The 72,089-nt window shown below is 32.3% G+C and overlaps 5 protein-coding genes and 1 long non-coding RNA gene across 7 annotated transcripts; 4 read left to right on the top strand and 2 right to left on the bottom strand.

Annotated features, from left to right (window-relative positions):
* Positions 1-14,239: 14,239 nt before the first annotated feature.
* On the bottom strand, positions 14,240-15,075 carry LOC139840257 (uncharacterized). The gene is made up of 3 exons (XR_011757286.1): positions 15,001-15,075; positions 14,529-14,666; positions 14,240-14,375 (listed from the first exon to the last, which is right to left on the bottom strand). It is a non-coding gene; the product is annotated as an uncharacterized lncRNA (long non-coding RNA).
* A 3,908-nt stretch (positions 15,076-18,983) lies between these two features.
* LOC139840991 (uncharacterized) lies at positions 18,984-20,598 on the top strand. The gene is made up of 3 exons (XM_071831229.1): positions 18,984-19,059; positions 19,209-19,573; positions 20,527-20,598. The coding sequence occupies exons 1-3, from the start codon at positions 18,984-18,986 to the stop codon at positions 20,596-20,598; spliced, it is 513 nt and encodes a 170-aa protein (XP_071687330.1).
* Positions 20,599-45,194: 24,596 nt separating this feature from the next.
* Positions 45,195-48,125, top strand: LOC139840124 (fructokinase-like 1, chloroplastic). Its single transcript, XM_071830351.1, has 2 exons — positions 45,195-45,970; positions 47,165-48,125. The coding sequence occupies exons 1-2, from the start codon at positions 45,275-45,277 to the stop codon at positions 47,858-47,860; spliced, it is 1,392 nt and encodes a 463-aa protein (XP_071686452.1). The 5' UTR covers positions 45,195-45,274; the 3' UTR covers positions 47,861-48,125.
* A 1,032-nt stretch (positions 48,126-49,157) lies between these two features.
* On the top strand, positions 49,158-50,060 carry LOC139841622 (heme-binding-like protein At3g10130, chloroplastic). The gene has a single exon (XM_071831833.1). It carries the CDS (start codon positions 49,225-49,227, stop codon positions 49,819-49,821), a length of 597 nt encoding a protein of 198 aa, XP_071687934.1. The 5' UTR covers positions 49,158-49,224; the 3' UTR covers positions 49,822-50,060.
* A 3,091-nt stretch (positions 50,061-53,151) lies between these two features.
* Positions 53,152-60,637, bottom strand: LOC139840122 (histone-lysine N-methyltransferase, H3 lysine-9 specific SUVH1-like). 2 transcript variants are annotated; one of them, XR_011757239.1, is made up of 3 exons: positions 60,556-60,637; positions 57,794-60,247; positions 53,152-53,361 (listed from the first exon to the last, which is right to left on the bottom strand). XR_011757239.1 is itself a non-coding variant. In XM_071830349.1 (2 exons), exon 2 carries the CDS (start codon positions 60,124-60,126, stop codon positions 57,850-57,852), a length of 2,277 nt encoding a protein of 758 aa, XP_071686450.1. In that variant the 5' UTR covers positions 60,127-60,247; positions 60,556-60,637; the 3' UTR covers positions 57,543-57,849. The 2 variants fall into 2 exon arrangements, 1 of the variants encoding a protein (XP_071686450.1); XM_071830349.1 differs by lacking the exon at positions 53,152-53,361 and having other exon boundaries at positions 57,543-60,247.
* Positions 53,439-57,229, top strand: LOC139840990 (uncharacterized). Its single transcript, XM_071831228.1, has 8 exons — positions 53,439-54,693; positions 54,775-55,274; positions 55,366-55,456; positions 55,751-55,908; positions 56,013-56,064; positions 56,149-56,228; positions 56,323-56,416; positions 56,670-57,229. The coding sequence occupies exons 1-8, from the start codon at positions 53,439-53,441 to the stop codon at positions 57,227-57,229; spliced, it is 2,790 nt and encodes a 929-aa protein (XP_071687329.1).
* Positions 60,638-72,089: the final 11,452 nt, after the last annotated feature.

The following is a 72,089-nucleotide window of genomic DNA, read 5'->3' as shown; positions in this document are numbered from 1 at the left end:
CATAGCATTTGACGCATCAAAAGTTCATGTAAAGCTCATCAAACCCTAATCCAAGTTTACAAAATCATTAATCATGTTCTTGGAGTTTCCTTAATCAACCTATACATCAAAACGAAGCTAATGATACTAGTAACACTTTTAAAACATGCACTTTAACAATCTAACAACATTTGATCATCCAAAATCAAGGATTTAGCAAGTAATTTTCATATTGAACTAGTTACACCAAAAACAACGAATCGAGCATACAAATTACATACACGACATCACAATGAGCCATAGACACTAATTAACAACATTTCAAGTCAAAAACACGAATTTAGAGAAATCTAGAGTTTTAGAAATGTTACCCAAACGAGATGAAGTTGGTATCAAATTGTAGAGGATGAAGAGAGGATTCCAAATATGTAATTTGTTTTGTTGTAAGCCTCCTAGATCGGATTTAGATGATGAATGATTGAATTGGGTGTTTGTGTGTGTGTTCTTGCTAGAGAGAAAGAGAGAGAGATGGAGGTGATTGAATGGTGGTGATTGGGGTGGACTAGTTGACCTAGTCAACTAGTTTGCCCCGTGTCAATTTTAGTCCCTCGAGTTTAGAAGCGGGTGCGGGATTTAACCGATCGAATATTTTTAAAACGCAAGTTAACGAGAGGTGTTATAATTAAATGACGGAATTATTATGAACGTTAGTCAACGGAAACTACGAATTTAAATAACGAAAGGTATTATTTAAAAAAAAAAAAAGACGGGCGTTAAAATAATTTAACGGAAAAATGCGGGATGTTACAATGTTGACATCCCATCCCCAATTTTCCTAACGAAAGAATTGTGAAATGGAACACGAATCTCATCTAACGAGAACCCTGCTTTAACAATGTTAGTCCACACCGAATTATAAGGAAAAGAGTTGTTATCATGATTTTGAAAGAGACCCCCCAAAGACCCAAAAATGCTTGGAATAACTTTGACCCACAAGGAGTTGGTTTCGGTTTTGAACCTCCACCACCACTTGCCGATCAAAGCAAGATTTTTGCTTTTTAACGAACCCAAGTTTAACCCTCCTTTCTCGAAAGGAAGAAGGGTTTCCTCCCATTTAACCCAAGAAATTTTAGAATTTGAACCCGACCCACCAAAAAAAAAAGAACGTCTTACACACTCAAGTTTTTTTACCACACATGGCGGGGCACGGAAGAGCGAGAAGTAGTACAATGGGAGACTATTCAACACCAATTTCACGAGGGTCAAGCGTCCACCATAAGATACCGAATATGGTCTCCAATCCGAGAGCCTTTTCGTAAATTTATCTAGAACCGGATTCCAACTTTCTAATTTATTCATTCTACCACCAACCGAAAGTCCGAGATAAGTGAATGGGAATGTACCGGATTTACATCCAAACATATTAGCCATATTTTCAATTTCGGTATTCCAACTCCAATCCCGAAAAGATTACTTTTTTGATAATTAACTTTTAGACCAGACGTGAGCTCAAAACATTTAAGGAGATTGAAAAGGTTTCTTAGATTAGGTGCACTCCAATCACCAAAGAAAATGGTATCATCCGCATATTGGAGATGTGAGATGGGAATTCTATTACGTCCAATTTCAACTCCAAGAAATTTTCTATTACAAACCGCCCTTTTGGTCAAAACATTCAAACCCTCCGCTGTAATTATAAAAAGAAACGGTGAAAGTGGATCACCTTGTCGAACTCCTCTCCCCATTTTGAATTCACTAGTGGGAGAACCATTTACGAGGACCGAGATTGAAGCCGATTGTAGACAAGATCGGATCCAACATCTCCATTTAACCCCGAATCCCATTATCTCCATAATTTCCATTAGGAAGTCCCAATTCTAGCAATCGAACGCCTTCTCAAAATCTACTTTGAAAATAAGACTTTTTGTGTGATTATATTTTAAAAAACTAAAAGTTTCATTTGCAATTAACGCACCATCAAGAATATTCCGTCCCTTTATGAATGCACTTTGCTCATAACCAACTAGATTCGGGGTTACATTTCTTAGCCTATTGGAGAGTAATTTTGCAATGATTTTATAATAGCTTGAAATGATACTAATCGGACGATAATCATTGAGCGTCGAAGGATCTTGTTTTTTCGGGACCAAAGTGATGAAAGAAGCATTACACCCCTTTGAAATTGTATCTTTATGCCAAAACTCGTGGATAGCTAACATTAACTCATCTTTAATTACATACCAAAATTTCTTGAAAAACCGCATGTTAAAACCATCCAGGTCGGGTGCCTTAGAACTACCGCATCCTTTAATTGCTTCCCAAACTTCGCTTTCTGAGAAAATCACTTCCAAGAGAGCAGCCCTTTCATTTGATATGGATTGCAATTCAGGCCCAACAGTCTGTTGAGCAGGCCCAGTATAATCAGAGACAGGATGAGCAGAAAAGTTAATGGCAGCAGGGCCCAAAACCGAGGCAGTGGGCTGAACTGGACTGCTTTGGGTCAGCGAAAATTTGGGCCTGACTTGGTTTGTGAGACTAAATCTTTCTTGGAAATAATTGCAAACGGTTAATTTAATTAGCATAGGATCTTCGCACCACGAACCGTTAATGTTTAATCCTCTAATGTTGTTTTTGTTGTACTTTCTTTTCATTGTTGAGTGAAAAAATTTGGAGTTTTCATCTCCCTTAAGTGTCCAACGAATACACGCCTTTTGTCTCAACATACCTACCTTAAATTTCTCTTTTGCAATCCAATTCTTTCGGGATTCAAGCCAACACTTCCGCTCAATTTCCGTTAAAGATCCATTTTCCGCTTTTGCTTCCCAACTTGATGTATTATTTTTTTAACATTTTTATCTCCTCATCAAGGTTCCCAAATTCTTTTTTGCTCCAATTTCTTAGATCGTTTTTAACATTTTTAAGCTTATCACGAAATCTACAATCTTTTATATGCCCCCGAACCTCTTTATTCCACCCCTCTAGAATAATCTTATCGACCCCATCTTTATTTAGCCATTCATCAAAAACTTTAAAGGGTTTCGGACCAAAATCGGTTATACCATCGCGAAGGATCAAAGGACAATGATCTGATTCCATTCTATCAAGAACATTAATGGAGAGATCATTCCATAGGTTGATGAAACTATCCGATACAAGGAAACGATCAAGCTTGCTAAACTTAGTACCGTCATCACTAATTCGAGTAAATTTCCTCCCGTTGATTGGTATCTCAAAAAGGTTGTTTCTAAGAATAAATTCATTGAACCATCGAGCTCTAGCCTCAAAGAACACACAATTAAGCCTATCCGAATGGTTTCATACTTCATTAAAATCACCACAAAGAACCCACCCCGAATCTACCCCCACCATAAGTTTATCAAGATCTTCCCACATTTTCTTTTTATCAACATCACTATGAGGCCCATATACATTGACGATAATAGAATCATGCCCAAACCCAACCCAATTACCCCTAATTGCTAAGAAGAAATCACCACCAACAACACAATTGACCTTAAAATGATTAGTATCCCAAATAACTAATAACCCACCCGAATTCCCAATAGCATCCTTTTGAACAAAACCTACATCACTATGGCCACACAATTGATGTACCCAATAGTCATTGAGATTTCTTCACTTCATTTCTTGAAAAGCTACAATATCCGGTTTTTCACTAAAATACAAGTTCTTAACCCAACTAAACTTACCCGCAACCCCCAAACCCTCTAACATTTAAGGATAGAATCTTCACGATTGAAACAATTACAAATGACAAGTAATAGAAAAAAACTTACTGAGGTTTTGGCCATTTAAGGCTGATATCCTCACCAAATTCTCTAATCTCAACATCGTTAATCGATCCCCCCACCAAGAACCCCATACCATGACTCCCACTCGATTTCCTTGATTTACTGTTCCCCTGAATATATCTCTTACGACAATTTTTGCACTTAACTCGACCATCACAATTTTTGTTGTTAATACTAGCCATCTTTTTTAACTTCATAATACGCGAGGATGCCTTCCAATTCCCAATCGTATCCCAGTAGCAATCATTATAGATGGATACCTCATGTGACCCCAGACTGTGATTGGATTTGGAGTATACTGATCTACTTTTTTCTTTCGTCATACGAACAGACCCTTTGCCCTTTGATGTGTTTATCCTCCTTAATTTACAATCGTCTGTGTCTTTTAGTCGACTACTATGGGCCATATCATGATTATTGGGCCCAATAGAGTTATTGTTTCGATCTTGGGCTGGAACACCACTTGGCAGATCGATATGTTGGTTTAGAATATCGTTTAACAGATCAATATTCTTAGCAATATTATTGGGCTCATTTAAGTTATCTGCTAGATCTAGCCTCACTTTGTGTTGGTAAGTGGTTTCAACAAGCCCAGTTATAATTGGATCTATCGGCCCAACCTCATCTAATTGATCAATTGTATTTTTATCCAATGTATTGGGACTGCTTAATCTGCCGTATTTACTCTCACGTTTGTCATCATTGCACTTTTTGGAATTAGGTTTTAAATTATCAGCTTCTTGCGTTTCCCCAACAACCTCCTCATTTTCCTCAAAGAGGCTACCAATCTCGTAGCACTTGGACTCCTGATCATCTCCTTCTAACGGCTTCTTAGGACTATTTCCAATGTTTATTTCGGCCAGCTTGAATCCCGGAATTTTAACGGATTCTGGGTATACACTTGCATCCGACTCATCATGTGAGCTGAAGGATTCATCTTCTTCTTCATCATCATCATCAGTAGGACCAATAAATTCCTCCTCATCACTAGGATAGTCATCAGAGTTGATTATATCCGTACTATAATCGTAAGAACTATTATCATCAAGAATGGACTCGTCACAGGACCGTTTATTATTCTTTTTCTCTTCTTCAACAATATTGATAAACTATGAACTCCTTTTGTGCTGTAACCTTAAATAATCCTTCACTTTTTCAGGACTTAATAATTTAACATAAACCCGAGCATAATCCAGACGTTTGGACTTGGCCAGATCACAATTTTTGAGCTCGTAGATTACACCCCACCATTCAGCAATGGACATGAAGGTTTTTCATTCCAACAATGGGGTGGAACACCACGAATTTGAAGCCACACCAACCTACCTTCTGGCCATAGAGATGAGTCCCATCTACTAACCTTATGCACCCAACGTCTGAGAGGGTGATTTGGTCTGTTGATCACATCGTGCGTAGTGTCTTCGTCATTGAAAATGAGCATAACACTTAATCCACCTAGGTTTTTCACAAGTACATCACCAAACCCTTCTTCCATATAAATAGATTCAAGTTTTTTAAGAACTATTGAATTCATCGCATCACCCACAACAGCAAACTTAAGAATTTCATTGTTACCATCATCGTCTTTAACAATAACGAACTTGGTTTTTGTACAATCTTCATCAACTGAGGACCTTGAAGCACCCCAACCTTTCCTTGAGTTTAACTTGGAACGTAGATCATCTATATTACTGTTTAGTTTATTACGCAGGTCATCCCCTTTCAACCCTACATCCTCCATCGTGCAACGGATCGTTGCTCCAATGGGCGCCTAATTATTGATTTCATCAGTATATATTAATAGAACCAAGCATTTTTGTGATGGTCAACTCATTTTAATGGATTATGTTCATCTTTATTACGGAGTAGATGAATTATCTATGTCAATGGTAGTAATGTTTCAACATCCATACATATTCCTTGCTATATTTTGGTATTTTGAGGTTAATGAATAATTTTAGTTGTTTGTAATATGTACATGTACTCTTTTTAAATTATTTTTTACATTGATGTTTGATGAAACTGGATTATAAATGGAGATGCATGTATTTTTGGATGTTAAGAATGAAGGTAAGATCTTGGCAGGGCCGGACCTGACCAAGAGCAGGCAGTGCCGTCGCACTGGGCAGCAAAGATCGAAGGGCATCAGATGGCTTCCAATTTTAAAAATTATTTATATGTAAAAAATTATTTTGAGCGATTAAATTCAGGAAAAATATGAAATTGCAACATGAATAAAACATATTTTCCATATATAAATCTAATTATTGAGGTTAAAAGGAAAAAAAAAACTGAAGCTTTATTTTTGGTATCATGAAATACCTATTTGAGTTGCAGGCATCGTTTGTAGCAGATGACCAGAACCACTTTTTTGAAGTTTTCTTTGATACCCACCTATTATTGAGAAAGTGACTGATCATTGGTACTTACTATTCTTTTAATGCCCTTTTATTATTATTTACTTTACCATTTCAACCCTCGACATTTAATGTCTTTTTCAGTTTAACTTCAAGTTTTAAATTGCATGTATAGTTTATATTATTTATTATTATTATTATTATTATTATTATTATTATTATTATTATTATTATTATTATTATTATTATTATTATATTTATATTAATTATTAATTACTAATATTATTATAGTTATAGAAATAGAAATTGAAAGTCTAAAACAACAATAATCAACTGAAAACCATGCAGACCTTTTGTTGTGAAATATTATCTTAGACTATTCTTACTAATATCGTAAAATTAACATTTTTATTATTTGTAAGTTTAAACTTAAAGCAGGGTTTTAAAGTCATGATTTTTTTTATATTATATTCAAAAGGTATAGAAGTTTAGATTATTTTAATGACAGGCAAAGGATATTCAGTTTTGAATACGAAATATACAATGATGTTATTTAATAAATTCAGAAATATACAATGTTTTGTAGCTTTAATACATTTCCAACACTAAAAATACAATGTGAACGTTGTTTCTTAACAAAATTTAGTAAGGGCATCATTTGAGATTTTCGCACTGAGCATCAAAAAGTTCAGGACCGGCTCTGGATCTTGGAGACAAATCTGGGTTGTTTAAAATATGTTGTTAGTAATCATACATAATTCTCAAATTAATTCTATCTGTGCTTATTCATGATACTACGTATAGAATAATGGGTATTGCTCTTTTTGTGGTTCTAATCTTATGTTTGAGTTTTCTTTATGCACTTATAATTTCATGTTTGATTTTTGTAGGAAAAGGAAATGGGGATTTTGAGCCAATTTCTACATGTGAAATCGATTTTTTATAGGAGGTTTGAAAGGCTAGAAGTAGAGATTATAATTCAAGAGGTTTCAAGTCAAGTTCAATAGAAACGGAAAGGTGTGTGGTGTCTTTCATAGACGTTGTTTAGAAAGGCTAGAAATAGAGGTTATATTTCTTCGAGTTTTACTATTCCTACCATTTAAACGAGTACCTAAATACGTTCTCAGGTTATTTGATTTTACTGTTATCTATTTAGTGAGGTTTTTCGCTTTAGCTCTATTGAAGTGTTTTAAGTATATATGTCACGAGGTTGGTTAAATAGTATTCGTCAAATATAACAAATCATTCAACAATATTTTTTTTACAATCCCGTAATTTTACGGGTCCTTCAACTAGTAGTCATATAAAGCTCTAAAATGATGATGTCATCATTTCACTAATTACTTCTTAATTTTACTTAACCATGATGTCATTATTTGATATTAATCCTAATTAAAAAATACAAAATAAAATAAAAATGTCGATAAAAATTAATAACACACCTAATAAATAGCCAAAGTGGAATATGCAGTCTACTACAATTTCAAATTCTGTATAATGCATTTAAACTACAGAATGCATTTTATGAGGATCAATGGATAAGGTCACAACCAACTGATTCTCCGTATATTAGCATAAAATAATACTACAAAAAATAATGTGGCATTTTAATACTAAAAAACAATAACTTAATTAATTTTTTTAAAAATGAATTAATCATCCATTTTATAACTATTCAACCCACATTCTGTTACTTAATGCAAACATCAACGTATGGTACTGCTAATGTTAATACTAAATCAACCCACAAGTTATTCAACAATCTTTAATGATGTTTTTTACAATAAAAAAATTAAGTTAGAAGATAAAATTACACACAGCTTATATTCAATATAACTAGTTTAATGACCCGTGATTTCACGGGTTTATAAAAAAACAGAGGCATAATCAAACTTTTTCATGAGCAAAATTTCATAGGCTTCATCAAACATCAAACTGTTATAATAATAATAATAATATAGATATGGATAGTCAATTTTGGTGTATACATATAGTCAATTTTGGTACACAAAGTATGTATTTTTATATTGAGATTTTAGGCTATAAATACTCATGAATGCAAGCATTAAACTTGCACCATTTCTCACACTTACAAAGTGTTTCTTTCTTTCTCTCCATTATCATCTTTGTTCTTACACTTCATTATTAGTATTCTAAATCAAGAATCAAACCACTAAAGGTAGTTATAAGCCTACTGAATTATAACATCAAGAATCAAACCACTAAAGGTAGTTATAAGCCTACTGAATTATAACACGTTATCAGCACGATAATCTTAATACTAAATATGGTTGGCTCTGCCACCAAAATGATATATGGTCGGTTATACCACCAAAATGATATATGGTCGGTTATACCACCAAAATGATATATGGTCGGTTATACCACCAGAATGATATAGGTCGGTTATACCACCTGAAAAAATACATGGTCGACACTGTCACCTACTTATCATTTATGTTATATTAAATTTATGTTTAATGTTTATATACTTATGAATATAAATTGACTCTAATTTATCATGATGTTTGTTTTAATTTTTGATAATAGAAAATGTCGAATCTGGAAAAGCTTAAATTTACTCCTTTAGAATCAACTGGAAACAACTACATGCCATGGGTTATAAAAGTAAAAATGCATCTTAAATCAATGGGCATTCTTGAAACCATAAATGAAAACAACACTTGTTCTGAAAAAGAACAAGCTACGGCATGTTGCTTTATTCATCAACATATTGATGAATGCTTACAAAATAATTATGTGACTGTAGAAGATCCCCATGTTTTATGGGAAGGTCTCAAAAGCAGATTCAATAATCAAAGAGAAATTTTACTTCCAGCTGCAATGGAACAATGGAGAACATTAAGGTTCCAAGACTTTAAGAAAGTAAATGAATACAGCTCAGCTCTGTATAATACATGTTCACAACTTAAATTCTGTGGACATGAAATTAGTGATGCAGACATGATGGAGAAAACTTTCTCCACAATGAATGCTGCAAACATCACAGTGCAAAGAAATTTGAGAATGCTAAAGTTCAAAACATATCCTGAACTTAATTCATATCTCTTAGTTGCAGAGCAAAATGATGAGCTATTAATGAAAAATCAGCAATCCCGTCCTACTGGTACACTTGCAATCCCTGAAGCAAATACTGCAAATAATTATAAACAGGGACAAGGACGCGGGAAAGGTCGTGGTTATAATAACCATCACCATCATCATGCCAAAAGCCATAACTATGGTAGAAACCATCCTTATGGTAATGGTAATGGGCGTGGACGTGGTCGTGGTCGTGGCCGTGGTGGTCAAAGAAATAGTAATCCACGAAAATATAAATATCAACCACAAAACAAGCCCATTAAACAAGATGTTGAAGAAAATTCTTCTAAAAATTCTGAAGAATCTTGCTACAGATGTGGTAGAATGGGCCACTGGGCTAATACTTGCCGAACATCTAAACATCTTGTTAAGATGTATCAGGATTCGCTGAAAGGTAAAGAAAAGGAAGTAAATTTTGTGGATAATATTGATCCAACAGTCACTGAGAAACCATCTGATTTATATGAAGATTTCTTGAATGTTTAAGTTGTGTGTTTTTTGAAAAATAAACGATTTAATATCGTCTGTCTTTGTCATTATGTTTGCTAAATGTTTCAGTACTATCTATTTGCGTTTAAAATATTGTGTAATATTAATGTACTCACTATTTATTTCTTATATATGAAGTTCAATATGAATTTTGCTGGAATACAACATCAATCAAGTGGTGGAGATCTCTGTATAGCAGACAGTGGAACTACACACACTATACTTAAATCCGAGAAATATTTTATTGATCTAAAACCAACGGAAGGAACTATACATACAATATCAGGACCTGCTAACTTGATAAAAGGGATAGGAAAGGCAAATTTCATACTACCAAATGGTACAAATTTTTAATAAATGATGCCTTATTTTCTCCCAAGTCAAGCAGAAATTTATTGAGTTTCTCCGACATATACCTTAACGGGTATGATTATCAGTCAGTGACAACAGAAAATGAGAAATATTTAAGTATCACTGACAAGAGTCATGTGGTTGAAAAACTGCCAAGACTTAGTTCTGGATTACATTATACACATATAAATGTACCAGAAATACATATGGTAGTTAACGAAAAATATATTGATCCTGGTGTACTCAGTTTATGGCATAACAGATTAGGCCATCCAGGATCAACAATGATGAAAAGGATTATTGAATGTACTCATGGACATCCACTAAAGGATAGAAAAATCCATCATGATACAATGGTTCCATGTACATCTTGCTCTCTTGGAAAATTGATAACTAGACCCTCACCACTTAAGGTTGAGAAAGAATCACCAATGTTTCTTGAAAGAATTCAAGGTGATATATGTGGACCAATTCATCCACCATGTGGACCATTTAGATATTTCATGGTTCTAATAGACGCATCTAGCAGATGGTCTCATGTTTGTCTGTTATCAAGCCGTAATGTGGCATTTGCAAAATTTCTTGCCCAAATTATTAAATTGAGAGCTCATTTTCCTGATTACACCATTAAAAGGGTGAGACTTGATAATGCTGGTGAATTTACATCTCAAGCATTTAATGACTATTGCATGTCTATAGGAATTGTTGTTGAACATTCTGTTGCTCATGTGCATACACAAAATGGTTTAGCCGAGTCATTGATTAAACGTTTACAGTTAATCGCTAGACCATTGATAATGAGAACAAAACTCCCTGTATCTATATGGGGTCATGCAATTTTACATGCTGCTGCATTGATTCGCATCAGACCAAGTGCAAGTCATAAATATTCCCCCCTACAACTTGCTTTTGGTCAAGAGCCAAATATTTCCCATCTTAGAACATTTGGTTGTGCAGTGTATGTTCCAATTGCGACACCACAACGTACAAAAATGGGTCCTCAAAGGAGGTTGGGAATATATGTTGGATATGAAACATCTTCAATATTAAGGTATATTGAACCTATGACAGGTGACGTTTTTACAGCACGTTTTGCTGATTGTCATTTTAATGAAACATTGTTCCCTAGATTAGGGGGAGAAATGAAAAATAAAGAAAATGATGTTTCATGGTGTGAACCTCAATTAAAGTATCTTGATCCTCGCACAAAAGAATGCGAGACAGAAGTTCAAAAGATAATGCATATACAAGAACTTGCAAATCAATTGCCTGATGCATTTACAGATACAAAAACGGTGACAAAATCATATATACCAGTAGTAAATACTCCAGCTCGAATTGAAATTCCAAAAGCTGGCAATAACGTCACTCATGAATCTTTGCCACGTCAGAAACGTGGAAGACCAATCGGTTCAAAGGATAAAAATCCTCGAAAAAGAAAATCAGCTGATAATGAAGTAAAAGAAAGTGTTCAAGAAGAACCACAAATCAGTACTCCTACTGCAGAGGAGATTGATGATGTCAATACAGAAATTGCAATCAATTATGCATATTCAAAAATATTATGGAACCGAAATGAAATGAAAAATCTTGATGAGAAATTTTCATTTAATGTTGCATATGACATCATGAATAATGATGATGATCCAGAACCAACATCTATGGTTGAATGTCAAAATAGACATGATTGGGCTCAATGGAAAGAAGCAATACGAGCTGAATTAGAATCACTCAATAAAAGAAAAGTTTTCGGATCCATCATTCTCACTCCTAAAGATGTGAAACCTGTAGGATACAGATGGATTTTTGTCCGAAAAAGAAATGAGAAAAATGAAGTTACAAGGTATAAAGCTAGACTTGTAGCCCAAGGTTTTTCTCAAAGACCGGGAATTGATTATGAAGAAACTTATTCTCCTGTTATGGATGCAATTACTTTTAGGTACTTAATCAGTCTGGCAGTTTCTAAAAATTTAGAAATGCATCTCATGGATGTTGTGACTGCTTATCTATATGGATCACTTGATAGTGATATATATATGAAGATACCTGAAGGATTTAAGGTACCAGAAGCATCAAATGCAAAACCCAAAGAAATGTATTCGATTAAATTACAAAGATCTTTATATGGGTTAAAACAATCGGGACGTATGTGGTATAACCGATTAAGTGATTACTTGATAAGCAAAGGGTATACAAATAATCTTACTTGCCCTTGTGTTTTCATTAAGAAAACAACATCCGGATATATGATCATAGCTGTTTATGTTGATGATCTTAACATCATAGGTACAAATAAAGAGATCCATGAAGCCATTCAACTTCTAAAGAAAGAATTTGAAATGAAAGATCTCGGAAAAACCAAGTATTGCCTTGGTTTACAAATTGAGCATATGCCTAATGGTTTACTTGTACATCAAACAACATATACTGAAAAGATTTTGAAACGTTTCAATATGGACAAGGCAAAACCATTAAGTACTCCTATGGTTGTTAGATCACTCAATGTTGAAGCTGATCCATTTCGTCCATGTGAAGATCAAGAAGACATTCTTGGACCAGAAGTACCATATCTTAGTGCAATTGGAGCTCTTATGTATCTTACAAATTGTACAAGACCTGACATTTCTTTTGCAGTTAATTTGTTGGCAAGGTTCAGCTCTGCTCCTACCAAAAGACACTGGAATGGGATCAAACACATATTTCGATACCTTCGAGGAACTACTGATTTAGGATTATTTTATTCTAACGAATCAAAACAAGATTTGGTTGGTTATGCAGATGCAGGTTATTTATCTGATCCACATAAAGCTAAATCTCAAACTGGATATGTATTCCTAAATGGAGGTACTGCAATATCATGGCGTTCTCAAAAACAAACACTTGTTGCTACATCGTCAAATCATGCCGAAGTGATTGCATTACATGAAGCTACTCGAGAATGTTTTTGGTTGAGATCAATGACACAACTCATTACTGATTCTTGTGGACTAGAACGCGATAAAAGTCCAACAACTATCTATGAAGATAATGCAGCTTGCATAGCACAGATGAAAGAAGGGTATATCAAAAGTGACCGAACAAAACACATACCACCTAGATTCTTCTCATACACTCAAAATCTCATTAAGGACAACCAGATTGAAATGAGATATGTGCAATCTAGCAAAAACTCTGCTGATCTTTTCACGAAAGCACTTCCAACTGCTATTTTCAGAACACACGTTCATAACATTGGCATGAGACATGTTCAAAAGATGTAACAGCTGAAGCGATGTCTACTTGAGGGGGAGTCAACTCCATGCTGCACTCTTTTTCCCTTAGCTAAAGTTTTTTCCCACTGGGTTTTCTTTAGCAAGGTTTTTAACGAGGCAGTAATTTATAGTTGATCTTCAACAAAATAAAATTGCTATCCAAGGGGGAGTGTTATAATAATAATAATAATATAGATATGGATAGTCAATTTTGGTGTATACATATAGTCAATTTTGGTACACAAAGTATGTATTTTTATATTGAGATTTTAGGCTATAAATACTCATGAATGCAAGCATTAAACTTGCACCATTTCTCACACTTACAAAGTGTTTCTTTCTTTCTCTCCATTATCATCTTTGTTCTTACACTTCATTATTAGTATTCTAAATCAAGAATCAAACCACTAAAGGTAGTTATAAGCCTACTGAATTATAACATCAAGAATCAAACCACTAAAGGTAGTTATAAGCCTACTGAATTATAACACAAACATGAGCATAATAACATAGTCTCTTTATAAACCTGAAAGAAAAAATATGAATAGCATAAGAAGTGAAAGAGATGTATGTATAGAATATTTTTTTTCAGGAGAGCTATGTATATTACTAATCAAATTACTAACCCTATTTATGGATTAAGTCTTCTTTCACAATTTAGTAGAAAATATGATCAATAAATATAACTTGAATAATGGACTCATTTGTAGTGGTATAAGTGAATAACCATAACCATACAAATAATTAAAAATGAAGAAACTCAAATAAGAAAGTTAATAAATAATCATATAACTAAAAACGTATTGTGAACACAAACTATATATACTATCATTTATCATTTATATAGCATTGTAATCACAAACTAAAGAACTTATATACATCATATTCAACAGATGGTTCTAAATCAAACAACTTTGTGAACCATATAGCATTACAAAACTAAGCTCAAAATCTCAAACCTGGTTGTAAACAATTGAAACCTCGGCTAAATTTACACCTTATTCAATAAAACTGAAGGGTTAATGTCATCTCACCTAGATAAGAAAGAAAAATTATGATGTCAAACTATTGGTATTAAATATAATGTTGCCCAATTTATTTAATCTATTTAAGATATGTTCTTTCGAAATATGTTATAAATGATGCCATAATAATATACTCCGTAACAGAATGTAAGTGTAGCTTACCTAGAATAGAAAGTAATCATCTCCCAATTTGCATTCTTTAACAAACCATCATGTCTAATTTATGAAGACAATGATCAAACCTTGAAATATACAGAAACATATCTAGAAACACCTCAATCCATTTTTGACTAACCACATCTGCAATTCAAACTATTTATCAACATATGATGTTTAGAAATATTCACCTTGTTACTCCCCAAAAAAAGTCACTGAAAGTTGAGCATTTTATCAATAGCATATCAAACAACAAAACACAACATGCATTTGGTTCATAAACTTCTTGCAAAATGTAAGTTCAACCAACGTATGTGTAGATTGGTTCCAAAGCACGGTTAAGTAGTTCCCCTAATACCCAAATACCCATCAACATTATTAATAGTCAACACTACAATCTTAAGCAGTCCACAAATACCCAAATAACGATCACAAATACCATACTTATAAAGATGCAAATGATAGATATAATATATACCTCAACAATCCAAATAAAGGAATCAAGCTCCTATTCTGGCCGTTCTTTTGCTCGTCTCACGAAATCATCAAATCCTAAAAAAAGAAATTAACAGATGGGTTTAATATAAAAAGATTCAATGGGTCTAATATGTACCTTCTAAAAGTGTTATATGATAAATACTTGAAGACAATGTTTCTTGCTTTTTAAGAATTGCAAAGATTCAATGGGTTTAATAGAAAAAGCTTCTCATGTAATATGTATGAATATGATGAATTCAGATCAAGTTCTATAAAAATATACTCGTAATGTGTATGAAATGCATATACATAACAATTAAAGAATAGGTTACGAAAAATCAGTTGTGGAAAAGTAGAACTACATTCATAAACCAAACATAATTTTTTTTTTTTTTTGACAACCGAAAAAGTAGAACAAAATATATCCATAGTAGAGAACGCACATCCAATGACATCTAAGTCTTATAACATATTCATTATTGACTGATATTAGATTAAATAACATGTACTCCCTCCGTCCCGGATTAATTGTCCAGTATTCCTTTTTGGGACGTCACAAATTAATTGTCCACTTCTAAATATGGAAAGTAAATTTGATAAAGTTTACAATATTGTCCATAATGAATTAATTAAATTACAAAGGTGAGAGATATTTCTAATTAATTAGTTGAGGGTAAAACAGTAAAGTAAGAAAAAAGTACAGAAAAAGTACAGTGTGATAATGACATTTCTTAAACTTCGTGTTTTTTGTCTGGGGACAATTAATCTGGGACGGAGGGAGTATTATACTTTAAACATATTATAAGAGAGCTTACCAACTGGTATATCTGGAGCATCAAACTATTGGAGAGAATGACTCTAACAAAGAAAGTGAAAATGCTGAAACGATGATTTTGCTACTGTTATCATTTCAAAAACGCTGCACGGCTTAACATTATCCATTCGAATCCCAAGCTATAACTTCCTGAAACTGACCACAATAATCACAATTATCAATGAACACACAAGAGAAACAAAAGTTTAAAGGAGACATATTATTCTAATATCAGTACATTCGAATAACAGGAAGTAACAACTCAATTATACAGCTTTTGTACCCCATGCTAAAATGACCAATGATTAAGTATTAAAACATAATCATGCTAAAATTAGAACCCATTCAACTATTTTCAAATGCAAACCAAGCGACCCATATTATCAACGGTAGAAAAGTACTACTATATAAACAATATTTAACTAATAAGCATATATTTAATTTCTCTAAGAAATTATTAACAAAAAAATACCATAACTAACAAAATTGAACACAAAACCTTAGTTCTTGAAGTAACTTATATAGCGGAATTCGAATGCATGAACATTATTTCATGCAAATAACAGGAAGTAAACAGTTTTACATTGATATGTGCAATAATAAATTACAGTAACTTTCTAGTACATATCAAATGAGATGTTCAAGCACAAAAATACATGACCGAATTGTAATACATACCTCATGATGCACTTGGTTGCTATAGTTCATCTTTCAAGGGATTCAAAATATTGGGCGAACTTTTGAGTTACGAATAGACATTTTCAAAGTATTCTGATAAATTTTACTTACCTTCAATACACAAATTCATATACGTCATTTCATCAAACACCTTGTGGGCATCAAAATAACAAATGTTACTTGTCACTCGATATAATGTGACTGAAAATAGCAAAATCATATGCTAATAAAATTAACATCTATAGTATCTATTAAAACTCTAACTTGATGATGTCATAAATAAAGAATTTCTCTTTATAAAAGAAAATTAAAAGAAAAAAGAAAAAAATTTAGAGCATGTAGATGATGTCATTAACATAAAATTTATATAATAAAAAATTTAAATATAAAATTACCCTGGAAAGAAAAATATACGCATGCTCTCAAAATCCTTGAAAATCGATTGTATATATACCCTCAAACTATTGTGCAGATCAAAACCCTAAAAATTTTAATTCAATTCTAATAAACGTAACCATCAATTACATTCATCTTTTAAATGCTACAATTCCAAATTGCGGAGCCCTTCATGCGTCTTTCAATTCCAAATTGCTGTTAACCGAAAATCCATATTGTTAGTCGAGTATTCATCTTCCTATTATCATTCTTTACATGCGTCTTTTAGCTGCTACAATTGAAGATTTTTTTTACCAATACCACTATCTTCCTACGGAGGTGGAAGGATGACGGAGACGGAGGTAGTACTCTTTTATGCTTTTACTTTAAATGGGGCTTTGCTCTTCAAGTTTGATTATAAGGATGCTTCCTAAAATTATATTGAAATGGTTTGCTTACATTGTGTTTTTTTCTTTGATTCTTCTTATGTGTAGTACATTATGTGTAGTACAGGGAAAAGATCCATGGGTTTATAGTTTTGTTATTAACTATGAATTTGAAATTGGAGGAAGGCTAAGAATCTCAAAAGTTTGAAGGATGTTTAACGTTGTTGATTCTTTCTCTATCATTCAGGTCGACATAATACATCAATTTCTTATGATTTCTTTTCTGTGTTATTTCTCTATCTAATTTTTAGCAACCGTATACAAATGCCATGTGAATGTGGTAACTTCTTATAAGCCAAAATAGCACAGAAAAGAAATCATAAGAAATTGATGTATTATGTCGACCTGAATGATAGAGAAAGAATCAACAACGTTAAACATCCTTCAAATTTTTGAGATTCTTAGCCTTCCTCCAATTTCAAATTCACAGTTAATAACAAAACTATAAACCCTTGGATCTTTTCCCTGTACTACACATAAGAAGAATCAAAGACAAAAACACAATGTAAGCAAACCATTTCAATATAATTTTAGGAAGCATCCTTATAATCAAACTTGAAGAGAAAAGCCCCATTTAAAGTAAAAGCATAAAAGAGTACTACCTCCGTCTCCGTCATCCTTCCACCTCCGTCGGAAGATAGTGGTATTGGTAAAAAAAATCTTCAATTGTAGCAGCTAAAAGACGCATGTAAAGAATGATAACAGGAAGATGAATACTCGACTAACAATATGGATTTTCGGTTAACAGCAATTTGGAATTGAAAGACGCATGAAGGGCTCCTCAATTTGGAATTGTAGCAGCTAAAAGATGAATGTAATTGATGGTTACGTTTATTAGAATTGAATTAAAAATTTTAGGGTTTTGATCTGCACAATAGTTTGAGGGTATATGTACAATCGATTTTCAAGGGTTTTGAGAGCATGCGTATATTTTTGTTCCCAGGGTAATTTTATATTTAAATTTTTTATTATATAAATTTTATGTTAATGACATCATCTACATGCTCTAAAAAAATTTCTTTTTTCTTTTAATTTTCTTTTATAAAGAGAAATTCTTTATTTATGACATCATCAAGTTAGAGTTTTAATAGATACTATAGATTACTAAAATATAATTTCTATTAACGGATAAGAATAAATTAATACCAGTTCTCAATATATATACACAAAATCAATTCTAAACATATTACTCAATATATGTACACTAAATCAATACTAAACACATTATGAATAAATTCCGTTTATACACTGAATTAACAGATTGATAAAAAAAAATATACTAAACATGTGCAAATATAGGTTTATTTGAAGAATGAGGAAAGTTGCTTTTAAGATAGTTTACTCTCGACTCTTCTTTGGATAAGTAGTGGGACTAGATATTTAATTTCAATTAAGGGTATAAGACTTCTAATAATGTGAATTGCCTCCATTGAAGGGCGTCCTGGCATGAACCCAAATTGGTTCTTTGAGACCTTTGTCTCGCATCTAAGCCTAGTCTCAATCACTCTCTCCCATAGCTTCATGGTATGACTAAGTAACTTTATACCTCTATAGTTACTACACGTCTGCGCATCACCTTTGTTCTTGTAAATGGGAATAAGCTCGCTCAGTCTCCACTCCATTGGCATTTTTGCGCTTCTAAACGTCGTGTTGAAATAAAAGAACCTACACATGGCTTTCTTAGACTTGGAAAAAGCTTATGATAGTGTCCCACGGGAGTTGATTTGGAAGATCCTTAATGGTAGAGGTATCCCAAGTAGGTATATAAGAGCTATTAGGGATATGTACCAGGGGCGAAAACTCGCGTTCGGACGACAGTATGAAACACAAAGTATTTCCCAGTAGAAGTAGGTTTACATCAAGGATCTGCTCTTAGCCCTTTTCTTTTTGCTTTAGTCTTAGACGAGCTATCTCAAAGGATACAAGGGAGTATCTCTTGGTGCTTGATTTTAGCCGATGATATAGTTTTAGTATTGGAATCCCAGGATGAGCTAAACAGAAGGCTAGAGCAATGGAGGAATACCCTGGAACAAAATGGACTTCGGATTAGTAGACTTAAATCGGAGTATCTTAGATGTGACTACAGGAGGATTGAAGAAGATCACAATGATACAGTGGATATTCGTATTGGGGATCAGGTCTTACATCCACAGGATTCCTTTAGATACTTAGGATCAATGCTACACAAATCGGGAAGGATAAATGAGGATGTGACCCACCGTATAAGGGTAGGATGGTTGAAGTGGAGAGCTGCGAAAGGGGTATTGTGCGACAAGAAGATACCCCTTAAATTGAAAGGGAAATTCTTCAAGGTAGCGATTAGACCGGCCATGTTATACGGATCAGAGTGTTGGCCAATGACGAAAGCCCAAGAGAGGGGGATGGAGGTGGCAGAAATGAGGATGCTTAGGTGGACGTGTGGCAAAACCATGTTAGACATGATACCTAATGGAGTTTTTAGGGAGAACTTAAAAATTGGGAATATCGTCAACAAGCTAAGAGAAGGACGACTTAGATAGTTTGGTCATGTAAGGAGGCGGCCACCCACAGCACCCGTTAGGAGAGTGGAAGCCCTCACGGTTAGCGGCTTAAGGAGAAGAGGTAGACCTACACGTAGGTTGGAGGATAGACTGAAGCTTGACATGAAGGAGCTTTTATTGACCGATGACATGACTTCTGATAGAAATTTGTGGAGGAGTAGAATTAGGATTGATAACTAGGTTGTATATATATATATATATATATATATATATATATATATATATATATATATATATATATTTGTCGTATGCCTTTTTGCCTACTTGCTTTCTTGTTTCATATATATATATATATTACATATTATACTTATGCTTATTGTAGCATATCCCAACATGTTGTCTGCATTATACTATACTTATTTACATGTTTTATTGCATTATACCATTATATGTTTGTATTATACTATATAGCATTAAATTACAAGTATTTACATGTTACATGTCTCTATGCTTACATAGTATACTTATTTGTTCTATACTGCATATTATACCTATATGCTTCAAACTTACATGTTTAAATATACATATTATACTTACATGGATTGTTATATTTGCATATTTGACACTTACTTATTTTACTTAAATGTTCTATTACTTTACTTTGTTACATGCTATATTTATCTATACTTTTCCCATGGTAAGGTTTCTATGTTATCTTTTCTACTTGCATTTAGTTACTTCACTTAACAGAATTCATGGTTCTTTCTGGTCGGGGGTCTTTAGGAAGCAGCCTCTCTGCCCTCTAGTATAGGGAGGGACAACTTCTTCTACCCGTGGACCGATAGGTATCCTTGGGTGGAGGAATGACTTCCCTTTTACTCTAGGGTAGAGGAAAGACTGTCTACATCTAACCTCCCCCATAATCCACTTTGGTGGAATTGGGTATTGTTGTTGTTGTTGGCCGCGCAGCTTGTTGGAGCTTATGGGAGCTTAAGTTTATTTTTTTCATAAGCTTAAGCTAGTAGCATCGTTTGGATGACATAAGTTTTCAAGCTTATGAAAAAAAAAAAATAAGCTCTAGAAAAATAAGCTAGTTGAAGTAGCTTTTAAAAATAAGCTCCTAAGCTTTCTAGCTTATGATATTTAAAATTACACTTGTGTCCCTTATATAATTATCTATCATATATTTTATTGTCTATTTTAGTCAATTTACAACAATAAGCTCCAACTCCAGCTATTTTTCTCCAAACACTTATTAAAAAATAAGCTTCAGCTTCCAGCTTCAAAAATAATCTCTAGCTACCAGCTCCATCCATAAGCTCTATCTCCAGCTATAAGCTCTATCTGTATCTATCTATCTATATATATTTTATATTCTACATACGGAGTATACTCTTAGGGTGTGTTTGTTGTTGTTGTTGGCCGCGCAGCTTGTTGGAGCTTATGGGAGCTTAAGTTTATTTTTTTCATAAGCTTAAGCTAGTAGCATCGTTTGGATGACATAAGTTTTCAAGCTTATGAAAAAAAAAAAAATAAGCTCTAGAAAAATAAGCTAGTTGAAGTAGCTTTTAAAAATAAGCTCCTAAGCTTTCTAGCTTATGATATTTAAAATTACACTTGTGTCCCTTATATAATTATCTATCATATATTTTATTGTCTATTTTAGTCAATTTACAACAATAAGCTCCAACTCCAGCTATTTTTCTCCAAACACTTATTAAAAAATAAGCTTCAGCTTCCAGCTTCAAAAATAATCTCTAGCTACCAGCTCCATCCATAAGCTCTATCTCCAACTATAAGCTCTATTTCCAGCTATTAACACCAAACACACCCTAAGAGTATACTCCGTATGTAGAATATAAAATATATATAGATAGATAGATACAGATAGATATCTATTCTATATATTCATATAAACTTCTAAAATAATGATGTTATCATTTCACTAATTACCTTTTAGTTTTCATAATAATTATGTCATTATTAATTTATATATTAATTCTACTAAATTAAAAATTAAAAAAAAATACAAAATGCCATTTACTAATAAACATCTAAAATGATGATGTGGTCATTTCAATAATTACTTTTTAATTTTCATAATAATGATGTCATTATTATTTTATATATTAATTCTACTTAATTAAAAATTAAAAAAATATAAAATGCCATTTTACTAATTTACATTATAAAATTAATTCTAATTAAAAAAAGATACAAAATCAAAACAAATAAATACCCAGAATATATAAATACCCCCATGACCTATGTACAAACTTTTTAACAAATTGTAAAATCTTTTACTAAACAATCTGTGAATATATGTACAATCTTTGAAGCATATTGTACAACCTTCATATAATAATTGTATTTTAAATTTTAAAAAAATTTCAAGAGTCATTTGTAATTACTAATAATTATTATTAAATATATAAATACTTAATTTTTAAGCAAACTTTATTATTATTATTTGTTATTATAATTATAATTATAATTATAATTATTATTATTCAAATATGAGTTCTCTTTACGAGATTAATTACGTTACATATGTATCCGAACTACATTTCTTAATAAAAGGATGTAATGTAGGTTTTTATGACAAGAAAATAGTAATTGTGATAAAAATTGGAAGAGGGTGGTGAGAGAATGAATGTAGTTCATTTATTTTGACCAAGTTAGGTACATCAATATATTTGTAAAAATAACGACAAGTTTTTTAGACGGAATATGTGATTCCACGGGTCATTAAATTAAATTACTTTAACATTTACATTCACTTAATACCTAAAACATATCATTAAACTGTTTCGTTTAAACACACCCGTGATTCCATGGGTCATTTCACTAATATATGTATATAACCCAACCAATAACAACACGCGGTAACTTTTTTTCCTCTTTTTTCCTCTTTTTTTCCATTTAGTTATTTTCTAAACAATTAATTAGCCTACCGTAAACCATTTTTTGAATGTTCCATTAACCGACCGTTAACCGATCAAACCAACACCAACGACAGTTAACCGTTTCTTTAAACGTTAACTTAACCGACAGTCAATTGACAAAATCACCTCCGAAGCGAAGCGCGGTCTTTAATCCTCGTTATATTATATTATATTATATTATATCTATATCTATATACTAAAAGAGATGGGAAGTTACTATTCACCATGGCAGCATGGTAATTACCCTCAACTTTAGGAGTAATTTAATAAATGTATTTTTTCAAGATTTTTCTTAATTAATTTTCACACTTTTCCCACCTCCTTTACCACATTTTTATTCCATTTCTATTTTTTTAAGTTTAATTAACCGACCGCTAACCGTCTTTTTCTAAACATTCAATAAACCGATCGTTAACCGACCAAAACCAACATGTAACGAAAAACGGTTTATTTTTTATATTTTCCTTTATTTTTTATTCCTTTATTTTTTAAATGTTCAATTAACTTAACCGTTTTTCTAAGCGTTCAATAACCGATAACTAACCGATCAAAATCACCGACTGTTAACCGACCGAAACCACCTCGTAACGAAGCACGAGTTTATTATCTTCGTTTATTACAAACAAGAAATTGTCAACCATAACGTTATTTGTTTTCCAAAATAATAAAGGCTCAAATATTGACTTTTTGACACCAACGATTTAAAATATTAGCTTCGCCACTGGAAGGATGCTAGTTCGGTCAGAGATCTTATATGTAATAGGATTATAAATTAAATATATATTCTCGAATGGCTTTAAGCGTTGGACGCGAATAGCAGGTTACCACACCTACTACTCTCAAAGCATACTTAACTGTCACTTAAGTGCTACTAAGGTTCAATGTATGATTATACTACGGGACTTAATATGGCAGTACTACCCGCTCATATTAAATACACTAAGCGGGTCCAGTTCGTTAATGTACCAATATCACGACTCTAAGTTAAGTTAGAGGATCAAGTTGACATGTAAGGTTTTATGGTCAAAGCAGCCTCGAGAGCTAATCATATATTACATCATGTAGTTGACTACACATAAAATAGAACTAAACTTAGAACAGTGGGTCTATTTAATTAAACCTGTAAGAATTCTCAACAAAAAGCATTCAAAAACCAAGTAATTATCTTCGGTTCAGAACAGGCCACCGGCTGTTGTTATCAAGATGTCGGTTGTATGTTGAACAAGCGAGGTCGTGGCTGACTATAGACTGCCACCGGCTTAACCAAGCTTTTACCATATTTTCACAGAGACCTAATGTTCTTTGGTCCTACCGTCGGTTAGCCATAAACAGTCGCCAGCTTGGAACTTTAATCGAAACACTAGTAGTTTTAATTACCATATACTGTGTTCGAAATCATTTTCTAATTTTGAAGGTCTCGAGCCACCGGCCTCGCCAGTCAGGCCATCGCCCCTACTTAATTAAGTGTTAAATCCGAATCATAGTTTATCCCTTTTACACAAACCAACACCTAAGGGTGTTTAGGTACTCATATTAATAATAGAAAAGCAGATAACATAGATAAACATATTAATCTTTAAGAACAATAATAAATAAAACCAGATTATACCTTGAGTAAAGGATGAACAACATAAATTTATATTGTAGAAAGCTTTATTAACTTGAATGTAAAGTAGAACAATCGGTTTTGCACTGGAAATGAACTTAAATAATGTAACAGACTGAAACCCGGGCTAGTTGTAAGTGGACTATTTTACCCTTAGGGTTTGTGTCGAGTCTTATGTGCTTTTATTATAATTAAGTGCTTTATATTATTTAAATATTGTGTTGAGACCAGTTTGTGACAAGGGTCTCTGAACAGGTTCGTTTATCTTATTTGGACTCTGTTAGGGCCGCATAAGAGAGTACAAGAGATTTCAAATAACTGTAAATACTTGTGTGATGTACCCTTTTATGTGTATGAACTGCTTAATTTCTTCTTTTCAAAACTTCTCTCTCTCTCTCTCTCTCTCTCTCTCAAACCCTAGATTTTACCAAATCATGTTCTTGATACTTGATTGTGTTAGAAATCAGTAGCAAGTTGTTTCAAGAGTGAAACAACCCAAATCCGGTTTACCAAAAATGACAACATTTTTTTTATATAAACAGAGTTGTTAAACGTTCATTACACTTTTAACACTTTCGGCCCAACTAAATAACCCCATTGGATCTCAACTCATTCAGACTTGTTTTAACACGTTCAACTTAAAACTTAGTTCAAAAACTTCATTAGAACCTTAAAGGCCCGTTTCATAACAAAATGGGTAATTACGGCCCAAACACGCAACCAATCGAGTTAAGACACAATCACCTAACCCGATAACAAGAGCATAATCCTGGGGATTTACCAAATCCCTGATCCAAGTCCGAATAGTCAAAGCCACCCCATCATAAGCTCAAACACTCCTAAGCGTCTAGTCTAGTAACTAGATAGCTTCAAGCCAAATGGTGTAACAACCCGCATTTTTTCGTTAAATTTATTTTAACACCGTCTTTTTTTATTATATATTATCTCTCGTTATCTAAATTCGTATCTTCCGTTAATTAGCGTTTTCAATAACTCCGTTATTAAAATATAACATCTCTCGTTCACGCTAGCGCATTTAAAATAATTCGTTCGGTTAATTCACGCACCCGCTTTTAAACTCGAGGGACTAACTTTGTGATTTGATCAAAGATGTAACTAGTTGAACTAGTCCACCCATCTCATCTCCACTCATTCACTTCCATCTCCCCACCACATGTTTTCTCTCTAGTTGCAAGAACACACACTTCACCCAACTTCACTAAATCATCATCTAATTCGGATCTAGGAAGCTAGCACCAAATCTAATTGTACTTTTGGAATCCTCTCTTCATCCTCTACGTTTTGATACTAATTTCACTACTTGGGGTATAGTTTCTAAAAACTCTATATTTCTCTAATTCATTTTTATAGACTTGAAATGGTGTTAGTTAGTGTCTATGGCTCAAGTATAACATGAATATATGATTTGTTTGCTTGTTCTTGATGTTTTGAGTAACTAGCATGAACTTGAAAATGGGTGTCTTTAATCTTGAGTTTTGGTTGATTAAATGTTTTTGTTATGTTAAAGCTCATGTATTAAATGTGTTACTAGCATCATTAGCTTCAATTTGGTGTGTAGGTTGCCTTGGAAAGCTTCACTAACATGAATTGTATGTTTATGATTCTTGGTTAGGATTTGTTAGACTTAAATACGAACTTTTGATGCACCAAATGCTTTGCAATGTTGTTGATAAGTGTTTAGTTATATTATATGCGTAATTACCTACGAAAAGGCATATTATATGTGTGTAGTAAGTTCCCGAATCATGAAATGCGTTTTACGAACTTGAAACTTTAATAATGAACTTTTAATGATCATTCGACGAGGATTTTGTTGTTGTAAATGATGAACTTGATTGATGAAATATGTTTAGTTGTTTCCCTCGTCAAAATACCTTTCCAATGATATATGATACATGTTTTAAGTGTTTTCGGTTCACAAATTGTGTTTAAATGAAGTTTGGTTCGAGACTTGAACATTTGAAACATCCAGGAATCAGCTCACGCCTATTGGCGCGGCGCGGCCCTCATTCGACGCGGCGCGGCATTTGCCGCATTTGGGGGCTGTTCAATTATCCTTTTTCAAGTTAAATTCTAACTATGCTACGCACCTCCGATTAATATGTAACTTGTTCTAACATGCTCATATATGATTAATTAGCTCAGAAAAATTGTCCGAGACACGACCCGAACGTGTTGACTTTTTCGTTGACTTTGACTTTGACCAAAGTTGACTTTTATTCAAACTTAACCAATACATTGTTTAATCGTTATAACCTCTCTCTTGTACTTGTATCTTGCATGAAACTTGACAACGTAATTCACATGCTATATTAATCGAGCCGTAACGAGCGATAGGACTAATTGAACACATTTCGCCCGACTTTGTGTCGTAACGGGTAATTGATACAACTTATTTGTTTAGGTCAAGGCTAAGCAACTTTCATTGCACAACGTTTAATTACAGGTGCTTTGGCATGCAACTACGGTGAGATCATAGTCCCGCCATTTTCAACAACTTTTACTCTTTAAATTATGGGATGAGAAACATATACGTATCATACTTTTATGCTTTGAACACAAGTACAAAAACAAACTTTCCACAACTAGTTAGAACAAAAAGCCTCAATTCAATTATCATTAGTTACACTTGTAGGGTGTAAACGTGAACTTATGTTGTGTGGATCCATACGAGCTTGACGCGCCCTCATTCGGACGGTTCGCTACCGTCAGCGGATGAAATATATTTTCGGGTATAGTGTATGTTCTAACACTACGTAACAGGGTACAAAACAGTTAAGTCTTGATAATTGGGTGCTCGCGAACGTACAACAACTTTGGAATGCAAACGATTTGGATAATCAACTTATACTAAATCTTGTGGTTCAAAAACAATGTTTACAAATACACCTATGGTTTCACCAACGTTTTTCGTTGACAGTTTTTTATATGTTTCTCAGGTTCATACTTGGCTACTTGATACATGCTTCCGCACACTTTGATTACTTGCTTGGGGTCAAGCATACATGCATACGCTAGTGATAGCACCTTTGGATTCAAACTTAAAGCATTCATACTTACGCTATTTATAGCAATCGTGATTTTCAACTTATATTATGTCGCAAGTTATTTCATTTATATTTATTAACTTTTGTAAACTTATACATGTTGTCTGTAGCGACCCAAAAAAATCGTCATTGACGGCGCCGTCTACTTAGGTCTCATTACGTGGTCGTAAGTCTTTAAAATGACGTTTGACCAAAATATGTCGCATTCATTTCAAATGTAAAGATGTTTCAAGTTTACAAAAGTAGTTCAAAGGTTAGTTACATTACAACGTTCAAAATACACATGAAACCCATGCGACACGATTTAAAGTAAAGTCAAAAGACGCTCCATGTATGCATGTATACTCGACATCCAAGCAAGTATCAAAAGTGTGAGCGGAAGCATGTATCACTAAGCATTCAAGACCTGAGAAAAACATAGAGAATCTGTCAACGAAAACGTAGGTGAAATCATAGGTTTAGTAAGTATTTTGTATTGAACCACAAGGTTACATATGAATTGTTTATCCAAATCGTTTACATTCTAAAAATGTCGTTTGTATCACGAGCACCCAATTATCAAGGCTTAACTGAATCTTCCCTCTGAATTTTGAATTTAGTGTTAGAACTTACACTATACTTGTTGAAATTATATTTCATTCACTAACGGTAGCGAACCGTCTGAATGAGGGTTTGTTAAACCCGTATGGCCACACAACATAATTACTCGCTTACACTTACACCCTGCAAGTGGAACTAATGATAATTGGATTGAGGACTTTTGTTCTAACTCGTATGTATCTTTGTATTCGTATTTGTTCATAGTATAAAAGTATGAATGTATGTAAGTATGGAATGTATATGTTTCTCAGCCCACGGTTTAAAGAATAAAAGTTGTTGGAAAGTGGGACTATGATCTCACCTTGAGTCCAAGAGTAATAAGGTTACTTCACAAGTAAACGTATGCAAGAACGACTGCTAGTCTTGACTTAAACAAGTAGGTTGTATCAATAACGGTAAACACGATTGGTCAAAGATGTCCAATTAGTCTTATGGCTCATTACGACTCGATTATATAGCATGTGAGTCAAATTGTCAAGTTTCATGCAAGATTCAAGTATAAAAGCATGTTAGAAACGATCGCATAAGTATTCGGTTAAGTTTGATTAAAAGTCAAACTTGGTCAAAGTCAACGGGGTCAGGTGTGAAGACCCGTCCTAATCCATCCGGACGAAGTCCATATCGATTATAAACGATTCACAACAGTTGATTACATCGCGAGGTACTTGACCTCTATATGATACATTTTACAAACATTGCATTCGTTTTTGAAAAGACAAACTTTCATTACATCGAAAGTTGACAGGCATGCATACCATTTCATAATATATCCAACTATAATTGACTTGATAATAATCTTGATGAACTCGACGACTCGAATGCAACGTCTTTTGAAATATGCCATGAATGACTCCAAGTAATATCTATAAAATGAGCAAATACACAGCGGAAGATTTCTTTCGTACCTGAGAATAAACATGCTTTAAAGTGTCAACCAAAAGGTTGGTGAGTTCATTAGTTTAACTTAAACAATCGTTTCCATCATTTTAATAGACCACAAGATTTCAGATTTCCATTTCTCATAAACATACGTCCCATGCATAGAGACAAAAATATCATTCATATGGATTGAACACCTGGTAACCGACATTAACAATATGCATATATAAGAATATCCCCATCATTCCGGGATCCTCCTTCGGACATGATATAAATTTCGAAGTACTAAAACATCCGGTACTTTGGATGGGGCTTGTTGGGCCCGATAGATCTATCTTTAGGATTCGCGTCAATTAGGGTGTCTGTTCCCTAATTCTTAGATTACCAGACTTAATAAAAAGGGGCATATTCGACTTCGATAATCCAACCATAGAATGTAGTTTCACGTACTTGTGTCAATTTCGTAAAACAGTTATAAAAGTTGCGCATGTATTCTCAGCCCAAAAATATAAAGGGTAAAAAGGCAAATGAAACTCACACATATAAATATTGTAAAACAGTTATTAAAGCATTTGCATGTATTCTCAGCCCAAAAATGTAAAGAGTAAAAAGGGCAAATGAAACTCACGATACTGTATTTTGTAGTAAAAATACATATGACGTCATTGAACAATGCAGGGTTGGCCTCGGATTCACGAACCTATATCAATTGTGTATATATTAATACGTATAATGTAAGTTACAAAATTTCATTTATTAATATGTATTATTTATATATTATAGTTTTGTAGAATTTATTCTAACCTTTATTTTAAAACGTATACTTATATTATATTTTAAGTTATATTTTATATATATATATCGATTTTATGTATATATCTATAATGATTTACGTTTATATAAATAGTGACATTAATATATTTATATACATATATTTGTGGTTAGTATTGTATTTATGAAATTTTATTAGTTTATTATGTGAATTATTAATACAATCCTAGTATATACCATAAGTATATATATAGTGTACAAAAGATTTATTTGTTAAAATAATAATTTAGATAATAATGATTTACTAATAATAATAATAATTTTATTAATAATGATAATACTAATAGCAAAAAAAATGAAAATGATAACTGTTAATGATACTAATAATAATAACTCTAAAATAATATTAATACTAATACCATACTTATGTTAATAATAAGGGTTCTAATATTTATAAAATGATAAATGATAATCATAATAATACTAGTAAATATTAATGATGATACTGATAAATATGATATTATTAATTGTAAATGTACTGATGATACTATTATTTATAAACCGGTACAAATTCTAATATTGATGATAATAATATATTTTTATTTCCTTCATAATAATAATAATGATAATCATAATCATAATCCTAATGATGATAAAATACTAAAATGATAAGTTTATTACTAATAATAATATTATTAATACCTATCATAATAATAATAGTAATGTCTATAATACTTTCAAATATGATAACAAGTATGATACTAATAATAACAATAACAATAACAATCAAAACAATCACAATAATAATAATAATACTAATAATAATTAATATATAATAACAATAAAAAAATTAGAAAAGAAAACTACCTCACATGAAAAGAGTTTCAAAAAAAAAAAAGAAACTACCGTCCTCTGGACTCGATCTCGTGACCACATGCTCACACGCAAACACTCTCGACCATCCCACCAATTCTGATTCTCTGTACTAATATCGAATTTAAATTTTATATATAAACTGTTTTTCTTCTATTCCTCTTCTTCTCCACAAGTCTCATGGATTCAACAAAACATCAATAACCAAAAAAAAATAAAAAATCGGGGTTCCCTTTAAAGCTTCAAAACATTACAGAAAAAAAAATAATTTGGGTTCTAAAATAAAAAAAAAAAAACACTAAGGCCTACTGCAGCGTCGGTTCTTGGAACAAAACAAAAAAAATTGATTTCGTAATAGATAACATTATAGATAATGTTTATAACACGAAATAGTTTTCTAAACATGTATAAAAACTACTGGAATCGTCAATTTGATCATAAACATATACACGAACGCGAATTTGTCTCAAGAACAATTGTTGACTTTTTTTAAACTAAACTTTGACTTCAAAATTCAAGATCGATATAAAGATTTGAGAGTTGAGATTTTGCAGATAGATTCAAAGAAAGATTTCTAACCTTTCTGCATTTTTAGATTTTGAAACTTTATTCGAAATTGAATTAAGAGAAAAAAAAATTGGAGCGTGCAGAGAAGAAGAAAACAAAAATATCGCTGTGCTCTTTAATCCCATTGGATTTCCTTTTTATTTGATTTGCAATTATACATAATCATGTTGTAATAATAGAGATCGGTTGATAAAAAATGGAGAAAATGTCAACACAGGTTCACGAGTTGGGAGCAGGAAAGAAACAAAAAAAATAATAATAATAGAGATAAAGGATACAGAGGTCAAGCGTATAATATAGAATTGTAAAAATGATAATAATAATAATAATAATAATACCATACTAATTATGATAATATTAATATTTTATCGATAATAATAATATTAGTAATAATAATCTAATTTATACATCCAATTTCATCTTTATATGATATAAAGTGATATTATGAATACAAATATTGATATTTGACGATACAAATAACATTACTACAACAACTATATTTGTATTTAAATTTAATTTATTAATATCATCTATTATTATGTAATATTTAATAATTATGTAATATGTATTGTAACATATACTGAATATTATATATTTATGCATTTTAATATAAATATATTATAATATTTATTTACATACTAATTATATTATACTTATGTATGTAATTATGAAAAATATAAATGTTTTATATATGTAAGTATTATATATATTTATTAAAATAGTACATTATTTCATCATAGATATATTATAAATTTCTACATATACATAATATAATAATTATGTATAAAATCATATATATATATATATATATATATATATATAGTTATATTTATGTATATATGTATACTACCATATATATAAAATCATGTTTTAAATGTTGAGTAGATGATTAATTATGTATATTAAACAATTAACTACAAAGTATAACATTGTACATTTAATATTTTGATAACGTTGGTAAAATATGTTTGAATCATTTATATACAATATACTATATATATTCAAAATGAAAATCTTTAGTTATTAAATGTTATCTTTTATAATAACAAAATTACTTAATAGTTCATTAATACTAATATAATTAGTTTTATATATAATTATTTATATTTACATTCTTAGTTACAATTAAAGGTTCGTGAATCGTCGGAAATAGTTAAAGGTCAAATGTTATCATGAAATAGTTCAAACATAATGAGACTCGGTTTAATAGACTTTGCTTATCGAGTCGAATCATATAAGATTATGTTTAAATTTGGTCGGAAATTCCCGGGTCATCACAGTACCTACCCGTTAAAGAAATTTCGTCCCGAAATTTGAGTGAGGTCGTCATAGCTAACAATAAATATGTTTTCCTGACGAATATGAGTTGATAACTTGAGTTTTATCATCATTGAGTAATATGGATAAAAATAATTCGATTATTCGAAGAGTGCGAATGAAGCTATTCACAAAAGGATGAAATGAGAAACAAAGATTTGTTTTTAACTTTTGACGTAGTCAGGTTTGAATTTAGAAAATAAGGCGCGTCTTAACTTTTGACATTGCCTTGGTTGAATTCCGGAATTTAAGGAATTTAAAGAAAATCTTGAAGATCTATAAAATCTGATTCTTCGGGATTTATGGAAATTAAGATCTCTTTAATTAAATACGGTGATCTGCCCTGATTACTACGTCTGATATTTCCAGTATAAATTAAGCTCTTCCTTTCCATTATTCTCACCATTCTTATACTTTCTTTCTTAGTTCATACATCCAAAAGATTCTGAAAATGATTAATCCAGTTTTGATCCTTGTCCTCATCCTTACTATCGCAACAATCATTCTCCTTTTCCAACTTCCACCAGAGGAATCTGCTTTCTTCTACTTCGCCCTCGGGATTATAATGTTTTTAATTCTCCCGTGTCTTTATGTTGCGATAAACATTGATATACACGGTTTGTAATTTATGTGTTGTTATCGGACTTTATATTCTCCCTTATATTTCAAAGCTCTATGCTTTTGTTTTCTCTTCCCGACTTCAAGTCAAGCGAATAATGGTCCAGAATTTATAGATATAGAGTTTCGAATGATTATAATGTTCTAAGCATGAAGGAACGTGATAGCACGATTTGATTTTCAAATTTATCAACATCACGGAAGATAGAACCATCAAGAATACATTTTCTTGATTTGTTACGGAGTTAAGTAGGATGAAAGAGTTATGTAACATGGCACATGATGACGTTATGATCTGTGAATCATCACGTTTCATTTAGAAACTCAGCATGACTTACTGTAATATAATCACGTTGATCAAGTGTCATTATATTATACTAACTCATGCATTAGTTCCCATCATTACTACAATAACATTCATATTTTAAGCTTGAAAATTTACAGAATATAGAAACTAACAGTTTCTATATGATGTAATACTGATAGCACGAAAAGATTAATGATTTCAGATAAGAATAGTTATAAAAATATCTCCAGAAATATGGAGGATATTTATAATGAAAGGTACGATAATATCTCAGAATATCTAAGATCATAGGATGATAGAAACTATTGTCTGCAAGGGTTTAGAGTAAGGAGCAAGTTATTCACTATAGACTTTAGCAGACATTGAATTATTTGGATTCTTTGAAGTCAAACTTATTCTTTGTGATTTATCCACGGCTTTCTTCATAGTTTCGCATAATCTGCTTTTCGGCACTATATTTTCTATTGAATGTTTCCAATATATTGATACACAGGAAGCACGAAGAGGTATATAATTTCGGACGAGAATATTTATGAAAATATCCTCAGAAATATCAAAGATATTGATGATGATATTTTGGAATTTCTAAGTTCGACGGTTGATGGAGAAAGATTTTCCGCAAGATTTTAACATGACTTCGGAGCAAGATATTCTCTAAAGATTTCAACGGATCCAGAATTACCTGAATCCTTTGAATATAGGATTTGGTCCTTGTATTTGTCCTTGGTCTCCTTCATGGGTAACTCAATCTGTTTTTCAATACCCAATTTTCTATCGAGCGTTCCTAACACTCCTTTCTTTATCATCAAACTTTTGTCCGTTTAGACCATCTACCATTTTTCTGTTTCCTCTGCATTTAATGCTATGATATCTGAATCATCGGTTATTAATCCGAGGTGGTTTCAGGAGAATTGTGTTTTTAGATGATTAAACGCTGATGGTAATATGATGGAATATGAAAGGTTACCTGGTAACAATAAAAGAGCACGCGTATATATAAACGTTATAATAAGGTTGTTTCGTACGAAAAGTCGAAGTTGACTTGTTGGAGCTGTGACAAAATTGGCTAATTTTGAAAAGGGATCGCAAAGTTGTTTTTGTTAATAAATGCCAAAGGATCTGACGCGGCTACGTGTTGAACTTTTACACAATTGCCGAGAGTTTCTCAGGTGCATAACTATATGCATAAATCTTTCCTTCCGTAGATAAAGTGCGGTTGATTCATCCTATCGATTGAGGTGTTTTCAAGAATCATGAAAGGTTTGAACGCAGAATGTAATCGTGAAGATACAAATGAGGTTTAAGACGAAATCAAGTGGCAAACTTGAAGAATTGTTTAGTTTCATATGTTATATTCAATATTTTAATTCATTTTAATTGTCCAATGTTATTAGTCCACAGTCGATAGTCCACAGTTGACAGTGCAATCATTCATATATAGTTTAATATATAATATTTGAATTAATTAATACGTATCGTGACCCGTGTACATGTCTCAGACTCGATCACAACTCAAAGTATATATATTATTATAGAATCAACCTCAACCCTGTATAGAGAACTCGATCATTACTGCATATAGAGTGTCTATGGTGATTCCAAATAATATATATAGATGTGTCGATATGATATGTCAAAACCTTGTATACGTGTCCCGATATTTAAAGTGCGTAAAATAAATAACAGAAATTAAATGACGATAAATAAAGTGCGTAAAGTAAATAACAGAAATTAAATGACAATAAATAAAATTGCGAGAATATAAATTGCGATAAAATAAATTGCGATAAATAAATTGCGATAAATAAATTGCGATAAATAAAATGTAATACGGAATTAACAGTTAGCTAGGAACAGTTAGCTAGGATTTTGTTAGCGTGGTTTCTTAATAAAATTCAATATTGTTAATTAGTCTGTTTCTAATCAATTTTTATTGTGTCCATTATTTCTTCATTATGCCACTTGTTGGATTCTGATAGGTCAAAATTCAAATATGAAATTGAATTTGAATAAAAATAGTTATTCTTTGGTGAACGGATAAGTATCCCGGTGGTTGTAAATAGGATAGTGAATAACTGTTGAATCAGATTCGAAGAATATACAGTGTAACTTATTAATGTGAAATTTAAATATTCCTCGGGTATTACCTACCCGTTAAAATATTTTTATTATTAACAGTTTGTACAAAAGAATTTTTAATTACAATCTTTATGAAAACATATATACATATATATTTTCTTCAGATGTAATCATGAATTTAATGAGTTAACATGATATTAAACTCATTTAGTTTTCAGTTGGAACTAGAATAAATAATCTCTAAAACATTAGAGATTACATAATCACCATGTCGAACGAAGATAACTGATGTAGAATGTCATGTAGAATGATGATTATACTCGAGGTATAGATTGAGATGTTGAGGCATGTGATATTGAAATTTGGGTTGTTGGTGGTACTGTTGGTGCCGGTGATTTGGATGAAGCTGGTACGTTTTGCACCATATTTTCCAAGACTATAACTTATGCGCGAAGTTCGTTAACTTCTTCTATTACACCGGGATGATTGTCGGTTCGGACGAGCGGATGAATGAGGTTTAGAATCTGAGATAGTATATGATCGTGATGAGATACTTTGGAAATGAGAGAGAAAATGGTGTCTCGAACAGGTTCGCCGGTAAACGTTTTAGGTTCATTGTCAAGAGGTGAATTTGGTTAGTGGAAATGATCGCCTTCTTCGCGTTTCCATTGATTAAGTCGACTACGAACCCATCTCCAATTCATTCAGAATAGATGATGGCTAATTGATCGATTCATTCCGGTTACTCTGCTTTCGGAGCTCGAGTGGAAATCCATATCGAAATAGCTGTCGGAATAACTATCGAAATAGCTATCGAAATCTGATGGACTCGAACTGGTTGAGGGATTCATCTCGTACGATCAGATGAAGGATTTTCGATAAGAAATAGATTATAGGATGTAGATTAGTACCCTGCAATACATAATTTACATAAGCATATATAATACTAAAATCCCATAAGCTATGGAGGAATCTACGGAAGCTGTCAGGCAAAGGTAACAATAACAGATACGCTAAGATATGAATTTAACTATACACTGTCTATGCAATAAAGGCAGTAAGACGTGTCTTAGACTTTAAGGATGATAAGCAAATAATTTTTTTGACACTAAATGATAAGCAAAACTTTTGACATGCAAACACGGTCGAAGTCCAGACTCATTAATGCATTCTAACGACTATCAGTTAGACTCACTAATGCAAGACCTGGTTCGCTAAGACCACCGCTCTGATACCAACTGTGAAGACCCGTCCTAATCCATCCGGACGAAGTCCATATCGATTATAAACGATTCACAACAGTTGATTACATCGCGAGGTACTTGACCTCTATATGATACATTTTACAAACATTGCATTCGTTTTTGAAAAGACAAACTTTCATTACATCGAAAGTTGACAGGCATGCATACCATTTCATAATATATCCAACTATAATTGACTTGATAATAATCTTGATGAACTCGACGACTCGAATGCAACATCTTTTGAAATATGCCATGAATGACTCCAAGTAATATCTATAAAATGAGCAAATACACAGCGGAAGATTTCTTTCGTACCTGAGAATAAACATGCTTTAAAGTGTCAACCAAAAGGTTGGTGAGTTCATTAGTTTAACTTAAACAATCGTTTCCATCATTTTAATAGACCACAAGATTTCAGATTTCCATTTCTCATAAACATACGTCCCATGCATAGAGACAAAAATATCATTCATATGGATTGAACACCTGGTAACCGACATTAACAATATGCATATATAAGAATATCCCCATCATTCCGGGATCCTCCTTCGGACATGATATAAATTTCGAAGTACTAAAACATCCGGTACTTTGGATGGGGCTTGTTGGGCCCGATAGATCTATCTTTAGGATTCGCGTCAATTAGGGTGTCTGTTCCCTAATTCTTAGATTACCAGACTTAATAAAAAGGGGCATATTCGACTTCGATAATCCAACCATAGAATGTAGTTTCACGTACTTGTGTCAATTTCGTAAAACAGTTATAAAAGTTGCGCATGTATTCTCAGCCCAAAAATATAAAGGGTAAAAAGGCAAATGAAACTCACACATATAAATATTGTAAAACAGTTATTAAAGCATTTGCATGTATTCTCAGCCCAAAAATGTAAAGAGTAAAAAGGGCAAATGAAACTCACGATACTGTATTTTGTAGTAAAAATACATATGACGTCATTGAACAATGCAGGGTTGGCCTCGGATTCACGAACCTATATCAATTGTGTATATATTAATACGTATAATGTAAGTTACAAAATTTCATTTATTAATATGTATTATTTATATATTATAGTTTTGTAGAATTTATTCTAACCTTTATTTTAAAACGTATACTTATATTATATTTTAAGTTATATTTTATATATATATATCGATTTTATGTATATATCTATAATGATTTACGTTTATATAAATAGTGACATTAATATATTTATATACATATATTTGTGGTTAGTATTGTATTTATGAAATTTTATTAGTTTATTATGTGAATTATTAATACAATCCTAGTATATACCATAAGTATATATATAGTGTACAAAAGATTTATTTGTTAAAATAATAATTTAGATAATAATGATTTACTAATAATAATAATAATTTTATTAATAATGATAATACTAATAGCAAAAAAAATGAAAATGATAACTGTTAATGATACTAATAATAATAACTCTAAAATAATATTAATACTAATACCATACTTATGTTAATAATAAGGGTTCTAATATTTATAAAATGATAAATGATAATCATAATAATACTAGTAAATATTAATGATGATACTGATAAATATGATATTATTAATTGTAAATGTACTGATGATACTATTATTTATAAACCGGTACAAATTCTAATATTGATGATAATAATATATTTTTATTTCCTTCATAATAATAATAATGATAATCATAATCATAATCCTAATGATGATAAAATACTAAAATGATAAGTTTATTACTAATAATAATATTATTAATACCTATCATAATAATAATAGTAATGTCTATAATACTTTCAAATATGATAACAAGTATGATACTAATAATAACAATAACAATAACAATCAAAACAATCACAATAATAATAATAATACTAATAATAATTAATATATAATAACAATAAAAAAATTAGAAAAGAAAACTACCTCACATGAAAAGAGTTTCAAAAAAAAAAAAGAAACTACCGTCCTCTGGACTCGATCTCGTGACCACATGCTCACACGCAAACACTCTCGACCATCCCACCAATTCTGATTCTCTGTACTAATATCGAATTTAAATTTTATATATAAACTGTTTTTCTTCTATTCCTCTTCTTCTCCACAAGTCTCATGGATTCAACAAAACATCAATAACCAAAAAAAAATAAAAAATCGGGGTTCCCTTTAAAGCTTCAAAACATTACAGAAAAAAAAATAATTTGGGTTCTAAAATAATAAAAAAAAAACACTAAGGCCTACTGCAGCGTCGGTTCTTGGAACAAAACAAAAAAAATTGATTTCGTAATAGATAACATTATAGATAATGTTTATAACACGAAATAGTTTTCTAAACATGTATAAAAACTACTGGAATCGTCAATTTGATCAGAAACATATACACGAACGCGAATTTGTCTCAAGAACAATTGTTGACTTTTTTTAAACTAAACTTTGACTTCAAAATTCAAGATCGATATAAAGATTTGAGAGTTGAGATTTTGCAGATAGATTCAAAGAAAGATTTCTAACATTTCTGCATTTTTAGATTTTGAAACTTTATTCGAAATTGAATTAAGAGAAAAAAAAATTGGAGCGTGCAGAGAAGAAGAAAACAAAAATATCGCTGTGCTCTTTAATCCCATTGGATTTCCTTTTTATTTGATTTGCAATTATACATAATCATGTTGTAATAATAGAGATCGGTTGATAAAAAATGGAGAAAATGTCAACACAGGTTCACGAGTTGGGAGCAGGAAAGAAACAAAAAAAATAATAATAATAGAGATAAAGGATACAGAGGTCAAGCGTATAATATAGAATTGTAAAAATGATAATAATAATAATAATAATAATAATACCATACTAATTATGATAATATTAATATTTTATCGATAATAATAATATTAGTAATAATAATCTAATTTATACATCCAATTTCATCTTTATATGATATAAAGTGATATTATGAATACAAATATTGATATTTGACGATACAAATAACATTACTACAACAACTATATTTGTATTTAAATTTAATTTATTAATATCATCTATTATTATGTAATATTTAATAATTATGTAATATGTATTGTAACATATACTGAATATTATATATTTATGCATTTTAATATAAATATATTATAATATTTATTTACATACTAATTATATTATACTTATGTATGTAATTATGAAAAATATAAATGTTTTATATATGTAAGTATTATATATATTTATTAAAATAGTACATTATTTCATCATAGATATATTATAAATTTCTACATATACATAATATAATAATTATGTATAAAATCATATATATATATATATATATATATATAGTTATATTTATGTATATATGTATACTACCATATATATAAAATCATGTTTTAAATGTTGAGTAGATGATTAATTATGTATATTAAACAATTAACTACAAAGTATAACATTGTACATTTAATATTTTGATAACGTTGGTAAAATATGTTTGAATCATTTATATACAATATACTATATATATTCAAAATGAAAATCTTTAGTTATTAAATGTTATCTTTTATAATAACAAAATTACTTAATAGTTCATTAATACTAATATAATTAGTTTTATATATAATTATTTATATTTACATTCTTAGTTACAATTAAAGGTTCGTGAATCGTCGGAAATAGTTAAAGGTCAAATGTTATCATGAAATAGTTCAAACATAATGAGACTCGGTTTAATAGACTTTGCTTATCGAGTCGAATCATATAAGATTATGTTTAAATTTGGTCGGAAATTCCCGGGTCATCACATCAGGTCGGGTATCCGACAATTTTTCTATGAAAGATAAGCATATATAAGTATGTTGGCCAAGTTTCATGTTAATTGGACATGTATAGCATAGCGGGAATTAAACGAAAAATAAAAATAAAAAATGGACAGCAGCCATCAGATGCGCCGCATCTGCAAGGGATGCGCCGCATCCAAGACAGATGCGCCGCATCCCTACCTGATTCAGTGAAATGCTTAAGAATTTTACAAGTCTCGGACCAAACTTCAATTTATCATAACTAATGAACCGTAAACACCTAAAACGCATACCATATATCGTTGGAAAGGTAATTTAAAGAGGAATGCAATTAAATACTTTTCATCAATCAAGTTCATCATTTACAAAAACAAAAACCTCGTCTAATGATCGTTAAATGTTCAACATCAAAGTTTCAAGTTCATAAAATGCATTTCTTGACTCGGGAATCCAATCTACACATATGATATGCCGTTTCGAAGATAATGAAACATACAATACAACTAAACACTTACTAATAACATTTCATAGCATTCAATGCGTCAAAAGTTCGTTTTAAAGTTCATCAAACCCTAATCCAAAATCACAAAATCAATAATCATGTTAGTGGAGTTTTCTTAATCAACCTACACATCAAATTGAAGCTAATGATGCTAGTAACACATTTAATACATGAACTTTAACATTTAAGCAACATTTAATCACCCAAAACTCAAGATTAAGCACACCCATTTTTCATAATCAAACTAGTTACTCAAAACAACAAATCGAGTAAACTAAACACATATTCGTGTTAGACTTGAGCCGTAGACACTAATTAACACCATTTCAAGTCTATAAAACGAATTTAGAGAAATCTAGTGTTTTAGAAATGTTACCCAAAATCGATGAAGTTAGTATCAAATCGTAGAGGATGAAGAGAGGATCAAGAATATGTAGTCGGATTTGTTGTGAGGTTCCTAGATGTGAAATGGATGATGAATTCTTGTTTGAGTGTTTGAGAGAAAAAGAGGAAGTAAGAAAGAAAGAAAGAGATGAATGAATGAGTGGAGGTGGTGAGGTGGTTGACTAGTCAACTACTAGCCACCTCTTTGGTCAAGTGGCAAAACTAGTCCCTCGATTTCGGATGCGGGTGCGTGAATTACTTAAACGGAATATTTTAAAAACGCGTATTAACGGAAGATGTTATAATTCAATAACGGGAAATATTAAGAATGTTAGCTAACGGAGAATACGAATCTAGATACGAAGGGTATTATCAAAATAAAAAGACGGGCGTTAAAATAATTTAACGGAAAAATGTGGGATGTTACATTGTCGAACCGTTTGGTTTACTTAAAACTTTGCAAGCCTTACACGTTTCAAATGATTGCGACATAATTTTGGTCAAACGCGTCTCATTTAGGGACTATGACCACGTAACGAGACCTAAGTTGACGGCGCCGTCAATGGCGATTTTGTCGGGTCGTCACAAATGGTACCTATAAAAAGGTAAACAACGAGGGAGTAAGCATAAAACTTAGTGAGTGCAATAGTTATATGCATACATACATAACATGCTTACTTGCACATACTTACACAAATCCGCATACAAGCTAGCTCCACAATAGCGTACAATCACAATATCATATGCTAACTCTACAATCACACAAATATGATTAACCATACACAATAATTTTATTCATCAAATGATATAACATTATTCAACACATGTATGTGTCCAACAAAGAGTGAATCCTTACGGAAGACACTCTCACCACATACATCACACAAATGTGGCCGACAAAGAGTGAAACCTTTCGGATGACACTTACCACATTACCACAAGTGACCGACAAAGATTGAATAATCTTACGAATAGCACTCACCACATGTCACAATCGCAAACGTGGCCGACAAAAAGTGAATCCTTACGGATAACACTTACCACTTTTCACCAAGTGGCCGACAAAATGTGAATCCTCACGCCCAGATGTCACTCACTACATCACCTGCAAGCAACCAACTTATATACATGCACATATAAATACTCCACTCACCTTGAAGCGCACGTGAATCACATGTATGCACAATCACCGCCATCACGACCGAGCAAGAAACCACCTATATCACACATAGGCACAATATACACACAAATATCAATTCTCCAAAAGAGAATCCGACACACACATCCCTTAGCCGAGGGATCACACATTGCTCGTCAAACCCGCCCATTTAACACCTAATGAGTACAATCCAATTACCACTCCGGGTGGTAATTCAAACGTATACCAAAAAGGCACAATTTAACCCAAATTGCACTCGACCCCAAATAGACCAACCTAGGTCCCGACACTAGATCACCAGCTAGTTAGTGATCATACTAAAACGTCACTTACACCAATTCTTACAACATACGCATTATTGACCCATAATGCATCTGACCACATTTGACTTATGTCAAACTCACCCATAATCACTAGTGGCTAGTGATTATATCACAAAACACCAATTAACACATAAACCAAGTATTTACATACTTGATTCACCAAAACTTGACCCAAACTTTAGTTTTGATAATAAATCAAGGTCAACACCCATTTTGACCAAACACATGTTCTTAAGAATATCTTACACAACATTACACTATCAATCTAGTGTTTAACATCCAAATCATGACAAATATAACCAAATTCATCATCTAACCATAAACCCACCATATTTGGGTTTACATACCCAAATCATAAGGTTGCCCCTTTACCCTTGAATTCCACCCAAGGATGCGTTCCGCACATCGCGTTGCGGGGACAGTTGGGGAGATGGGGTTTTACCGCTCATGCCCTCGAATTGGGCCGGATTTCCTCCTGCACAGCAGTTGGGGCGGGTTATGCAACTGCGATATATGAACGCGTGAGTTGTTAAGTCCTCCTGGGTGATCCCGTACTGCTGTTCAAAAAAAAAATCTAGTTATTAAAGGATTTTATATGTCTTGTAACCTATATTCATTTCCTAATTCTTCACCCTAAATCTTATATTCGTCCTAGTTTGGTAGATACTAATTCAGTAATGTAAGAAGTATTATTGTTTTCTATTAACTAGTTTGATAGGAATTCGGATTTTTTTTGTGATTTTTGATTTTAACCTAAATTGAATCGAATTTGAACTCGATTTTCGGTTTAAGATCGATTCAATTCTAAATTTGGTTTGCGGTTTTGATCAAAAAATTTCAAAATCGAATACATCGAACCGAACAAAGCAAATAAATCGAAAACCGAACCGAATAACACCCCTAATGTAGAGAATAAAGCATATCCAGGGAATGAAGGTGGACCGGACTCACTCTCATTCATGGCGAGGACACTATAAACCCCAATACTTTCAGTTTAGGTTTAAGAGTTAAGAATTAAATTTATTCATTAAAATGTGATATATGAAGTTGGTTGATGATAATTATCAGTAGATAATGGGTGTTTATATAATCATTTAAGTTTCTTTCTAGTTACCTTCTTTTCTTTCTAGAATATAACTCATGAACAAAGCGTAGAAGAGGGATTAAATGGGCTTAAAAGCCATGAGTTCCAAACTTCCAATAAGAGACATAATTGCCTCTAAAACTAAGCCAAGAAAAAAAATCCAACGGAACCAAAAATATCACACATTTTCAAACATTTATCGTCATATCACACAACCACAAAATAGCCACGATGATCGCAATCACTCAGATCTTCGTAGCAGGTGAGAAACCACCTTCTTCAAAGAAACGAAGATGGTCTGATGTCCATCCAACAAAGGACCAAGCGCCACACTTATTTTGCTATAAAAAAGATAAAGGAAAATATGGTCTGGGTTTTCAACACACGGAAAACTCTACTTTGAAAAATAAAATATTCGGCTCCATATGTTGTTGTTGTTGTTGTTGTTGTTGTTGTTGTTATTATTATTATTATTATTATTATTATATTATATTATTATTATTATTATTATTATTATTATTATTATTATTATATATAATTTAATTATAATTATAATTAATTATAATTATAATTATAATTATATAACTATACTAATAAATAATATATAATATATAATATTATTATTAATTACTATTAGTAAATTACAATTAAAATTATACAGAGTACTACATTTTTTTAGAGAAAAAAGGGTTCAAATAAATAAACCAAGGTTATTAGATGAAAAAACCAACTTGTTTAAAAAGTAAAACATATTATTAATTCATTATTATGTCCCATCATTTGCTATTATATTTATTATTATTATTATTAATCATAATAATTATTATTAATTATTATAAAATTACTACGTTTTACTTTTTAGAGTTTAAATTTTCTACTTTTCGATTAGGTTATACATTTATGCTTATGTTTACAATTTTTGCTTACATTTTACATTTTACACTCACAATTAAACTTTGTGTCATGTGTTTCTGTAAACCGTAAATATAAAATGTGAAACAAAAAACGTTAACGTAAACTTTAAATATTCGCAAAACGCAAACGTAAAGCGTAAATTTAACTTTAACTTTAAATATAAAACGCAAATGTAAAAATGCAAACATAAAAATGAAAAAGTAAAATGCAAGCTTAAACCGTAAACGTTAAAACACAAAAATTGAAATGTAAATGTAAAAATTAAAAGACATAACACCTTATATGCCGTAAAATAAAAAATTTCAGTAGACAAAATATGTTAAAATGTTTTCCCTTTATGCATTAAAATTAAAATTTTCATTAAAATTTTCGTTTATCGGATAAGGAAATCCTCTTCCAAAACCCATAAACTCAGGTGGTTAAACCCTAACTACCATTTCCAACACCACCACCAACCACCGTCCATGGCGATTCTTCAAATCCTTCCGTCACCACCATCCTTTCATTCCACAAAACCCTTCCGTTCATCTCCCAAATTCCATATCCCTAAAGCATCTGTCAACGGCGACCACACCGTCTCCTCTCCACCGCCACCCAAACCCGCTCGCCGTGGCCGCAAATCATCCACCATCACAACCAAAGTGCCACCATCAAAACCTCAATCAAACAAAATCGAAACAATCTCAGACGAAATTGAAGATTTCGATGATGGAATTGATTTCCCATACGACGATCCACCTCTTATCTGCTGTTTCGGAGCTGCACAGAAGGAATTTTTACCAACAGTTAGGATTTCAGATCAGCAAAGGCATCCGGACATGTATTCAGAATGGAAAGAATTGCAGTGGGACCCACCGGAGTTTGCTAGGGCTCCAGGTGGACCGCCATCGAATGTTGCGATAGCTCACGTACGTCTCGGTGGTCGGGCTGCATTTATAGGGAAAGTAGGGGATGATGATTTTGGTCAGGAGTTGGTGTTGATGATGAATAAGGAAAATGTGCAAACTAGAGGTGTGAAAATTGATGCTAATTCGAAAACTGGTTGTACTTATATGAAGATTAAGTTCGATAGTAAAGGGAAGATGACTGCTGAAAAAGTTAAAGATTCTGCAGAGGATTCGTTGTTGAGTTCTGAATTGAATCTTTCGGTGCTCAAAGAGGTACCTTTAAGCGTTTTCGCTATACAAATATCTGTTATTAATGTATATGTATGTATGTGTCTCTAGCTTATTTGTATCCACATTGCTTAATCCTCATGAATTAGACATTTGAATATGCAACTAGATTAAATTTTGTAAGCTAAGTATTTTTTGAAGACTAATATCCTATGCTCATATTGGTCCTGTAGAAAGTCGGGTTGACCTAAGTATGCTAGGACTATAAATTTCCTAGGATTACCAACTAAATTTGGATTCAATGACTTTCAAAGATGATTAACTTTTGCGTTTTATTTTTTCATATCTATAATTACTCGTAAAGGATTTGAAACATCAGCCCCTTTCTGTTAGGAAACTTGATCATTGAACACCAAGTGAGAAATAATGATTAGCTTTTAGTCCCCCAAAGACGCTGACTTCATTAAATGGTGATATTGAAAAAAGTAGGGGATCTCGATGTTAAATAGCGTTGGGCTTTTTCAGTTAGCCTAGTTAGCGTTTACAGCCACTATACTGCAATAGGAGATGCATCTTAATCATGGTTGCAAATGGTGGTTGCGGTGGTTTGGTGACTAGCTCATCCCTTTTTACCCAAAACGTCTAATTAGTCGGTAAAAAGTCAGGTCAAAGTCCGGGTAAATTGGGTCAATGTCGGTCAAAAGTCGACTTTTTGTTTGACCTTATTCTAGTGTAAACGAAAATCTCAAGCCCATTTAAAAATTAGATGGGAAAAACACCGACTTGCATAGTATCCCTTTAAGATAAATTAAAAATACATATAAAAAACAGTATTAAAACCTATATTTTATTTAAAATTTTAAATTAACATCACATCATCTTATTTGTAAATCATTTATTTTTTAAAATATTTACATTAAAAAGTCAACACTGGTCAACGACCGACTCGACCTTTCAAGGTCCTGACTGACTTGTCACCGTCTCGCGCCTTTTTTAACCTTGATCTTAATCTTTTCCACTCTGTATATCTATTCTGACTAGTATGAGACTAAAGCTAATACAATCTCATTAGTCAATATGCCCCTAAATTCTATTGTTATTTATTTATGTCAATATTTTTTGTTGTCTATATATTATTGAAATCGCAGTTGATGTTGGGTGTTAGTTGATGTCAAATATTGTCAATTGTCAATATAGATGATAATAAATAAATACAGGTGTTTTATATAATATGTGCAGGCAAGAATATTCCACTTCAATTCAGAAGTCCTAACATCCGACTCAATGAAATCCGCCTTATTTAAAGCAATCACCTGGTCAAAAAAATTCGGCAGCCTTATATTCTTCGACATGAATCTTCCTTTACCACTGTGGAAATCTCGCCACGAAACAAGGAAGGTAATCCAAAACGCATGGGAACAAGCTGACATCATCGAAGTCAGCAAACAAGAACTTGAATTTCTGTTGGACGAACACTACCATGAAAGAAGACGAAACTACGAACCTCAATACTACGCAGAATCTTTCGATGAAACGAAAGAAAAAGGGAAAGATTATTATCACTACACACGTGAAGAAATAGCCCCGTTGTGGCATGATAAATTAAAGTTTCTATTTGTGACAGATGGAACACTTCGGCTTCATTATTATACTCCGTTGTTTGATGGTGTTGTGGTGGGGACAGAGGACGTGTTGATCACGCCGTTTACTTGTGATAGAACGGGTTCAGGTGATGCAGTTGTTGCTGGTATTATGAGAAAGTTGACTACTTATCCGGAAATGTTTGAGAATCAAGACGTTCTTGATCGGCAGCTTCGGTTTGCGATTGCTGCTGGGATTATATCTCAGTGGACAATCGGGGCAGTTAGAGGTTTTCCTACAGAAAGTGCTACTCAAAATCTGAAAGAACAGGTTTATGTACCTTCAATGTGGTAGCATCTTAAGCCAAAGATTTTAGTAAGAGCTACCGAGTTGAATCGACAACCCAGAAAACTCGGGTCGATCGCTTTTGTTTTGATCTGGTTGATTCGTTTTGGGTTAGTTTAGGTTTGTTGTGCATGAACATTGTTGTAATAGAACAGCCATTTTTTCGAAATTAGAAATAGAGAATGCGGTCACTTTTTGCTTTTAAATGTTTCATTTACATGTAACAAAAATGTAGTAATCTAATCAAACAAAGGTACTATTTTTATTTGTAACATACTGAAATGCTGTGATAACAATCTTTAAAGCAGACAGCATTTTCCATATGTATTACAGTAGTTTTTTGAAATGCAGTTTGTGTAGCCGACAAAACATCCATTTGAAACACCCCATCGAAGTCCCTAAATACCATCGAAGCAAACGGAGATACCAACAATTCGTTCATCATCGGTTCCTCTCACGTTGAATTCGTTTTCTTTACAAAAACGTTTTCCGCTTTTATAAAGTTCTCGTTATTTTCGGCAAAAAAAACAATTTGTTCCTCAAGTACCATCGAAGTCCCAAAATCGAGCAAGAAAGTTAAGCCTATCGCATAAACTACCAACACAAACCACTATTTATTATCCAGGAAGACCATGTCAGAATTCCTTTTCAAAAATAGGCGTACAGACGCATTCCGGCAATGCCGGTTTTGATAGTCCGTACGTCTATTTCCAAATAATTCTGAGATGGTCTTCTGCGCAGTAAAAATCTTCAAATTTATTTCCTTTGAATGTTACGGTAACGTGCGTGTAACATTTTTTTATCGGTACAAAACGTACGTGTAACCACTGTTGTAAACGGCGTCCGTTGCGACGCCCGTAGCGGCGTTTTGGTGACTAAACCGTTTCGACCCCGTCCCGCTTTCTTATAAGTCGGTCAACGGTCAAAAGTCAGGTTAAATGCAGGAAAAATTGGGTCAACGCCGGTCAAAAGTCGGAAATTATGTTAAAGTCGGTCAAATCAATCAAAATTGACATAGTTTAGTATTCCATTTTGTATTATATTAACGCTAATAGCAATTATAGGTAGAAACTTGTCAACGAATGTTTTTTAGCTCTACAATATGTGTAAATATATATTTATATGTATAGAAGTCAACATTAGTCGACATCCGTTTCGACCCCGTCTCAACCCCGTTTTTTCCGTTGCGACGTTTTGAAGTCGCTACCGTTTCGGCTCCGCCTCGCGTCTTTTTCAACCTTGCGTGTAACATAGTCTATATATGTGACGTGGCCGAATGAACTTCACATGACACTTGCTCAAATAAACCACATATCACATACGTTTCATTTTGCAAACAGAAAAACAAATTAAACAAAAAATTATCAATAAAAATGGGTATGGTATTCGGTATGATCACGGTGGAAACACCAAAATTTGAAGTCATCCAAACAACTACAGACTACGAAATCCGTCAATACCCACCGTCCGTTGCAGCTGAGGTAACCTACGATCCAGCCGAGCTCAAAGGAAATAAAGACGGCGGCTTTACCCTCCTCGCCAACTACATCGGCGTCCTAGGTAACCCACAAAACAAAAAACCCGAAAAAATCGCTATGACGGCGCCGGTAATTACAAAGTCAGCAGCAGAGAAGATAGACATGACTGCGCCGGTGGTGACAAAGGGAAATGAAGGAGGAAGGGTGACGATGCAGTTTATATTGCCGGAGAAGTATAAGAAGGCGGAGGATGCGCCGGTGCCGGTGGATGAGAGAGTGGTGATTAGGGAAGAAGGGGAGAGGAAATATGGGGTGGTGGGGTTTAGTGGGGTGGCGACGGAGAAAGTGGTGGCGGAAAAGGTAGAGAAATTGAAGAAGGATTTAGAGAGAGATGGGTTTAAAGTTGCCGGAGAATATGTGTTGGGGAGGTATAATCCGCCGTGGACTTTGCCGCCGTTTAGGACTAACGAAGTTATGATTCCGGTGGAATGAATGGATCAAACTTCTCTACGTTTTCATTTACTAAGAATAAATTACGGAGTATTACTCTAGTATTAGCATAATGTACAAAGTTGAGTTGTTTGTATCGTGTACTAATCAAGTTTTTAATGCAAAGGATTCTTAGTTTTTGGCTTTTAGTTGGAGTAGAAGTGTGCATTAGAAAATTGTATCCAGTGTTTTAGGGGTTGTAGTCTTTGACTATTTATAACAAGGGGAAATGAATATGGTGCTGTTATTATATGACAAACATCATAAATTCTCATGATTTTGATGTTTTTCTTGTAAACTAAACTACATTTTAACTATTTTACCACATTTTATATGATTATATATTGATTTGAAGCAACGAAATTCGAATTAACTCATATTTTGCATGAGTAATTCTCAACCACTATTAATATGCAATTGTTCATGTGGAACAACATGTCATCTATATTTGGTGAAATTTGCGAAAATAACTAACAACAAAATGTAATCTTTTGTTTGTTGTAGATTCAATAACGTATTTCAAAACTTATTATACAAAAACAACATCAAAATCATGAAAATTTGAGGTGTTTGTCATATAAGCTTATATGCACAACAGCACTATATTCACTTTTCCCTACAACTATGCTTTTTAGATAAAGGGGTAATACTTTCTTGTCTACTATTTTAAACTTTAATTTTTTTTCCTTAATAACGATAACTAGTTTTGCCTGAGAGCTTGTTTGTTCGGGCTCATGTCCGTATGTTCGTACTTTAGTAATAATATGGATAGGGCTTTTCAGAATGATTGAATAGCAACATGATGCTCTGATTAGGCGGGGACATGATTCGAACTTGTTCAGATGATCAAGGTGTTGGCGAATACCACATATGATCGAGAAAAGAGTCGGTAGCTGCTCATGAAGTACGTGTAAGTGCGTAAGATATATATTATACCGAGTATATATAATAAAAATTATTTTCGAACGTTGGATTAAAACATGTATATTGTGTTTGTCTAAATATTCCGATTTTTGTTTTAAGGGACGCGGAATGGTTGAAGTAATTTTGATTGAGAAAACCTGAAAGGCGCCATCAATTTATCTATCTCCATCTATCTAATTATTATGTTTTATTGTTATTGTTATGTTATAATTATATTGGATATTGGATATTGGATATGGATATGTTAACTACTATTAAACTTGTTTAATTAAATTTGTTTCTCAACGGTATTTGTTAGATGAATGCTATGTAATGAAACACATATCGAGGCCATTTATAAGTTGTTGTGCATGTGTTAAACTAATACAAATAACACATGCACATTAAGGCACACCCTCAAATACAAATTAATTAACGAAAATCTTCATGACAAGTTTTGAACCCTTAACCTTTTTAACTACCATTAGGCTATAAGTTTTTTGGTTTATTTTATTTTAGAGTGTTTGATTATAAGAGTACAATTTTTTAATCAATGGATAAATAATGAAACTTATTGAAGATAGTAACAAGAAATACTATTCTAATATGACCAAATTAACATATTTTTATATGTTTCAAAACATAATACTCCGTAACAAATAGCAAACGCAGTCATAACATGTAGACATATGAGGATAGTACTATAGCAGTACTTGGGATACAAAATGTTGATACTATAGTAGTACTTGGGATACAAAATGCTGATATGATCCATTTTACATATTGATATATATTGAACTGCACGCATGTACGATCCAACGCTCCCAAATATATACTTTTTGTTCCAAATCTTTTGTCCCGTATAAACTTTAAAAGTCTTTTTCTTTCAACTTTAACTTTAAATATTTTCATTTGTATTATATATTATTCAATGAAATATATATCAATTGATTGATTTTTAAATATATTTGTAACGGTATAACGCTCATCAAATATTATGTAACACATAAAAAATAATTTAAAGTCAAAGTTGAAAAGAAGTCCCTTCTAAAGTTAAAACAGAACAATAAAATTTGAGACGGGGAGAGTATCTCAAACGTCAATCACTAACCATGTAACGGTACGTACTCTACATATGTAGTTTGATTAATTCAATCGGAATCACAGATTCATTGGTTCTAAACAGATTGGAGGCAACATGATCCACGAAACATTATACATCCCATGGTGGTAGGGCAGTCTCATTACACTATTTGTTACGCGAACATACCCATAGTGTGGATCCTACATGGCGCAAAAACCACGCCTGCTCTATATGCCCACAACACTCATAATCCATACAACCATAACACAACATTTTCAATCCACATTGTTACGCCATAGAAAAAACTCCTCACACTTGCAGCACACAGGCAGAAAACATAACAAACGGATGGTGATATATGCACTAATAAAAATGATAGATCCACTTCAAAATATGCATAGTATGCATTAACATGTGTACAATACAAGTATCCAATGCGCAGTTTAAGTAGATTTATCAATTTCAAAAGTGAAAATATCAATGCCTATAAAAAATGATGAGTGATATGTACACAACCAATTTTTACACATACACAACCAAATATGTTTTACAGTGTTGTACAATACAACATTGTAAAGCATGTTTGGTTGTGTATGTGTAAAATATGGTTGTGTACATATCGTCACCCTTAAAAAAATGATATTAGTTTGACAGCCCACATATAATACATAAAAATGAACCCTTGTGTACCTAAATTTTTTTGAAACACATAAAGGATAATATTAAAAAAAAGGTTATCAATAGGAAAAAATTGTGCGAATAATTTGTTTGATAAATGAATTTTCTGGATTTAATTTGTTAAAAAATATACAATTGACGAAATATTATATAGATTTTAAAAAAATTTGTGCTCTTTCAAAACTTTGAACCTTGTTACGCTACACACTTTGCACAAGACGCCTTTGTCTGTTGGGTTAATCAGTTTAGGTACTCATAACGTTCGCGTGAATTTTCAAAGTTTGGAACTAATCCTTTTTTTTTTTTTTTTTTTTTTTTTTTTTTGAAAAGCAAGAAAAATTTTATTAATCACAACTATACAATGTCCAAAATTACATCTCGAATATAGGTTGCAAAGTGAGCAACCAAGAGTTTTCTAATCTAACACAGAGATAAGAATGTGACTTACTCAACCAAGTCAATAGAACTTTTTTCCTCTTGATCAAAGTGAAATCCATTTGAAGGACTTGACTTTAATTAATCCTTGTTCATCGTTGAACGTTGAAAACAGGAGAAAAAGATTGTTGTTGATAAAGTTATAACAACGATTTTAAAAGAAAATATGTTTTTAAAGAAATGTTCCATAGTTGTAGACTATAAGATTAGATTAAACTTGATAGAGTCCAGCTTAGATTTCCAAGTACAATAATCAATCAAATATCAAATAATATCTTCAACTCGCAAAGAATAATGCATCATACTACAAAATTGTAGAAGTAACATATAAACTGCTAACGTTCAAACCAACCAAACATTATTATATTAAGTTACCCTTATTTTTCTCTCTGCCATTTCTCTTCTTACCTCTCATTCCTCACAGCACAAAAACATCATTTTTCCTGAATACAACAAAAAACAAAACTCATGAATTCAAAAAAACCTTGTTGAGACTTTGTTATGCAAGAAATGTGTAAAAATGCACAAAAGAACGGTAACATTAAAATGGGATCATTTAGATGATGTCAATGACAACGACGATGACGAATTCTTTGAAAGCACCAACCGTCTCTCGGTCGTTGTTCCTCTTGACATGCCTTTACTTGAATTCGACGAAGACAATGATGACCAAGAATTTAACGACGCACGCGTGTCTTTTTCCCAAAACTTGGCCTCGAATTCGTTCAAGAAACCTCAAAACTTGGCCTCCAATGCACAATATGACATGTGGATGGTTGCACCGGGGTCAATTACTGACCGAAGAAGAAAGCTTCTACAAGGCATGGGGTTAACTAGCAATAAAGATTTCGCTCGGTTACCTAGTACAACTAGCACCAAATTTAACAAAGCGTATACCAAAAGATTGGTTTCGACAAAACCTCCCGATTCTACTTCTCAAGACACAAACAAAAAAGAAACGTCACCGAATTTAGAAGAATCTAAAAAGGCAGATCGGAAACAATCTAAACGTCAGCAACAAGCTGAGGTTCAGCCGCAGACTAAAGTTAAGCCTCAGCCTAAACCCGAGCCAGAGCAGCATCCTCAACCTAAACATAAACTTGAGGTTGATACTGAGCCTGAACCTAAACCACAACCTAAGGATCAGGATCAGGAACAGGATCAGGCTTATGATTCCTCGTTGCCTTTATTGTTGGTTCGTTCTAGATCTGATAGTGACATAGAAACAACTTCATATAACATAAAACGTCGAAAACAGGATATGATTGGATCTATATCAAAACAACGTCTTACTAGAACATCATCTGAACTAATAAGACCGTCTGTTGGATTATCGTGTCGGTATGCCAACATACTTAGAGTTTCAACCGCCAACACTAAGAAACCAAAAAATTCGTTAGCGAACAATGCCAGTAATACTAACTCGCACGCACAATTAGATTCTTTCTTCGTGATCAAAAATCTCGATACGGGTAAGGAGTTTGTAGTTAAAGACTTTAACGATGAGGGGATGTGTAATAAAGTGAGTGATTTACAAACCGGAAAGCAACTCACAATGGATGAATTTGAGAAGACCGTTGGGCATTCGCCTGTTGTGAAGGAACTGATGCGTAGAACGAGCCGCAAGAAAAACGTTAACAGCAAATTGGCCATGACTAATTCTTATGTTAGCAAGAGTTTCAGATATAGTAAGAAGAAAGGGGCTGCACTTCTGAAAAACTTAAAGGGTTCAATGAGCGGATCGAAATCAGATAAAGAAAAGGAAAAGGATGGCAGTGTAACAAATAATATTTCTTCATCATCGTCTTCTCAAACCAATGTAGACCAAAAAACAAGTACAGATCAAAAAACAAAAGGAGATCAAAAACCCAAAGAAGAACCGAAAAGCAATGAAGAACAGAAACCTAATGACAAAAACGCAAATTCAAAATGGGTGAAAGCTAAAGCGCATGGAAAGCCGTTAAAGGAATTTTCAGCGTTGAATGTATGTCAAGAGATCCAGGCTCACGATGGATCGATTTGGACCATGAGATTTAGTTTCGACGGTCAATATTTGGCGTCAGGTGGTGAGGACAAAGTTATTCATGTTTGGGAAGTGCAAGAATGTGATGTCATGTCGATGCAGTCAGGAGATGAAATGGGTTCAAGTACTACTCCTGATAATAGGCCACCAATACCTGATAATTCAACAACGGCCCCTGAAAAGAAGAAAAAACCGAAGAACAATAAAAATAAATCAGGGATTCCTGATTATGTTAAAGTGCCCGAAAGTATGTTTGGGTTATCGGAAAACCCCGTTTGCACATTCAAAGGTCATCAAGATGATGTCTTGGACCTATCTTGGTCAAGATCTCAGGTCAGTTATCCATTCAGCACCATCCAGTTCACGTTATCCTATGACTATGTATATTGTTAACATGTAACGAAGATCTATGCGATCATCGCAGCTCCTGCTTTCGTCATCCATGGACAAAACTGTAAGGTTATGGGATGTTGAAACCAAGAACTGTTTGAAACAGTTTGCACACAGTGATTACGGTATATTTGTCATAAAATAACTTCTAAAAACTATTAGTTAATGTTGCAAAAATCGCCTACTCGGGAGTCCTCGCTCGGGACTTTTTTGGGAGTACTCGGATGATGAACAAATTTGATTTTGACCGATTTTCCGAGTAATCCCAAGTTTTGGCCGAATTTGGCCAATTATCGAAGTAATCCCGAGTTTTGGCCGAGTTTCGAGTTCTGAAACACAGCTGTTAGTTTATAATGATGCTCCAAAGATTTCAAGAAAGTTTCTAGTATATCTTATGAGGAAGAATGTTTTGTGGGCAGTGACTTGTATACAGTTCAATCCAACAGATGACGATTACTTCATAAGCGGTTCGTTAGATAAAAAGATTAGAATGTGGAGTGTACCGAGTCGAAAAGTAGTGGATTGGAGTGATCTTCATGACATGATAACTGCTGTATGCTATTATCCTGATGGCCAGGTAAACTTAATCAATGGATTTCAACTAACTATCAAGAATTGCGGGTATTTTAGATCGCTAACTACAAAAGTATCGACATTTTTGTGTTGTTTTAACTATTGAAGGGTGCCATTGTTGGATTACACAACGGAAATTGTAAGCCGTATAATACTACAGGTAAGAACTGCTCTTGTTTTATCAGACAACAGATCAGTCTTTCTCAAAATTGGTTATATACCGAGTTCTTTATCTTAATTTTAGATTGCAAACTCGAGCAAAAGGATCAAATTGAGTTGCATACTAAACCGAAAGCAGAGCCAAAAAAGATTACAGGTTTCCAGGTGACATTAACTTCGATGCTAGAATCTATTTTTCTTAATAGTAGTTTAACTACTTTGTCTTATACGCAATAAACAATCTAATCTTATGACACAGTTTTCTCCATCAAACGCATCTGAAATGTTAGTTACGTCTGCTGATTCACGTGTAAGAATCATGGATGGACCCCATGTCATCGAAAAACTCATAGGTATCCTTTTTAGCTCCTATTCATGTCACACACTGATAAACTTACAGGGGCAAATAGATCATATACAAAAGTTAGCTAATAGGGGAAAGGCTTAAAAAGGTTAAAACTTACAGTGTCAAATGGATCATATACAAAGGTTAGCTAATAAGGGAACGGTTTAGAATGGTTAAAACTTACAGGGTCACATTTAATTTCTCATAAAACCTGATTCCCAAAATCCGTATACATAAAGATGTATAGTTTGAATTTACAGGTTACAAAAATACAAGCAGTCAATTTTCAGCTCAATATAGTGCAGACGGGAAGTACATATTTTGTGCTAGTGAAGATTCACAAGTATACATTTGGAAGCATGAAAAACCTAAAAATAGTGGTGGTGCTAAGCCAAAATATGTAACCACTACTTCTTATGAACACTTCCCATGCACCGATGTTACCGTTGCACTACCATGGCATGGAACCAGCAAACTTAACCAGTTAGACAATGAACCACAATCCAAACGACGCTCTAAAAAGTCGGGCCCGCTACCTACAGACAACAACGTGGAAACTAAAAAATCAAAGTTGCCGCCAGTTCCTAAAAAAGGTACAAATGACAATTCAGAGCAAACTACTAACACCGACGCAAGTGTTGGTGAGTCTGGTGATGGTTCGTTGCAGACAGATGGTGGTAATAATGTTGCGGCGGCCGCCAGCAGTGCACAATCGACAGTGTGGGGGTTGGTGATTGTGACGGCAGGGGTGGGTGGTGAGATTAAGGTTTATCAGAATGTTGGGTTGCCTGTTAAGGTTGGGTATCAAACTCTGTTTTAAGATCTCACCTCATATAACTTTTGGTTGGTGTAGTGTTTATATAGCGTAAGGATCTTCATGTGGGTTGTATTTGGTACCCTTCATAAATTAAAGTGTGTACATTAGTTCGTGAATATATAGTTTAAGGTACTATTTTATAGAAGTTTTGACATTTTGACATTGGTCAATTTAATTCCTCTTGGTAGCTGAAGATATTGTGTCTTGAGAAAACTAATGTAATTTCCATTGCAGGTCAAAATTTCAGAACCAACAATGTAAATATCATTTTCAAACTAACAATCATATGTTATTATACAGATAATACTCAACCCACCTAAAAAAACAACTCTGGACGCACTATTGCATAACATCAACTCGAAGTAAATGCAGTGCAAATATTAAACTGAAACATACTGATGAAAAGATGACTTCAGATCTAAAAAATGAAAATTAACAATAACTAGTACAAAATTATTACTCCATAAGTTTTAAATTCAGAAAACCTACAATTAGCACACATAAAAATCACAACAACACAGAAACACACACTAAATAACATACTAAAGGCAAAAGGAGAGCCCTAACCTTTTACAAAAGTCAACATTTGACCTGCATGGTCTTCACTATCTTCATGTTGATGGCTAATAAAAGTGACCTTTGCATTTAGGCGATCCACACAAGCACTTCTTTTTCTGCAGTCCATTTTTCTCAGACCGTGGAGTACCATAATTGAACGTTAATTCATGCAACGGAGGAATATGATTGATAGCATAAAATCCAACATGAAGATACGACTCCTTTTCATTTTCACGCAAAATTGGCTGCCAATACACATTAGGTGAACAACTATGATTCATAAAACGACTCACATTTCCCTTATTTTTAGCACTGACAATGAGTGGAAATGGAATCTTGACAGGCTCATCAGTAGGCAAAGGCTCCAATGGTTCAAAAGATCGGGTAGCATCAAATATGTAATCATCGTCACTATCGGTTGCATTTTCAATCACTTCACCTGCATACTCACATATAAAAGCTCCAGCCCGAATGGGGTCCCATGACCTAAGTCCCCAGCCCTTATTCTTTGTTCTGAACACCTCTAAACGAAGCTTTAAACCCGTTTGGGAAACTCGGTTTCTACAAGTAGGAGGACATAAACATGAAGGACCACACTCATGAATCACTAAGTTATGACTCAAAAGAACACCAGCAGCCGAATATGGAAGATACCCACCGTTTTTCTCAACACAAGGGCAGTTAATTGCAGGTTGGCATCCATTAGAGCATCTACAGCTTGCAGAATTAGATGAAATATATGGTTTTGCATAACTTAAACTCGAAGTGTAAGTAAAATAAGCAGGACCCTTTTCACTATCCACGTCATTTACAAGACAAATTGGTAAATTTTCAGCACCAGAAGTGAGATCGGGCAAGATAACCCCGACCCGTGTGGTAACACCGTCTCTCCACTGCTGAATTGACTTCCACAGCATATATCCTTCAGGTTGACCCGGAACCCTAATCAATTTGTACTTGAAAACATTGCAACCAGACGTCGCTCTTTCGATCCAAGACTCGTGGAGTTTATATAAGCCATCATAAACATATATCTTCCCAGTTATTTGTGTTCCATCTTTGATACCACGAACGACTCTTACCTCATTACCACGATGCAAACTTTTTTCCAACGCAAGATTACCCCTTTCAAGCTTTTGATCCGTCGCTGATTTATCGTTTCTCATAACACCACCTTGACCGCTATAGATTAGCACATCTGCATCGTCTCCATCATCTTCATATCCTCCAGAAGAAACAATACTAACCGCAACAGGCTCCTCATCACCACTAACCTTAAAGCTCAGATAATCGATCCCAGCCATAATTGGAGCATGCAATCCTGCCAAGCACAATTCCATTCGGAAAAAGAAAACGTCACCAATATTGACACCAGGTACTGTACCAATCCGTCTTTTAGTATTGGCACGAGCTCCTTTATTCATTAGAATTGTACCGGACCTTAAGTCTGCTCGTCTAGATATACCATGTATAACTCCTTTTGCATCATCAAGCTGCATGATCTTTCTCCTAAGTAAATTATACACCATGACCACACGTTGGACCAAATCATGATCACTATCAGCTTGAAGATGTGTATCGATATCCATCAGATTGAAAGTTTTCAAAAGATGATTAACTAACGGATCAATGTCAACTTCAGAATTAGAAACAGCTACTGCTTGTGGTCCCTTAACGGTTTTACGAGCTTTACGCTTATGATGGATAACATCACTGCCATCATCTGTAGAATCTACGGTGAATCCATTCTCATAACCATCATCTGTTACTACTTCCACTACACGATTCTTAGAGCCTTTCGGTCTCCCTCTGCGCACATTGTTTTCAACTGACACTGGTGTCCTAAATGAATTCAAAGGAACCGGCGATGGGATAGCGTAAGATGTTTCCTGACTGTGATTCTGATTCTGATTATGATTCTGACTTTGAGTCTGATTTTGATTCTGACTTAGACTCTGATTTTGATTCTGATTATGATTCTGAATTTGACTCTGATTTTGATTCTGACTTTGACTCTGATTTTGATTTTGATTTTGATTCTGACTTTGACTCTGATTTTGATTTTGACTCTGATTTTGATTTTGACTCTGAGTTTGATTCTGGATTGGTGGTTCGGGCGTAATAACTGGCTTAGGAGGCTCGTTAGGAGCAAAAATAGGGAAAAACTGTGAAGCACCAGCAGGAAAGGGACCAGTTGGAGAAACAAACGCAAACGGTAGTGACTGAGGTGTTGCAAAAGAAGCGGCTGGCGATGGAAAAATCGGTACAAGACATCGTAACGGCTTAACCTCTACAACCCTAGATTTATCAAGTACCTCCTCTGAACTGATACTGTGTTCCATCAATATCAATCACACTTGAAATTCTACCACCAAACTAAAATCTCCCAATTAAACCTTGAATCACCAAAAATTGCATTAAAATTAATGTAATTGACCACAAATTTGGATTGAAAATGTCCACCTGAAACATGCAAGTTGAAATCTAGGGTTTAGTGAAGTAATCAGATTTAACCTAGAAAACGACGGATAGAAGAAACACTAGAAACAAGTAAAAACCCTAGACACAAGCTAACAAATTTTACATAATTAAACGAAAAAGTAAAGATCAAAGAACACAGTAAATACATACATTATACATAGATATACTATGGATAATATATTTATATACTCCGTATAATATACATATTATACATATACACGTATATATAATAACGAATAATATAAGAAGATTCAGATGCTATAGGAAGATCTGAAATTAATCGACGTTACCCGAGTTTATAGTGAGTTTCCGGCGTTGTCTAAGGAAGGAAGAAAGGGAGGATTTTACAGGAATTAAATTATTTAATGATAATGATAAAAATAAAAATGATAATGATTTTTTTTTACCTCAAAAACCTAAGCTTTTATCACACACAACCCGAGTCCAAGTTGATAATGATAATGATTTACCCGTATATATTTTTTAAAAAATTTAAAAATTAATCCTCTAATATAAATTCATCGAATAATATATAATAAAAACAAAAATATGTAAATTACTTTTATAAAAAAAATATAAATTTGAAAATTGTATACAAATACGAATAACATAGTTATGATCAATCCATATATAATAAAATATATGAGGTAGGGCACGCTAGAGATGTCAATGGTCACCCGATTCGATGAATATCCATCTGATCCACCCGTTTCGTGATAGATATGAATAAACTTAGATGAATATGGATACGGATATGAATGAACCTAAATGGATATGGATATGAACATGAATGAAATTTCATCCATAGATATATCCATTACCACCCAAAATACATATACAAATACATAAATATAGATATATACTTACATATTTACTATTAAAAGTTCATTTACCATTAAATTTACATTATATTTTAAACCTTATAATGAAATAACTATAATATATGAAGTGACCCGTCCCAATCCATCTGGACGAATACATTACATTTGGTTACATCGCGAGGTAATTGACCTCTATATGATACATTTTACAAACATTGCATTCGTTTTTAAAAGACAAATTTCTTTACATTGAAAGTTGACGGCATGCATACCATTTCATAATACATCCAACTATAATTGACTTAATAATAATAATCTTGATGAACCCAACGACTCGAATGCAACGTCTTTCAAAATATGCCATGAATGACTCCAAGTAATATCCTTAAGATGAGCTAATGCACAGCGGAAGATTTCTTTAATACTTGAGAATAAGCATGCTTTAAAGTGTCAACCAAAAGGTTGGTGAGTTCATAGGTTTATCGTAAACAATAAAATTCATTATTTTAATAGACCACCAGATTTAATATTCCCATTTCCCATAACCATTATGCATAAAATTCATTCATATGGATTGAACACCTGGTAATCGACCTTAACAAATTGCATATAGAATATCCTCATCATTTCGGGACAACTTCGGACATGATAAATTCGCCATCATTCCGGAAAAACTTCGGACATGATAAATTCGCCATCATTCCGGAAAAACTTCGGACATGATAAATTCGCCATCATTCCGGGAAAACTTCGGAACGATAAATTCGCCATCATTCCGAGAAAACTTCGGACATGATAAAAAGGGCACATTCGTTTTCGATAATTCAACCATAGAATGTAGTTTCGATTACTTGTGTCTAATTCGTAAAACTGTTATAAAAGTATTTCATGTATTCTCAGTCCCAAAAATGTAAAGAGTAAAAGGGAATCAAATGAACTCACTATACGATATTTTGTCGTAAAAATATGCATACGACGATACTGAGCAATGCAGGGTTGACCTTGGATTCACGAACCTATATCATTTGTATATCTATTAATAAATATAATGGAAATCACATTCATCCATTTATTATTATATATATTATTTATATATTTGTAGCTATATAGAATTTATACTACATTCCATTTAAAAACGTTTACTTATATTATATCTTAGATTATATGTTATCTATATATTTATTTTGTATTTGTTTTTAAAATGATTAATATCTATATGAAATTTTAATATAATTATAGTATACATAATAAGTATATTTTTATATACAAAATATTTATTTAAAAAAAATGCTAGTTTTGATAATACTGACTCTTTTAATAATAATAATAACTTTAATAATAATGTTAAAACTAATAACGAAAACGGTAATGGTAATAATAATAATAGTAGTAATGTTAATAATAATATTACTAATAATTTAAAATAATACAAATTCTAATATTCATGATAATAATAAATTTTTATTACTTTCATAATACTAATAATAACAATAATCATAATCATAATCATAATAACAATAATAATAATACTAATACTAATAATAATAATAATAATAATAATAATACTAATACTTTATATTATAATAATAATAATAATAATGATAACAATAAGAATAATAATAATAAAAATAATAATTATAGTAATAAAAATGATAATAAAAATAATAATACTAATTAATATGAGGCTACCTTCAAGAATTAAACCCTTAAAAAAATACTGCCTCGTACCGGGCTCGAACTCAAGACCTCTAGCTAAACCGTCAAGACCCTTAACCAATGCTCCATTCGTGTTAATCTGATTTATAACATAACCATAAATATATAACCCGAGATTTGTATGTCCCTTCTTCTTCATTAATTTATGCAAATCAACTCCGAATCACTTCTAAAATTAATTTATCGTTTGTTTTAGTTTTTAACATTTAATTATAAATATCATATGATCAAAATTAATAGTCTCTATTTACGGATTATTGGAACTAGCTGTACAGGTTCGACAGAAAAAAATAAATAAAATAAAAACGTAAATCATGATTTTTATTTCTAGGTTGTTTTAGCTGATAATTGTAACATGAAACATGTTTCAAATCGTTCCTTTAAACTTATGAAATTCTCAATTAAGTTAGAAAAGTAACAGACAACTTTAATTTGATTGAAGAACTTCTGTTTGACTTTTAAAATAATAACTTTGACTCCAAAAATTCAAGCTCGTTATCAAGAATTGAAGTTTGTAATTTTGCAGATAGTTTGAGTTAAATAATTCAATCACAACAGCATTTAAAGATTTTGAATTAGAATTCGCATTTGAGTTATTACTTAAAGGCTGTCAAGAACACGCAGAACCCAAATCGAATTTCAAGTTTTAAAACGTTTTAGATAAACATTACAACATGAATTACATAGTAAATGCTTTCTATAAACTTTTTGAATCATTATTTGATCCTGAAACATCAATTAGACTTCAAATTTTAAGATGAACAAAATCTTTGACTTTTTGTATTTAACCTTTGACTTCAAAAATTCAAAACTAATTCAAAGAATTGGAGTATAAAAGCTTACAGATAGTTTATTTGGATCGTTCCTAACAGGATTGCATCTCCAGATTTTGAATTCAATTCGTACATGGGAGTTTTTGGAAAATGATACAAGAACAGAGGAAAATGTTTCGGTTTTATTAAATTTCTATGGTCTTTTCTATTCAACAGCAGATATTAGCATTGTATGACGATAAAGGGGTTTTAATTCAATAATTGGAGCAGTTTTTCCTTGTTGTAATTTAGTGATGATGATCGATTATTGATCACAGGTCTAACAGATACAAATAAAATCAGACAGATAAATAATCACGCATATTATAACTATATATATAATTAAATAATTAGTCTTAATGTTTTTATATATATATATATATATATATATATATATATATATATATATATATATATATATATATATATATAACCACATTATTTATATATATATAAGTATATATGTATTTAGGTATATTTGATTTTGTATATCTATCTATATATCTGTTTATATATTTTTATTTATATATATATATAACTAAAATTTATATAGGTATTTGTATTTATATATATCAGTATCTGTATAACTATATATATATATATATATCAAGTATATATATATATATATATATATATATATATATATATATTAAATATATAAGTAAACATAGTAATATCTGTTATACAAACAATATTAAATATTAATCTTAATGATAATAATAGAACTAATAATATTAATAATAATAAAAATAATAATAATAATAATATCAATAATATTAATAATACTTATACATATCAAATTTTACATATTTATATATATATATATATATATATTTTATATACAACAAATTATAATTTTAATAGTACAAATATTAATTTTTAATATTTATAATAAAAGTAATGCTAATAATATAACAATTATATTCAAACTTGTAATTAAATTTAATTATTAATGTTATATGATAATATATATTAAATATTTATCATTCGTACGTTTTATATATATATATATATATATATATATATATATATATATATATATATATATATATATATATATATATATATATATATATATATTACATTATATATAATATTACTTATGTATAGTAATTATATTATATATATATATATATATATATATAATAATATTAATAATAATAAAAATAATAATATCAATAATATTAATAATACTTATACATATCAAATTTTATATATATATATATATATATATATATATATATATATATTTTATATACAACAAATTATAATTTTAATAGTACAAATATTAATTTTTAATATTTATAATAAAAGTAATGCTAATAATATAACAATTATATTCAAACTTGTAATTAAATTTAATTATTAATGTTATATGATAATATATATTAAATATTTATCATTCGTACGTTTTATATATATATATATATTACATTATATATAATATTACTTATGTATAGTAATTATATATATATATATATATATATATATATATATATATATATATATATATATATATATATATATATATTTACATATCTAATTACAACAAGTGATTCGTGAATCGTCGGGTATAGTCAAAGGGCAATTGCATTCATGTAATCTGTTCCAAACTTTCAAGACTCAACAATACAGACTTTACTTATCATGTCAGAAACATATAAAGATTAAGTTTAAATTTGGTTGGAAATCTCCGGGTCGTCACAGTACCTACCCGTTAAAGAAATTTCGTCCCGAAATTTTAGTGTGGTTGTCATGGCTAACAATAAGAATGTTTTCCTGACGAATATGAGCTGATAAATATAGTTTTATTACTGTTGAGTAATATGGATAATATAATTCGATTACTCGAAGTGTACGAATGAAGCTATCACAAAAGATTGAGATAGAGATTTAACTTTTGACGTAGTCACGATTGATTTTAGAAAATAAGGTGCGTCTTAACTTTTGACGTTGTCTTGGTTGAATTCCGGAATTCAAGAGATTTAAATAAAATCTTCGAAATCTAAAAGATTTGATTCTCCGGCGAGTAAGGAAATTAAGATCTCTATAATTAAATGCGGTGATCCGCCTCGATTACTCTGTCTGATATTTCCATTATAAATTAAACTCTTCCGTCCCATTATTCTCACCATTCCTATACTTTCTTTCTTAGTTCATACATCCAAAAGATTGTGAAAAGGCTTAATCCCGTTCTAATCCTCGATATTTTTCCTAATTATCATTTTTGTCATCCTTATATCAATCTTCCACCAGGAAAATCTGTTTACTTCTACCATTACCTTGGGGTGATACTATTCTTAATTCTATCGTGTCTTTATATTGCTATTTGTATTAATATCCACGGTTGTAACTTCTGCGTTGTTGTTGGGTTTTATATCTTCCCTTATGTTTCGATGTCCCTGCTTCTGTCCTTCTGTAATCATTGACATCCACAGTTAATACTCTCTCCAATTTACTGTGATTTTTACTCCCATTTATTTCAGATCTTCATTCTTTTGTTTTCTCTTCCCGACTTTAAATCAAGCGAATAATGGTCCAGAATTCATAGGTATGGAATTTTGAATAATCCTAATGTTCTAAGTAGAAAGGGACATAATAGCACGATCTTGATTGGTTAAATTACCAGAGGTTTACGGAAAAAGATAGAACTATCAAGAAAATATATTCTTGATATGTTTATAGATCGGATAGAATGTAAGAGTCGTGTAACATGTCACATGATGACGTTATGATATGTGAATCATCACGTTTCATTTAGAAACTCAGCATGACTTACTGTAATATAATCACGTTGATCAAGTGTCATTATATTATACTAACTCATGCTTCAGTTCCCAACACTACTTCAAAAACATTCATATTTTAAATTTGAATTTTTCAGATTTTAGAAACTAAAATAGTTTCCTTTATTATGTAGCACTGATAGCGCATAGAGATAAATGATTTCAGATAAGAATAGTTATGAAAATATCTTCAGGAAGATCGAGGATATTTATAATGAATGATACGATGATATCTTAGAATTTCTAATATCGATGGATCATGATGAAGATTGTCCGTAAAAGTGTAGAGTCAGGAGCAAGGTATTCGTTAATAACTTCAGCAGATACTGGATCATTTGGATTCTTTGAGGGCAAGTTTAGTCTTTTTGATTTGTCCACAACCTCCTTCATAGTTTGCTCAATCCGTTTTCCAGTACCAAACCTTCTTTTTTCTGAGCTTTGCCAACACAATATTCTTTATCATCAAACTTTTTACTGTTATGGTTGTCTACAGTTTCTGCTGCTTCATTCAGCTTTTTCAAAATTCAGGATATTGATTCGTAGACTGGGTGCTTTTCAGAATGAAAGATCATAATTCTAAGAGATAAATATTATATGTATACATATAATTGTTGATGCAGAAATGCTGCGAGATTCGAAATACTAATTGTTAATTCTCGGTAATTGATGTGGTAATTCTCGTTATAAGATGTGGATGAGTATATGAATAGGTTTTAACGAACAAATATAATGGTTCTTCGAAGAGACTTAAGCCAAGGAGCAACGAGGTTGCTGGTACGTCTACTGATAATATGGTGAAATATAAAAGGTTCTCCGGTAATAATAAAAGAGCACGCATATATATCAAGGTTATAATAAGGTTGTTTCGAACGAAAAATCGAAGTTGACTTGCTGGAGCTGTGACAAAATTGGCTAATTTGGAGAGGGATTGTAAAGTGATTTTCGGTAATAACACGCCGATGGATCATAGATTCATATTAAACTTCTACTTGGATTCCGGAAGTTCTCCCAGGTGCGTGACTGTGGATGACATGTGGTGGATCATCATCTCGATTGAGGTATTTTCAAGAATCATGAAAGGTTTGAACGTATATTGTAATTGTCAAGATACAAATGAGGTTTAAGAGGAAATCAAGTGGCAAACTTGAAGAATTGTTTAGTTTCATATGTTATAATCAATATTTTAATTCATTTTTAATTGTCCAATGTTGATAGTCTACAGTAGTAGTCCACAGTTAGTAATTCAATAATTCATATATAATATTCGAATTAATTAATACGTATCGTGACCCGTATACATGTCTCAGACTCAATCACAACTCAAAGTATATATATTATTATAGAATCAACCTCAACCCTGTATAGCTAACTCGATCATTACCGCATATAGAGTGTCTATGGTTATTCCAAATAATATATATAGATGCGTTGATATGATATGTCAAAACGTTGTATACGTGTCCCGATATTTTAAAGTGCGTAAAATAAATAACAGAAATTAAATGACGATAAATAAAATTACGAGAATATAAATTGCGATAAATAAATTGCGATAAATAAAATGTAACCAGTTAGCTAGGAACAGTTAGCGTGGATTCTTAACAAAATTTTCCTCATAGTTAATTTGTTTGTTTCTAACAAATTTTATTTGTTGTCCAATGTTTTCTTCATTGTGCCACTTGTTTGATTCTGGTAAGTCAAAATCCAAATATGAAATTGAATGGAAATGGTTATTATGTGGATGTAAGTAGGATAGTAAATGATCGTTGAATCAGATTCGAAAAATGTACAATGTGACTTATTAATGTGAAATCTAAATATTCCTCGGGTATTACCTACCCGTTAAAATATTTTCACCATTAACAGTTTGTACAAAAGAATTTTTAATTACAATCTTTATATATACATATATATTTTCTTCAGATGTAATCATGGATTTAATGAGTTAATAGGATATTAAACTCATTTGATTTACCGTTAGAACAAGAATATATAATCTCTAAAATATTAGAGATTACATGATCGCCATGTCGAACGAAGATAAATGATGTAGAACGTCATGTAGAACGATGATTATGCTCGAGGTGCATAATGAGATGTTAAGGCGTGTGATGTTGAAACCTGGGTTATTGGTGGTACTGTTGGTGCCGGTGATGTTGCTGAAGCTGGAACATTTTGCACCATATTCTCCAAAGTTACTATTCGAGCGCGAAGTTCGTTGACTTCTTCTATCACACCGGGATGATTGTCGGTTGGGACGAGCGGATGAATAAGATCTAAAATCTGAGATAAGATATAATCATGACGAGATACTCTGGAAATGAGAGAGAAAATAGTATTACGAACAGGTTCGCCGGTAAGTGTTTCAAGTTCTTCGCCAAAAGGGCAATAAGATGGGTGGAAGGGATCGCCTTCTTCTTGTCTTCAATGATTTAGTAGACTACGAACCCATCAGATGAATTGAGGATGGCTGATTGGTTGATTCATTCTGGTGACGCTGCTTTCTGGAGCTTAGGTGAACATCCATGTCGGAATAGCTGTCGAAATCCGAGGAATTCGAACTGGTTGAGAGATCCATCTCGTATGATCAGATGGAGGATTCTCGATATGAATTAGATTATAGGATGTAGATTAGTATCCTGCAATACATAATTTACATGTGCATATATAATACTAAAATCCCATAAGTTACGGAGGAATCTACGGAAGCTGTCAGGCAAATCTATAGTAACAGATACGCTAAGATATAAATTTTGTCTGTACACTATCGATGCACTAACTGCAGTAAGATGTGTCTAGACTAAGAATGATAAGCAGGTAATTTTCTAAGGATGATAAGTAGGTAATTTTCGACACGAAATGATAAGCAAAATGTAACGACCCTGGAATTTCCAACGTTTATTTATTAATTATTATTATTATTAATACGTGTGATTAAACGAATGTATGTTATTACATTTACATGTTGCCATGATTGCCCGAACTTGACTTTAATTGCCCGAAACGTCTTTGTGACATCCGAAACTTTCACGAATAATATTTTTAGAGTATTATTTACATTCATGATTAATTTATTAATCATTTTAATTAACTATGGTGATTAGTTAGTTACTTGGGCTTTAATTGGATTTATTTCTTAACTAATTGAACTTGGGCTTAATTAATGTAATGGACTCATGATATTGGGCTTCCAAGCCCACCCTACATTTTAAATGGATTAACTAGCCCACTTAGTCATGTAAGTAGTACTTGTAAATGTAACTAGTTAGTTTTGTCACATGAGAATCTAGTTAACTCTTAATCCCCATGCAACTACACCCATTAACCACACTTTTGAGGCTATACATGCTAGAGACCACCAAACAAATCCCTTCCCCCTCCTTGAAGGCCAAAACCATCGGCCATCTAGCATATGGGGAGAGATTTTCATTTTTTTTACTACATGTACACTAGTATCTTTCATTTACTTCTCATTCTCAAAACACACTTCAACTTGCACTTCAACTTTCCTTTCTTTTTCTCTCAAGATTGTAAGTAACTTGAGACAACTCTTTCTTCTCTTTTTCTTGCTAAAACCGAATTCCACATTCACATATCATCATCATCTTTGTTCTTTAATATTGTAAAATTACTTGATACTTGTTAGATGTTGTTGTTATTTAGTTACATGAACTTTATTGATATTATTTTCTTACTAGTTTCAAGAATTAACTCTTTAGTTGATTCTTCATAATATCTTGTATTTATTAAGAACACAAGAACATAAACTTACTAGTTTATAATTCTACGTTTAATGTTTCCAAAGATTTAAGGTTCATGTGTTGAAAGCATACTTGTGATTCATGAGGTAAACTTTAAAGTTTACTTTCCTTAAAGATCAAGCTTAGGCTTGAATCTTTAAAGTATGCAACCCATGAACTCATTAACTTGTTTAAATTAGTTTGTTATTTCATTTATACACTTTACTAAGTTGATAATCTAAGTTTTGTAACTTATGGTTTCACTAAAGTAAAGATACAAGTATTAATCCTTAAGATTTAACTTAATAACTTTAGATCTAGACTTTTGAGTCTTGGATCTTCAAGATCTAACTAAGAACTATGTTCTACATTTTAAGATCTTGATTAGTAGTTTATTTTCAAGTTTATAGTTCTACATTACTTTTACATTTCATGCATGTGCTAAATCTAAGACTTTGATGTAACTTTGGTTCATCAAAACACTTACAACTCTTAAGTGAAGTTGTGCTACATGTCTTAGACTTGCACAAGGGTTATGATGGTCCAAACTTGGTAAAAATGATGCAAACACATCAATGAGTTGTACACTTGAAGCTATATGCATCAAGGATGAGAACCGTGATAAGCATCGAGCACCGGAACCCATTATTTTACTGCTGTCTGTGTTATACCTAGTGTTTTGCTGATTCTGTAACAGTCCAGTAGACCTGGGTTGTTGCGGTTATGATTTTCAAATAGATCTTTTCGAGTAGATAACTTTTCATATAGGACTCGTCTTAATCCGAGTTACGGTTTAGGATTTATGGCCCCCCGATCGTCACTATGTCCTTTTAACGTTGTGCAGAAATTTCTGACCTACTCGCACTTAGACCGTCGCCACGGTCAAAAGAAGACGAGTTTGCTTCTGTAAATTTTACCACACTTAAAGGACTCATATACGGAGCTATGGCCACTGGTCTCACCTTAATTCAGTAAGGGTAGAGGCCGTGGTGACTGATCAAAGTCAGCCTTTGTTTTAAACTACTTTCATAAACGAAACCTACTTTACGCCCTTTGTTTGATGATGAATGATGATGACCTTTATGACCTTAAATACATATTTTTAAACCTATTAAGACGATTTACTGACTTAGTACTATTTACCTTAGGTTGAGGACCTTCGGACCGATTATTTGCACACCTTTTCCGAACCGACTTTACGACTACATTATCATTGTGAGTTATAGCATTCCCTTTTTACTTTAACTTATTTTGAGAACTGAGAATACATGCGGATTTTATGTTTTACATACTAGGCACGAGTACTTAAACTTATATATGTGTGGGTTATACAACGGCATAAACATTCCCTTTAGCTCGGTAACGTTTAATCATTGGTTTTTGAACCGTGAACGCGAATCTTAGATATGGATCCATAGGGTTTGACATCCCCACTCGGGCTAGTAGCGCTAGCATTTAACGATTTTTTAATACTTCGTAGACATACGCACTTGCCAAGTGTACTTTCAGGGGGTATAAACGTTAAGTTAGTTACCAAGTGCCCACGGTTAACATATACTTTATAATACTGTTTTGAAACGCTCTTTGTAGCACTGAAATCTCGTGGCCTACCTTACATACTGTTATACTTAAACTATAGCTCACCAACCTTTGTGTTGATGTTTTAAAGCATGTTTTTCTCAGGTGCTTGAGGTTAGCTTCCGCTGTGTACTAGTCGTGCTGTAGACACCCGCTGCTTAGAATTGCTATCGCATGAACTACTTTATTTTGCATTCAAACATTCGTACTTTTGAACTATGACTTGTAACGACCATTGTGGTCACATACACTTATTATTTGCTTCTACTTAGTGAAGCATGCTTTTGGATTGTAAAACATTCGATGTTGGTTTAGACATCACTCTATTATTGAATGCAAACTCTTTTTGAAAACGCATATAGTACTTAACC

This window comes from Rutidosis leptorrhynchoides, chromosome 4 (assembly GCF_046630445.1).
Source record: "Rutidosis leptorrhynchoides isolate AG116_Rl617_1_P2 chromosome 4, CSIRO_AGI_Rlap_v1, whole genome shotgun sequence".
Lineage (NCBI taxonomy): Eukaryota > Viridiplantae > Streptophyta > Magnoliopsida > Asterales > Asteraceae > Rutidosis > Rutidosis leptorrhynchoides.
Note: the sequence above shows the minus strand (reverse complement) of the source record. Positions and strands in the feature narration are given on the sequence as shown.

Excerpts from the sequence above, each read along its gene's own strand:
- LOC139840991 (XM_071831229.1), top strand. The coding sequence starts at position 18,984 with ATGGCTTTCTTAGACTTGGAAAAAGCTTATGATAGTGTCCCACGGGAG. Across the intron at positions 19,060-19,208 it reads GAAGATCCTTAATGGTAGAG|TCTTAGACGAGCTATCTCAA; the intron begins GTATCCCAAGTA and ends TTTTTGCTTTAG. Across the intron at positions 19,574-20,526 it reads AGTGGAGAGCTGCGAAAGGG|TTACTTCACTTAACAGAATT; the intron begins GTATTGTGCGAC and ends ACTTGCATTTAG.
- LOC139840124 (XM_071830351.1), top strand. The coding sequence starts at position 45,275 with ATGGCGATTCTTCAAATCCTTCCGTCACCACCATCCTTTCATTCCACA. Across the intron at positions 45,971-47,164 it reads ATCTTTCGGTGCTCAAAGAG|GCAAGAATATTCCACTTCAA; the intron begins GTACCTTTAAGC and ends TAATATGTGCAG.
- LOC139841622 (XM_071831833.1), top strand. The coding sequence starts at position 49,225 with ATGGGTATGGTATTCGGTATGATCACGGTGGAAACACCAAAATTTGAA.
- LOC139840990 (XM_071831228.1), top strand. The coding sequence starts at position 53,439 with ATGCACAAAAGAACGGTAACATTAAAATGGGATCATTTAGATGATGTC. Across the intron at positions 54,694-54,774 it reads AGAAAAGGAAAAGGATGGCA|GAGATCAAAAACCCAAAGAA; the intron begins GTGTAACAAATA and ends AAAAAACAAAAG. Across the intron at positions 56,065-56,148 it reads TAAGCCGTATAATACTACAG|ATTGCAAACTCGAGCAAAAG; the intron begins GTAAGAACTGCT and ends TCTTAATTTTAG.
- LOC139840122 (XM_071830349.1), bottom strand. The coding sequence starts at position 60,126 with ATGGAACACAGTATCAGTTCAGAGGAGGTACTTGATAAATCTAGGGTT.